Genomic DNA, 72,089 nt, shown 5'->3' on the forward strand with positions numbered 1-72,089 from the left:
GCGGTTTGGTCTGGACTGTTCCCATGGGGCACAGGGTCAAGACTGATTTGCATATGGGTGGGTCCAAAGTGGGGTGGGGTAGTGGGCAAAAGAAATATGGATAGAAACCCAGATCTTTTGACTGGGGCAGAATGGTTGCATTGTCAGCATTCCGGCCATCATTTGTTTGCTGTAACACTTTTCGCCCAAAGGGGAATGGGTATGCCCAGACGTGGGTCCCTTGCTCAATGATCGAGTAGATTCAAGCTAGCCTTGCTGAAGAACGGTGACATACCCTGAACAGCAAAACACACAAGATGATGGACGGAATGTTGCACAATGGCAAAACATTCACCCCCAGTCACAGATCTGGGTTTAATTCATCGTTATTTTGCTCACCACTCCACCCCAGAACCTGGCCTGGCAGTTCGGTCTGGACTTTTCCAATGGGACACAGGGTCAAGACTGATTTGCATATGGCTGGGTTCAAACTGGAACGGCATGGTGAGCAAAAAAACGACGGATTTAGGCCCTGATCTCTGTACTGTGGTGAATGTATGACATTGTTCTGCATTCTGTCCATCAACTGCTGTTTTTGCAGTTGACATACCCTGAAACCTGATCCAGGAGGCTTATTTCCGGTCCAGGGGTGACCTGGCCTGTCGTTTGGTCTGGACTGTTCCCATGGGGCACAGGGTCAAGACTGATTTACATATGGCTGGGTCTTAAATTGGGTGGGGTAGTGGGCAAAAGAACAATGGATATAACCCAGATCTTTTGATTGGGGCAGAATGTTTGCATTGTCAGCATTCCGTCTATCATTTGTTTGCTGTAACACTTTTCTCCCTAAGTGGAATGGGTATGCCCAGACGTGGGTCCCTTCCTCACTGCGCCACTGGATTCAAGCTAGCCTGGCTGAAAAAGGGTGACATACCCTGAAACTGGTCTCAGGAAGCTTGTTTCCGGTCCAGGGAGGACCTGGCATGGCAGTTCGGTCTGGACTGTTCCCATGGAGCACAGGGTCAAGACTGATTTGAATATGGCTGGTTCCTAACTGGGCTGGCGTAGTGGGCAAAAGAACAATGGATTTAACCCAGATCTATTGACTGGGGGAGAATGTTTGCATTGTCTGCATTCCGTCCCTCATTTGTTTGGTGTAACACTTTTCGCCCTACGTGGGATGGGTATGCCCAGATGTCGGTCCCTTGCTCACTTTGCCACTGGATTCAAGCTAGCCTGGCTGAAGAAGGGTTACATACCCTGAAACCGGTCCCAAGATGCTTGTTTCCGGTCCAGGGAGGACCTGGCCTGGCAGTTTGGTCTGGACTGTTCCCATGGGGCACAGGTCAACACTGATTTGCGTATGGTTGGGTCCAATCTGGGGTGCCGTAGTGGGCAAAAGAATGATGGATTTAACCCAGATCATTTTCTGGGCGAGAATTTTTGCATTGTCAGCATTCCGTCCATCATTTGTTTGCTGTAACACTTTTGGCCCTAAGTGCAATGGGTTTGCCCAGACGTGGGTCCCTTGCTCACTGTGCCACTGGATTAAAGCTAGCCTGGCTGAAGAAGGGTGACATACAATGAAACAGGTCCCAGGATGCTTGTTTCCGGTCCAGGAAGGACCTGGCCTGGCAGTTCGGTCTAGAGTTTTCCTATGGGGCACACGGTCAAGACTGATTTGCATATTGCTGGGTCTCAACTGGGGTGGCGTAGTGGGCAAAAAACGATGGATTTAACCCAGATCTTTTGACTGGGGGAGAATGTTTGCATTGTCAGCCTTCCGTCCATCATTTGTTTGCTGTAACACTTTTGGCCCTAAGTAGGATGGGTATGCCCAGACGTGGTTCTCTTGCTCACTGTGCCACTGGATTCAAGCTAGCCTGGCTGAAGAAGGGTTCTATACCCTGAAACTGGTCCCAGGATGCTTGTTCCGGTCCAGGAAGGACCTGGCATGGCAGTTCGTTGTGGACTGTTCCCATGTGGCACAGGGTCAATACAGATTTGCATATGTCTGGGTCCAAACTGGGGTGGCGTAGTGGGCAAAAGAACAATGGATTTATCCCAGATCTTTTGACCGGGGAAGAATGTTTGCATTGTCAGCATTCCGTCCATCATTTGTTTGCTGTAACACTTTTTGCCCTAAGTGGGATGGGTATGCCCAGACATGGGTCCCTTGCTCATTGCGCCACAGGATTCAAGCTAGCCTGGCTGAAGAAGGGTGACATACCCTGAAACCGGTCTCAGGATGCTTGTTTCCGGTCCAGGGATGACCTGGTCTGGCAGTTCGCTCTGGACTGTTCCCATGGTGGTGTAAATAAAAGAGCGATATGATTAAGCATTCACTGAAGACATGTGCTCTTCATGTCTGAATTACGTTTTCTGCTTTATATTGACTAATGTTCAGACTCCAGTTTACTTAGCCGTCCGCCATCTTGTATGGCCACGAAACCACGTGCTCTGCACGAGAAGAGTCTTACCTCCTCATTAGTCACTCCCGAGATCTGCCTAGCAACAGTCTATAAATAAACCCTTTGTGCGTTTGGTGCATGTTCAGAACTGACCACATCTGTCACTAATTAGGCTTTGCTCGAATGTGTTTTCGCGGGTCTCAGGAAACGTTAACTCCACCAATGCATTGATTATGCACTGAACATGTCCATATAAGACCATAAATCTTGCTTCATGTTATATCCGCCTACTTATGAGCCCCCCTATTGTGTATAAAAGGGGACCATGTGCACAAGTTCTTTGTGCTACTCTGTGCAATACTGTAGAGTGTTGCGTAGGTTGTAGGACCACCTTTGAAGGTTAATAAACTTTGTATTTGTATTTGCAGTTTCCTTGCCAACTTCCTTCTAGTACTTCGTACACAGAAGGGTGAACCCTTTGTACTTGCGGGCCTAGCTGGGGCCTGTACTCATCAATTGGCACCCATCACGTGGGGCTCATCGGCGACTCTGATACTCGAAGGACTGGTCGTGACGAAGGAGTGGAACCTTGCCGGGGACGTGACCACTGCCAGCGGCGTTTTTAGTCCTGTCATCCCGAGGTTTTCTTCCTTCCCTTCCGAGCTGACCATCTGGGTGGCGCCGGTCCTTGACTGAGACCCCCTTCTGTCGGTTTTGCCGTGCAATAGCCGTTTGGGCGAATTTGGAACTTGGCAGTTGGAATCTGGATGCTCTTGATTGGTAAGAACCGTTGTACGGTACTTGCTGCGAGCTTTTGAAGCCTGGGTTGGCAAGGCAGTTTTAGGATACGCTTGTTGGGGCTATTTGATTTGATTTGTGATGATCGGTCATATTTTGAAATAAGTAATGTGAAAATATATGCGTTGCAACACATATAGGCAGGTAATGTGGAGATATTTCTCCGGGGTTGTTTGAATTTGAACGGCGCAACGTTTAAGTGCCATTTTTGGATAATATTGCATATTTTGCACTATTCTTGAACATGCCTGCTTTGAGCGCACTCCGTAAGTGGTGCTGCTGTTTTGGAAACCGGTTAAGTCTTGAGGAATCTGAACCAGCCCCCCCAGAGGGGACTCCTAATAGGGACATGTACGTGAAGCACGGTCTTTCCCCTATAATGTACAGCACATTGTGGAGGAAATATACCAAGAAGGATCCTGAGTTGCGATGGCCTTTGTATGGATCGTTTGATATGCGTAAGATTGAGTATGTGGAGCAGTGTATATGTAAGTGGCGTGCGAGACAAGACATGTTTGAATGTATACGATTGTGGGTGAAAGAAGTGCGTGAGTGCGAGAAACGTGAAAAAGCGCTGAGTGACAAAGAACAACAGAAAAAGGACTATGTGAAAGCACAGGAAGTGAAACAGCGTGAGGAAAAAGAACTGGCGGAAAAACAGGAGAAAGAGCACAGGTTGCAAATATTGGGTCAATATGCTGTTCGGCAGCCTCTTTATCCTGTCCTTACTAATCTTGAAGATGATTTTTCTCTATTAGATCGTTCTCCGCCACCTTATGTTGGCCCGTCCGCTCCGGGAGTCAAGGATCCTGGATTGCTCAAGGAGAAGGTAGACACGCGGTCCATGTTATCAACTGATCGCATGGGTGAGCTTCGGAAAGTTTCTTTTCGTGCGCTTAAAAATAAACTATCTCTCGCTGAGTTATTGTCGTCTTTGGAAGGATGGCAGGATAGGGAAAAGTTATACTTTGCTGAAACCTTGTCTGATGAAGTGGTTACTGCTTTTCGGAAATACTCCGATGTTTTTGAGCCTGATGATATAGTATTAGATTCTAAAGCATTAAGTAACGGTGTCCTTTCTCCCTCTAAGGTACCCGATGCGGTTCGACGTCTGTTTGCGTTACGGGACGCGATGTTTGAACTCAAAGAGAAAGCGCGCCAAAAGAAAGAGGTGGAGGAGCAATCGAGTCCAAATGCAGGCGGAAAGCAGTCGTCTATCATTCATTCAGATAAGATTGAATTAGTGCATGCTAAGTCGATACGAGAGGCAGCGCCTCTGTACGTTCCTCCTAAGGGAGCGGGAACTAGTTCGGATATGTCTTCCCCCGATGCTAGAGGATATTTTGTGTACAATTGGGTTTATACTCCTTGGCATAGGGCTGATGTTATGGCACTGAAGAAAGCACTACCCGATCCCCGAAAGAATCCTGCCGCCTTTTATGAGGAAGTGGAGGGGGCTTTAAATTCTTGTACTATGACCCTAGCAGATATAGATTTGTTCTTTGGGCTTATTTTACCACCGGATATGTGGAGATCCGTACGGAAAGTGGATGATCAAGCTGTTTTTAAGGCGAAATGGTCTGACATAGAAGATGAGGATAGAGAAAGAAAACCCGCGCAAAAGCCGCCTCAGCTTATTTTAGATCTCCCAGCTGCTATTTTGACTAAGTTGAAAACGATTATCCCCCCTAAAAAGATTGATTGAAATATGTTAGCCTCATGCAAACAGAAGGTTGATGAATCCGTTTCTGATTTCTTTACGCGATTTGAGGAAACATTTCATGATTTTAGCGGTCAGTCACTTACGGATGATACGGGTCGACATCTTTTTGTTGATAAATATGTGTCGAATTTATTGCCAGGAGTAGCAGCTTGATTAAAAGCGAGTGAAAGCTCTTGGACAACATCGTCTCTGGCATCCCTCCTGACGATGGCTCAGTATTATGAGCGTCAGGAACAAGAAGCGAAGGGTAAGGAAGAGAAAAAGTCGAAAGATTTAAAAACAAAGGTGATGTTAGCGCAAGTGTATGGTCCGCCTCGCCGGGGTGCTGAGAGAGGTGGAAGAGGATTTTATGGTCCCCCTTTTGGTCGCCCAGATGTAACTAAGGATCAATGTACGTATTGCAAACAGTTGGGTCATTGGGCCAGGGATTGTCCGGTATTACATGCACAGCACCAGGGGCGTGACCAGGGGCCGATGAGAGGTAGAGTAGGTTTTTCGGGCCCTAGAGGACATTTAACTGATCGTGCTCGATTTGATTCTAATATGCGGCCACGTGATGGGCCTAATGTGTTTGATCGACAAAACTAGTATCAAATGTCCGATTATGAACGCCCTGGGTATCACGATTCACAACATGCATAGGATTGCGTAGGATGGGGGAGGAATCAGTTGAAGTGCCAGTAGATCAGAGGGGTCCTTATGTTACAGCACATGTTTTGGGTTCTACTGATCGGTTTCTGGTTGATACAGAAGCTACTCGTAGCGCTTTGTCCAAACAATTGGTTCCGAGGGCTCCCCTGTCTGGCTTAACGGTTACATCGATAGGGTTCGATGGCACGCCTTCACTTAGCCCGTTATCACAACCCCTTGCATTTCATGTTAATAAGTTTTCTACACCCTGTCCATTTTTGCTTTCCCCGAACACGCCTGATAACATGGGTCTGGATATGCTCAAACATTTCAGAGCCACAATCCGTTGCTCCCCTGAAGGAGTGCGTGTGATTTTAAACGATAACTTTCCAATGACAGGAAGGATGTGTGTGGTTGCAGAGGATACTGCATTGGCTTCTCTACTCCGCACTCTGTGGGCCACCTCGGATACTGATGTGGGACAGATGGTTATCCCCCTGGTACACATTAGGGTAAAGGAGGGAGCTGTGTTACCACGCCTACCTCAATATCGCATTTCGCAGGAGGGGGAGGAGGCACTCACGCAGATAGTGCAGGATCTCATTAAAGTGGGGGTAGTGGAGGAAGTTCCATACAATGTCTGCAATAGTCCTATCCTTCCGATTTTGAGAAAAGACACTGATACTAGGATTTATCGTTTTATTATTGATTTGAGGGAGGTGAATAAGATAGTGATACCTCAATACCCAGTGGTTTCTGACATCACGACATTGTTTACTTTAGTCCCGCCAACGGCAACCACGTTCTCTGTTATTGATTTGAAAAATGCTTTCTTTTCGATTCCTATTCATCCTGATAGCCGATACCTTTTCGGCTTCACTTTGAATAATCGTTCATATCGATTTTGTAGAGTTCCTCAAGGCTACACAGAAAGTCCTAGCATTTACAGTCAAGCATTGAAACAACAGTTGGATTCCTTTGTTTTACCCAAAGGGGTGGCCCTCATACAATATGTCGATGACATCTTGTTGGCGGCCGATACTCCTGAGCAATGTGAGAAGTGCACGTTATCTTTGCTTTCCTTTTTGGCATTGCACAATCACAAAGTTTCGAAGAAAAAATTACAATTCTGTAGACCAAAGGTAACCTACCTAGGTCACTTTTTGTCTAAGGAGGGGCGTGCACTCACATTAGATCGCATTCAAGCAATTTTGGACACGCCAGTACCTTCCACACAGAAGGACGTGCGTGCATTTTTGGGACACTTCTTTTTGTAGGCAATGGATACTGGGTTTTTCACACATAGTTAAACCACTGTTGGCACTTTTGACGAAAGACACTCCAACTCCCCTTCCCTGGTCAGACGAGTGTGGGAGTGCTTTTCAACAATTACGACAAGCCCTTTGTTCAGCACCAGTGTTAGGCACCCCTGATTATACGAAGCCCTTTACATTGTATGTACATGAAAGAGATGGATGTGCGTTATCGGTTTTAGTACAGATGCACGGCGACAAGCAGCGCCCTTGTGCATATTTCTCGGCAGTACTTGATCCTGTTGCCCGAGCGTTGCCTGGTTGTTTTCGCTCGGTTGCGGCGACAGCTGTGTCAATACGCCAAAGCGAAGGAATTGTGTTATCTCATAAGCTATTGGTGCTGGTCCCCCATGCTGTTGATGCCCTGTTGAATCAGACAAAGACGCAGCACTTAACTAGTGCTCGTCTAACAGGATATGAGCTGACATTGTTGGCTCCTCATATCACATTGAAGAGATGCGCAACACTAAACCCAGCCACATTGTTGCCATTTCCGGAGACTCAGCCTGAGGCACAAGAAGTACATGATTGCATCTTTGTAACTGAGGAACAGACAAAGGGTCGTATTGATCTCCATGATACGCCCTTTACAGATGTAGATGGAGAACGGTGGGTGGATGGGTCGAGCCTGAAGCTACCAGATGGTACGACTTCAGCGGCGTATGCAATCACCACGCTACAAACAGTAGTGGAGACAGCACGCATTCCGCAGAAATCAGCTCAAGCAGCGAAACTGATGGCTTTAACACGGGCATGTGAGCTTAGTGCAGGATTGCGTGTGAATGTCCATACGGATAGCCGCTATGTCTTCGGGGTAGCGCACGACTTTGGCTTACTCTGGAAGGAGAGAGGGTTTCTAATGTCACATGGAGCACAGATAATGAACAGAGAGTTAGTTCACAACCTCTTGACTGCATTAACATATCCAAAGAAGATTGCCATAGTTAAATGCAATGCACATAAAAAGGTGATAGATAAAGTGGGAGAAGGGAATGCTCTGGCAGATCGAGTAGCACGAGACACTGCGATGCAGCCTGACTCCACTGCAATGTATGTTTTGAAGTCGCAGGCAGAAAGATGGCACGATGCTAGGAGAGAAGTGTTGGAGATACAGAGGACAGCTTCCGATAAAGAACGGGAGCAATGGTCTACTGACGGAGAATTGGACGATGAAGGTTGCTGGAGAAATAAGCAGATGGATAAATGGAAGTTACCCACAGCTTTTGTACAACCTATGGTTCAGATGGCACATGGGCTAGCTCATGTTGGAGCTTCCGCAATTGTAAAATTGCTCACACAAGTTTGGGAGCATCCAGAGATTGCTAGCACGGCAAAGAGAGTGGTGCAGACTTGTATGATTTGCCTAAAGTACAATCCAGGAAAAGGGACACGAACTCCAACAGGAGGATTTGCAACACCCACTGCACCTTTTGAAGTTTTGCAAATGGATTATATTCAGCTTGAACGCTGTAATAATCTAAAGTATGTCCTAGTAGTGGTTTGCGCCTTCAGCAAATGGATTGAGGCATACCCTATGAAAGACAATACTGCAATTACTACAGCCAAGGTGTTATTGAAGGAGTTCTTCCCTCGATATGGTGTTTGTAGATTGTGTGGAGCGATAACGGACCTCATTTTATAGCGGACGTTATCAAGTATGTCCTGAAAGGATTGGGAATTACACAGAAATTCCACGCAGTGTTTCACCCTCAGTCTGCGGGATTGGTTGAGAAGTATAACGGCACTCTGAAGCTTAAGATAGCGAAAATACAAGTCTCCACTTCTCTGACTTGGCCGGATGCTTTACCTCTGGCATTATTGTCAGTCAGATCAGTACCGCATTCTCGAACCGGTCTCACGCCATATGAGATCGTGTTTGGACGTCCGATGAACATTTGGGGCCCACCGAAACCAAAGTCAGTGTATGATGTACCTTGTGTAATGATGAGTGATTATCTGGCACAGTTAACCGATAAGTTGGTCTCTATTCATCAACAGGTTCGAGAAGCGCTCCCCGACCGGTCCACAGGTGAAGGCCACGATCTCCGGCCCGGAGATTTTGTTTTGGTGAAATCATTTGAAAGGACGAGCAGCCTAGAGCCGAGGTGGTGCGGTCCTGAGCAGGTCTTGCTTGCAACGAGAACCGCAAAAATTGGATCCACTCTATACATTGTCGTAGAGTGCCACCCGGATTGGTGGAGCCTGCTGTATTGACCGACCATCGAGAAATCCTGACTGCGAAGAAAGGCCGTGCTGTGGACCCGGACGACACTGAGGAGCTCTGCCCGGACCAAGCGACCCCTGGAGTAAGAAGATATCACCTCAGACCGAGGAAGTGAATTTCTGAGTATCAAAATACGTTGTCAGAGCAGCCCCTGGGTTAGTGAAACGGAGAGCCAATGAGGCAAGGGGGGGGGGATCAGCCCTGCATTAGTGTAGTGACACCCGTCTTGGCCCGATGGTGAAGAAATCAACCGCTGCCTACGGGGAAGAGTTCTGACAACCTTTTTAGTTTCAGGAAGATATGGACATTTGTTTGAAAATGGAGAAGAAGAACATTTTTTGTGCAATAGGGTTCATTGTTGCTATGGCAATTGTTGCTACAACCACGTGGTTTGTTGAGGATGTAATTCCTTCCCGTGAGTTGCTTGTTGTGTCTACTCCAGTGCCTGAGGAGCACTACTTCTACACCCTTCCATACCAAGAATTGAAGCATCGCCAGTCCTATCTGAATAATACTTTCATCCAGATGCTGCATCATACCCACGTTGCTACAAATGCTACAAACTGTTGGATATGTGGTATGATGCCAGCCCATCAGAAGAAAGGGGGAACACCATTTATACCTCTCCCTTTCTCACATAACGGCTCTTGTAGAGCATGGTACACTTTGCTTTTTGCCACACGAAAACCTACAGTGGGACGATTACTCTTCAGACTTAACAAAGAGTGTCATCAGGATAAAGAAGGCTACCCACAAGCCAATGGAACAATATGGGAATGGGAAGAATATCGACCAGACAATGACTCAATTCCCTACATCTTTACGAATACTAGAGACACTAATGGAAACGAGAAATTTGTAATTTCAGTGGCACAAGCCCAAGCGGACATGTGTATCCAAAGCGTTGGTCATATTCCTGTTGGTGTCAGGGATTGCATTGTTGTACTAAATATAGACGGATTAAATAACAGTACATTTCTGGCCTCCCACAATACCTATTTTGTGTGTGGTAATAAAGGTTACTATCGTTTGCCTGCCGGATGGTCTGGGGTATGTTATGTGGCATTTTTATTACCCCCTGTATTCTTAGCACCTGCGTCTTAACATAAAGACTTGAAGTTATTAAACAACGTAACCGTAACTAGGTATAAACGCACTCTATCTGTTGATGATGTTGACCAGACGGATATCAGTTTGCAACAGTATATTGATTTTAATCTAGGACTGTTTTTCTTTGTTGGAGCTGCCCAGAATAGTAGAAAGGTTCGACGATTAACTAGGGTTGTAGAGGCTGTGACGAATCAAACTGCTGCTGCTCTCGGGGACATTACGGAAGAATTGCAGATCACTAGAATTGTTACATTACAGAATCGTATGGTATTAGATGTTATGTTAGCAGATAGGGGTGGAGCATGTAGAATTATAGGAAGTAGTTGTTGTGTGTTCATCCCTGATCACACACCATCAGTTTATCAAGCTATTAATAAATTGCATAAAATTGCTGCTGACATCCATACAGAAAATGGCACTTGGACCTTTTCTGGATGGTTTTGGACCTTAATTACTACATGCGGATGGAAAGTTCTTACTGGTCTATGTATTATTTTAGCAATTTTGTTCACATGTTGTATGTGTATTCAATGTGGTCCTATGATATGTTCTCTATGTGTTTCATTCTGTATCCCCAATAAGAAAGCTGTTGCCGATGCCACCTATCAAAAGAGCATAAACAAAGAAATAACTGAGATGATGAGAATCAATATAAATGATGATTATCTTGATTATCCTAGCAAGCCGAATGTCTTCAGCAAATGCTGAAAGGGTCGTCTGTTGCAAATAAAACAGCGATATGATTAAGCATTCACTGAAGACATGTGCTCTTCATGTCTGAATTACGTTTTCTGGTTTATATTGACTAATGTTCAGACTCCATTTTGCTTAGCCGTCCGCCATCTTGTATGGCCACGAAACCACGTGCTCTGCACGAGAAGAGTCTTACCTCTTCATTAGTCACTCCCGAGATCTGCCTAGCAACAGTCTATAAATAAACCCTTTGTGCGTTTGGTGCATGTTCAGAACTGACCACATCTGTCACTAATTAGGCTTTGCTCAAATGTGTTTTCGCGGGTCTCAGGAAACGTTAACTTCACCCATGCATTGATTATGCACTGAACATGTCCATATAAGACCATAAATCTTGCTTCATGTTGTATCCGCCTACTTATGAGCCCCCCTATTGTGTATAAAAGGGGACCATGTGCACAAGTTCTTTGTGCTACTCTGTGCAATACTGTAGAGTGTTGCGTAGGTTGTAGGACCACCTTTGAAGGTTAATAAACTTTGTATTTGTATTTGCAGTTTCCGTGCCAACTTCCTTCTAGTACTTCGTACACAGAAGGGCGAACCCTTTGTACTTGCGGGCCTAGCTGGAGCCTGTACTCATCAATGGGGCACTGGGTTCAAGACTGATTTGCGTATGGCTGGGTCCATACTGGGGTGGCATAGTGGGCAAAAGAACAATGGATTTAACCCAGATCTTTTGACTGTGGGAGCATGTTTGCATTGTCGGGATTCCGTCCAGCATTTGTTTGATGTAACACTTTTGGCCCTAAGTGGGATGGGTATGCCCAGACGTGGGTCCCTTGCTCACTGCGCCACTGGATTCAAGCTAGCCTGGCTGAAGAAGGGTGACATACCCTGAAACCGGTCCCAGGATGCTTGATTCCGGTCCAGGAAGGACCTGGCCTCGCAGTTCGGTCTGGAGTTTTCCCATGGGGCACAGGGTCAAGACTGATTTGCATATGGCTGGGTCTCAACTGGGGTGGCGTAGTGGGCAGAAAAACAATGGATTTAACCCAGATCTATTGACTGGAGGAGAATGTTGGCATTGTCAGCATTCCGTTCATCATTTGTTTGCTGTAACACTTTTCGCCCTAAGTGGGATGGGTATGCCCAGACGGTGGTCCCTTGCTCACTGCACCACTGGATTCAAGCTAGCCTGGCTGAAGAAGGGTGACATACCCTGAAAACGGTCCCAGGATGCTTGTTTCCAGTCCAGAGAGGACCTGGCCTGGCAGTTCGGTCTGGACTGTTCCCATGGGGCGCAGGGTCAAGACTGTTTCCATATGGTTGGGTCCAAACAGGGGTGGCGTAGTGGGCAAAAGAATGATGGATTTAACCCAGATCTTTGTCTGGGGGAAAATGTTTGCGTTGTCAGTATTCTGTCCATCATTTGTTTGCTGTAACACTTTTGGCCCTAAGTGGGATCGGTTTGCTCAGACGTGCGTCCCTTGCTCACTGTGCACCTGGATTCAAGCTAGCCTGGCTGAAGAAGGGTGACATACCCTGAAACCGGTCCCAGGATGCTTGTTTCTGGCCCAGGAAGGACCTAGCCTGTCAGTTCGGTCTGGACTGTTCCCATGGTGCACAGGGTCAAGACTGATTTGCATATGGCTGGGTCCAAACTGGGGTTGCGTAGTGGGCAAAAAAACAATGGATTTAAACCAGATCTTTTGACTGGGGGAGAATGTTTGCATTGTTTGCTTTCTGTCCATCATTTGTTTGCTGTAACACTTTTTGCCCTAAGTGGGATGGGTATGCCCAGACGTGGGTCCCTTGCTCACTGCGCCACTGGATTCAAGCTAGCCTGCCGGAAAAAGGGTAACATACCCTGAAACCGGTCTCAGGATGCTTGTTTCAGGTCCAGGGAGGACCTGGCTTCCCAGTTCGGTCTGGATTGTTCCCATGGGGCACAGGGTCAAAACTGATTTGTAGATGGCTGGGTCCAAACAGGGGTGGCGTAGTGGGCAAAAGAACAATGGATATAACCCAGATCTTTTGATTGGGGGAGAATGTTTTAAGTGTCAGCATTCCCTCCATCATTTGTTTGCTGTAACACTTTTCGCCCAAAGTGGAATGGGTATACCCAGACGTGGGTCACTTGCTCACTGCGCCAGTGGATTGAAACTAGCCTTGCTGAAGAAGGGTGACATACCCTGAACAGCAAAACACACAAGATGATGGACGGAATGTTGCACAATGGCAAAACATTCACCCCCAGTCACAGATCTGGGTTTAATTCATCGTTATTTTGCTCACCACGCCACCCCAGAACCTGGCCTGGCAGTTCGGTCTGGACTTTTCCCATGGGACACAGGGTCAAGACTGATTTGCATATGGCTGGGTCCAAACTGGAACGGCATGGTGAGCAAAAAAACGATGGATTTAGGCCCAGATCTCTGTACTGGGGTGAATGTATGACATTGTTCTGCATTCTGTCCATCAACTGCTGTTTTTGCATTTGACATACTCTGAAACCTGTTTCAGAAGGCTTATTTGCGGTCCAGGGGTGACCTGGCCTAGCGGTTTGGTCTGGACTGTTCCCATGGGGCACAGGGTCAAGACTGATTTGCATATGGCTGGGTCCAAAGTGGGGTGGGGTAGTGGGCAAAAGAAAGATAGATAGAAACCCAGATCTTTTCACTGGGGCAGAATGTTTGCATTGTCAGCATTCCGGCCATCATTTGTTTGCTGTACCACTTTTCGCCCAAAGTGGAATGGGTATGCCCAGACGTGGGTCCCTTGCTCAATGATCGAGTAGATTCAAGCTAGCCTTGCTGAAGAAGGGTGACATACCCTGAAGAGCAAAACACACAAGATGATGGACGGAATGTTGCACAATGGCAAAACATTCACCCCCAGTCACAGATCTGGGTTTAATTCATCGTTATTTTGCTCACCACGCCACCCCAGAACCTGGCCTGGCAGTTCGGTCTGGACTTTTCCCATGGGACACAGGGTCAAGACTGATTTGCATATGGCTGGGTTCAAACTGGAACGGCATGGTGAGCAAAAAAACAATGGATTTAGGCCCAGATCTCTGTACTGTGGTGAATGTATGACATTGTTCTGCATTCTGTCCATCAACTGCTGTTTTTGCAGTTGACATACCCTGAAACCTGATCCAGGAGGCTTATTTCCGGTCCAGGGGTGACCTGGCCTGTCGTTTGGTCTGGACTGTTCCCATGGGGCACAGGGTCAAGACTGATTTACATATGGCTGGGTCCTAAGTGGGGTGGGGTAGTGGGCAAAAGAACAATGGATATAACCCAGATCTTTTGACTGGGGCAGAATGATTGCATTGTCAGCATTCCGTCCCCCATTTGTTTGCTGTAAAACTTTTCGCCCTACGTGGAATGGGTATGTCCAGACGTGGGTCCCTTGCTCACTGCACCACTGGATTCAAGCTAGCCAGGCTGAAGAAGGGTGACATACCCTGAAACCGGTCCCAGGATGCTTGATTCCGGTCCAGGAAGGACCTGGCCTCGCAGTTCGGTCTGGAGTTTTCCCATGGGGCACAGGGTCAAGACTGATTTGCATATGGCTGGGTCTCAACTGGGGTGGCGTAGTGGGCAGAAAAACAATGGATTTAACCCAGATCTATTGACTGGAGGAGAATGTTTGCATTGTCAGCATTCCGTTCATCATTTGTTTGCTGTAACACTTTTCGCCTTAAGTGGGATGGGTATGCCCAGACGGTGGTCCCTTGCTCACTGCGCCACTGGATTCAAGCTAGCCTGGCTGAAGAAGGGTGACATACCCCGAAAACGGTCCCAGGATGCTTGTTTCCGGTCCAGAGAGGACCTGGCCTGGCAGTTTGGTCTGGACTGTTCCCATGGGGCACAGGGTCAAGACTGATTTCCATATGGCTGGGTACAAACTGGGGTTGCGTAGTGGGCAGAAAAACAATGGATTTAAACCAGATCTTTTGACTGGGCGAGAATGTTTGCATTGTTTGCCTTCTGTCCATCATTTGTTTGCTGTAACACTTTTTGCCCTAAGTGGGATGGATATGCCCAGACGTGGGTCCCTTGCTCACTGCGCCACTGGATTCAAGCTAGCCTGCCGCAAAAAGGGTAAAATACCCTGAAACCGGTCTCAGGATGCTTGTTTCAGGTCCAGGGAGGACCTGACTTCCCAGTTCGGTCTGGATTGTTCCCATGGGGCACAGGGTCAAAACTGATTTGTAGATGGCTGGATCCAAACAGGGGTGGCGTAGTGGGCAAAAGAACAATGGATATAACCCAGATCTTTTGATTGGGGGAGAATGTTTGCATTGTCAGCATTCCGTCCATCATTTGTTTGCTGTAACACTTTTCGCCCAAAGTGGAATGGGTATACCAAGACGTGGGTCACTTGCTCACTGCGCCAGTGGATTGAAGCTAGCCTTGCTGAAGAAGGGTGACATACCCTGAACAGCAAACCACACAAGATTATGGACGGAATGTTGCACAATGGCAAAACATTCACCCCCAGTCACAGATCTGGGTTTAATTCATCGTTATTTTGCTCACCACGCCACCCCAGAACCTGGCCTGGCAGTTCGGTCTGGACTTTTCCCATGCGACACAGGGTCAAGACTGATTTGCATATGGCTGGGTCCAAACTGGAACGGCATGGTGAGCAAAAAAACGATGGATTTAGGCCCAGATCTCTGTACTGGGGGGAATGTATGACATTGTTCTGCATTCTGTCCATCAACTGCTGTTTTTGCATTTGACATACTCTGAAACCTGTTTCAGAAGGCTTATTTCCGGTCCAGGGGTGACCTGGCCTGGCGGTTTGGTCTGGACTGTTCCCATGGGGCACAGGGTCAAGACTGATTTGCATATGGCTGGGTCCAAAGTGGGGTGGGGTAGTGGGCAAAAGAAAGATGGATAGAAACCCAGATCTTTTGACTGGGGCAGAATGTTTGCATTGTCAGCATTCCGGTCATCATTTGTTTGCTGTAACACTTTTCGCCCAAAGTGGAATGGGTATGCCCAGACATGGGTCCCTTGCTCAATGATCGAGTAGATTCAAGCTAGCCTTGCTGAAGAAGGGTGACATACCCTGAACAGCAAAACACACAAGATGATGGACGGAATGTTGCACAATGGCAAATCATTCACCCCCAGTCACATATCTGGGTTTAATTCATCGTTATTTTGATCACCACGCCACCCCAGAACCTGGCTTGGCAGTTCGGTCTGGACTTTTCCCATGGGACACAGGGTCAAGACTGATTTGCTATGTGGCTGGGTTCAAACTGGAACGGCATGGTGAGCAAAAAAACGATGGATTTAGGCCCAGATCTCTGTACTGTGGTGAATGTATGACATTGTTCTGCATTCTGTCCATCAACTGCTGTTTTTGCATTTTACATACTCTGACACCTGTTTCAGAAGGCTTATTTCCGGTCCAGGGGTGACCTGGCCTGGCGGTTTGGTTTGGACTGTTCCCATGGGGCACAGGGTCAAGACTAATTTGCATATGGCTGGGTCCAAAGTGGGGTGGGGTAGTGGGCAAAAGAAAGATGGATAGAAACCCAGATCTTTTGACTGGGGCAGAATGTTTGCATTGTCAGCATTCCGGCCATCATTTGTTTGCTGTAACACTTTTCGCCCAAAGTGGAATGGGTATGCCCAGACGTGGGTCCCTTGCTCAATGATCGAGTAGATTCAAGCTAGCCTTGCTGAAGAAGGGTGACATACCCTGAACAGCAAAACACACAAGATGATGGACGGAATGTTGCACAATGGCAAAACATTCACCCCCAGTCACAGATCTGGGTTTAATTCATCGTTATTTTGCGCACCACGCCACCCCAGAACCAGGCCTGGCAGTTCGGTCTGAACTTTTCCCATGGGACACAGGGTCAAGACTGATTTGCATATGGCTGGGTTCAAACTGGAATGGCATGGTGAGCAAAGAAACGATGGATTTAGGCCCAGATCTCTGTACTGTGGTGAATGTATGACATTGTTCTGCATTCTGTCCATCAACTGCTGTTTATGCAGTTGACATACCCTGAAACCTGATCCAGGAGGCTTATTTCCGGTCTAGGGGTGACCTGGCCTGTCGTTTGGTCTGGACTGTTCACATGGGGCACAGGGTCAAGACTGATTTACATATGGCTGGGTCCTAAGTGGGGTGGGGTAGTGGGCAAAAGAACAATGGATATAACCCAGATCTTTTGACTGGGGCAGAACGTTTGCATTGTCAGCATTCCGTCTATCATTTGTTTGCTGTAACACTTTTCTCCCTAAGTGGAATGGGTATGCCCTCACGTGGGTCCCTTCCTCACTGCGCCACTGGATTCAAGCTAGCCTGGCTGAAAAAGGGTGACATACCCTGAAACTGGTCTCAGGAAGCTTGTTTCCGGTCCAGGGAGGACCTGGCATGGCAGTTCGCCTGGCATGGCAGTTCGGTCTGGACTGTTCCCATGGAGCACAGGGTTAAGACTGATTTGAATATGGCTGGGTCCTAACTGGGGTGGCTTAGTGGGCAAAAGAACAATGGATTTAACCTAGATCTATTGACTGGGGGAGAATGTTTGCATTGTCTGCATTCCGTCCCTCATTTGTTTGGTGTAACACTTTTCGCCCTACGTGGGATGGGTATGCCCAGATGTCGGTCCCTTGCTCACTGCGCCACTGGATTCAAGCTAGCCTGGCTGAAGAAGGGTTAGATACCCTGAAACCGGTCCCAAGATGCTTGTTTCCGGTCCAGGGAGGACCTGGCCTGGCAGTTCGGTCTGGACTGTTCCCATGGGGCACAGGTCAAGACTGATTTGTGTATGGTTGGGTCCAATCTGGGGTGCCGTAGTGGGCAAAAGAATGATGGATTTAACCCAGATCTTTTTCTCGGGGAGAATTTTTGCATTGTCAGCATTCCGTCCATCATTTGTTTGCTGTAACACTTTTGGCCCTAAGTGCAATGGGTTTGCCCAGACGTGGGTCCCTTGCTCACTGTGCCACTGGATTAAAGCTAGCCTGGCTGAAGAAGGGTGACATACAATGAAACAGGACCCAGGATGCTTGTTTCCGGTCCAGGAAGGACCTGGCCTGGCAGTTCGGTCTAGAGTTTTACCATGGGGCACAGGGTCAAGACTGATTTGCATATTGCTGGGTCCCAACTGGGGTGGCGTAGTGGGCAAAAAACGATGGATTTAACCCAGATCTTTTGACTGGGGGAGAATGTTTGCATTGTCAGCATTCCGTCCGTCATTTGTTTGCTGTTACACTTTTGGCCCTAAGTAGGATGGGTATGCCCAGACGTGGTTCCCTTGCTCACTGCGCCACTGGATTCAAGCTAGGCTGGCTGAAGAAGGGTTCTATACCCTGAAACTGGTCCCAGGATGCTTGTTTCCGGTCCAGGAAGGACCTGGCCTGGCAGTTCGTTGTGGACTGTTCCCATGTGGCACAGGGTCAATACTGATTTGCATATGTCTGGGTCCAAACTGGGGTGGCGTAGTGGGCAAAAGAACAATGGATTTATCCCAGATATTTGACCGGGGAAGAATGTTTGCATTGTCAGCATTCCGTCCATTATTTGTTTGCTGTAACACTTTTCGCCCTAAGTGGGATGGGTATGCCCAGACATGGGTCCCTTGCTCATTGCGCCACAGGATTCAAGCTAGCCTGGCTGAAGAAGGGTGACATACCCTGAAACCGGTCTCAGGATTCTTGTTTCCATTCCAGGAAGGACCTGGCCTGGCAGTTCGGTCTGGACTGTTCCCATGGGGCACAGGGTCAAGACTGATTTGCATATGGCTGGGTCCAAACTGGGGTGGCGTAGTAGGCAAAAGAAAAATGGATTTATCCCAGATCTTTTGACTAAGGGAGAATGTTTGCATTGTCAGCATTCCGTCCATCATTTTTTTTTCTGTTACACTTTTCGCCCTAAGTGGAAAGGGTATGCCCAGACGTGGGTTCCTTGCTCAGTGCTCCACTGGATTCAAGCTTGCCTGGCTGAAGAAGGGCGACATACCCTGAAACCGGTCCCACAATGCTTGTTTCTGGTCCAGGGAGGACCTGGCCTGGATTGTTCCAATGGGGAACAGGGTCAAAACTGATTTGCATATGACTGGGTCCAAACTGGGGTGGCGTAGTGGGCAAAAGAACGATGGTTATAACCCAGATCTTTTGATTGGGGTGGGAATGTTTGCATTGTCAGCATTCTGTCCATCATTTATTTGCTGTAACACTTTTCGCCCTAAGTGGAATAAGTATGCCCAGACATGGTCCCTTGCTCACTGCGCCACTGGATTTAAGCTAGCCTGGCTGAAGAAGGATGACATACCCTGAAACTGGTCTCAGGATTCTTCTTTCCAGTCAAGGGAGGACCTGGGCTGGCAGTTCGGTCTGGACTGACCCCATGGAGCACAGGGTCAAGACTGAGTTGCATATGGCTGGATCCAAACTGGGGTGGCATAGTGGGCAAAAGAACGATGGATTTAAACCTGATCTTTTGACTGGGTAAGAATGTTTGTATTGTCAGCATTGCGTCCATCATTTGTTTGCTGTAACACTTTTTGCCCTAAGTGGGATGGGTATGCCCAGACATGGGCCCCTTGCTCACTGTGCTACTGGATTTAAGCTAGCCTGGCTGAGAAAGGGTGACATACCCTGAAACCGGTCTCAGGATGCTTGTTTCCGGTCCAGGGAGGACCTGGCCTGGCAGTTTGGTCTGGACTGTTCCCATGGAGCACAGGGTCAAGACCGATTTGTATATGGCTGGATCCAAACTGGGGTGGCGTAGTGGGCAAAAGAACAATGGATTTAACCCAGATCTATTCACGGGGATAATGTTTGCATAGTCAGCATTCCGTCCCTCATTTGTTTGCAGTAACACTTTTTGCCCTACGTGGGATGGGTATGTCCAGATGTCAGTCCCTTGCTCACTGCGCCACTATATTCAACCTAGCCTGGCTGAAAAAGGGTGCCATACACGGGACCCGGTCCCAGGATGCTTGTTTCTGGTCCAGGGAGGATCTGGCCTGCAAGTTCGGTCTGGACTGTTCCAATGGGGCCCCGGGTGAACACTGATTCGCATATGGTTGGGTCCAAACTGGGGTGCCGTAGTGGGCAAAAGAATGATGGATTTAACCTAGATATTTTTCTGTGGGAGAATGTTTGCATTGTCAGCATTCCGTCCTTCATTTGTTTGCTGTAACACTTTTGGCCCTAAGTGCAATGGGTTTGCCCAGACGTGGGTCCCTTGCTCACTGTGCCACTGGATTCAAGCTAGACTGGCTGAAGAAGGGTGACATACCCTGAAACCGGTCGCAGTATGCTTGTTTCTGGTCCAGGAAGAACCTGGCCTGGCAGTTCGGTCTGGACTTTTCCCATGGGGCACAGGATCAAGACTGATTTGCATATGGCTGGGTCCAAACTGGTCTGGCGTAGTGGGCAGAAAAACAATGGATTTAACCCAGATCTATTGACTGGAGGAGAATGTTTGCATTGTCAGCATTCCGTTCGTCATTTGTTTGCTGTAACACTTTTCGCCCCAAGTGGGATGGGTATGCCCAGACGGTGGTCCCTTGCTCACTGCGCCACTGGATTCAAGCTAGCCTGCCGGAAAAAGGGTGACATACCCTGAAACCGGTCTCAGGATGCTTGTTTCAGGTCCAGGGAGGACCTGGCTTCCCAGTTGTGTCTGGATTGTTCCCATGGGGCACAGGGTCAAAAATGATTTATAGATGGCTGGGTCCAAACAGGGGTGGCATGGTGGGCCAAAGAACAATGGATATAACCCAGATCTTTTGATTGGGGGAGAATGTTTGCATTGTCAGCATTCCGTCCATCATTTGTTTGCTGTAACACTTTTCGCCCAAAGTGTAATGGGTATGCCCTGACGTGGGTCACTTGCTCACTGCGCCAGTGGATTCAAGCTAGCCTTGCTGAAGAAGGGTGACATACCCTGAACAGCAAAACACACAAGATGATGGACGGAATGTGGCACAATGGCAAAACATTCACCCCCAGTCACAGATCTGGGTTTAATTCATCGTTATTTTGCTCACCACGCCACCCCAGAACCTGGCCTGGCAGTTCGGTCTGGACTTTTCCCATGGGACACAGGGTCAAGACTGATTTGCATATGGCTGGGTCCAAACTGGAACGGCATGGTGAGCAAACAAACTATGGATTTAGGCCCAGATCTCTGTACAGGGGTGAATGTATGACATTGTTCTGCATTATGTCCATCAACTGCTGTTTTTGCATTTGACATACCATGAAACCTGTTTCAGAAGGCTTATTTCCGGTCCAGGGGTTACCTGGCCTGGCGGTTTGGTCTGGACTGTTCCCATCGGGCACAGGGTCGAGACTGATTTGCATATGGCTGGGTCCAAAGTGGGGTGGGGTAGTGGGCAAAAGAAAGATGGATAGAAACCCAGATCATTTGACTGGGGCAGAATGTTTGCATTGTCAGCATTCCGGCCATCATTTGTTTGCTGTAACACTTTTCGCCCAAAGTGGAATGGGTATACCCAGACGTGGGTCCCTTGCTCAATGATCGAGTAGATTCAAGCTAGCCTTGCTGAAGAAGGGTGACATACCCTGAACAGCAAAACACACAAGATGATGGACGGAATGTTGCACAATGGCAAAACATTCACCCCCAGTCACAGATCTGGGTTTAATTCATCGATATTTTGCTCACCACGCCACCCCAGAACCTGGCCTGGCAGTTCGGTCTGAACTTTTCCCATGGGACACAGGGTCAAGACTGATTTGCATATGGCTGGGTTCAAACTGGAACGGCATGGCTAGCAAAAAAAAGATGGATTTAGGCCCAGATCTCTGTACTGTGGTGAATGTATGACATTGTTCTGCATTCTGTCCATCAACTGCTGTTTTTGCAGTTGACATACCCTGAAACCTGATCCAGGAGGCTTATTTCCGGTCCAGGGGTGACCTGGCCTGTCGTTTGGTCTGGACTGTTCCCATGGGGCACAGGGTCAAGACTGATTTACATATGGCTGGGTCCTAAGTGAGGTGGCGTAGTGGGCAAAAGAACAATGGATTTAACCCAGATCTATTGACTGGGGGAGAATGTTTGCATTGTCTGCATTCCCTCCCTCATTTGTTTGGTGTAACACTTTTCGCCCTACGTGGGATGGGTATGCCCAGATGTCGGTCCCTTGCTCACTGCACCACTGGATTCAAGCTAGCCTGGCTGAAGAAGGGTTACATACCCTGAAACCGGTCCCAAGATGCTTGTTTCCGGTCCAGGGAGGACCTGGCCTGGCAGTTCGGTCTGGACTGTTCCCATGGGGCACAGGTCAAGACTGATTTGCGTATGGTTGGGTCCAATCTGGGGTGCCGTAGTGGGCAAAAGAATAATGGATTTAACCCACATCTTTTTCTGGGGGAGAATTTTTGCATTGTCAGCATTCCGTCCATCATTTGTTTGCTGTAACACTTTTGGCCCTAAGTGCAATGGGTGTGCCCAGACGTGGGTCCCTTGCTCACTGTGCTACTGGATTAAAGCTAGCCTGGCTGAAGAAGGGTGACATACAATGAAACAGGTCCCAGGATGCTTGTTTCCGGTCCAGGGAGGACCTGGCCTGGCAGTTCGGTCTAGAGTTTTCCCATGGGGCACAGGGTCAAGACTGATTTGCATATTGCGGGGTCCCAACTGGGGTGGCGTAGTAGGCAAAAAACGATGGATTTAACCCAGATCTTTTGACTGGGGGAGAATGTTTGCATTGTCAGCATTTCGTCCATCAGTTGTTTGCTGTAACACTTTTGGACCTAAGTAGGATGGGTATGCCCAGACGTGGTTCCCTTGCTCACTGCGCCACTGGATTCAAGCTAGCCTGGCTGAAGAAGGGTTCTATACCCTGAAACTGGTCCCAGAATGCTTGTTTCCGGTCCAGGAAGGACCTGGCCTGGCAGTTCGTTGTGGACTGTTCCCATGTGGCACAGGGTCAATACTGATTTGCATATGTCTGGGTCCAAACTGGGGTGGCGTAGTGGGCAAAAGAACAATGGATTTATACCAGATCTTTTGACCGGGGAAGAATGTTTGCATTGTCAGCATTCCGTCCATCATTTGTTTGCTGTAACACTTTTCGCCCTAAGTGGGATGGGTATGCCCAGACATGGATTTGGGAAAAAGGGGGTGGTGATGGACAGAGTTTCTGAATGATGCAGAATACTCTTACCAAGTCAAGAGATCATGGTTTTAATCCATCACCGTTTTTTAGCTCACTGCACCATCCCAGCTCAGAACCTGGCTACATGCAAATTAGTCTGTACCTGTCCCAGTGCATGATGGGAACAGGGCAAACCAAACTACCAAGCCAATTCTTATACTGGGAAGGAAACAAGCTTCCGGGGACCGGTTTCTGGCATCACAGCCTTCGTCGGCCCGGCTTGCCTGAATCCTGATGGTGCAATGAGCAAGGGACTCACGTCTGAGCATACCCTCCCACACAAAGTGTGGATAAATCGATTTGGGAAAAAGGGGGTGGTGATGGACAGAGTTTCTGAATGATGCAGAATACTCTTACCAAGTCAAGAGATCATGGTTTTAATCCATCACCGTTTTTTAGCTCACTGCACCATCCCAGCTCAGAACCTGGCTACATGCAAATTAGTCTGTACCTGTCCCAGTGCATGATGGGAACAGGGCAAACCAAACTACCAAGCCAATTCTTATACTGGGAAGGAAACAAGCTTCCGGGGACCGGTTTCTGGCATCACAGCCTTCGTCGGCCCGGCTTGCCTGAATCCTGATGGTGCAATGAGCAAGGGACTCACGTCTGAGCATACCCTCCCACACAAAGTGTGGATAAAATCGATTTGGGAAAAAGGGGGTGGTGATGGACAGAGTTTCTGAATGATGCAGAATACTCTTACCAAGTCAAGAGATCATGGTTTTAATCCATCACCGTTTTTTAGCTCACTGCACCATCCCAGCTCAGAACCTGGCTACATGCAAATTAGTCTGTACCTGTCCCAGTGCATGATGGGAACAGGGCAAACCAAACTACCAAGCCAATTCTTATACTGGGAAGGAAACAAGCTTCCGGGGACCGGTTTCTGGCATCACAGCCTTCGTCGGCCCGGCTTGCCTGAATCCTGATGGTGCAATGAGCAAGGGACTCACGTCTGAGCATACCCTCCCACACAAAGTGTGGATAAAATCGATTTGGGAAAAAGGGGGTGGTGATGGACAGAGTTTCTGAATGATGCAGAATACTCTTACCAAGTCAAGAGATCATGGTTTTAATCCATCACCGTTTTTTAGCTCACTGCACCATCCCAGCTCAGAACCTGGCTACATGCAAATTAGTCTGTACCTGTCCCAGTGCATGATGGGAACAGGGCAAACCAAACTACCAAGCCAATTCTTATACTGGGAAGGAAACAAGCTTCCGGGGACCGGTTTCTGGCATCACAGCCTTCGTCGGCCCGGCTTGCCTGAATCCTGATGGTGCAATGAGCAAGGGACTCACGTCTGAGCATACCCTCCCACACAAAGTGTGGATAAAATCGATTTGGGAAAAAGGGGGTGGTGATGGACAGAGTTTCTGAATGATGCAGAATACTCTTACCAAGTCAAGAGATCATGGTTTTAATCCATCACCGTTTTTTAGCTCACTGCACCATCCCAGCTCAGAACCTGGCTACATGCAAATTAGTCTGTACCTGTCCCAGTGCATGATGGGAACAGGGCAAACCAAACTACCAAGCCAATTCTTATACTGGGAAGGAAACAAGCTTCCGGGGACCGGTTTCTGGCATCACAGCCTTCGTCGGCCCGGCTTGCCTGAATCCTGATGGTGCAATGAGCAAGGGACTCACGTCTGAGCATACCCTCCCACACAAAGTGTGGATAAAATCGATTTGGGAAAAAGGGGGTGGTGATGGACAGAGTTTCTGAATGATGCAGAATACTCTTACCAAGTCAAGAGATCATGGTTTTAATCCATCACCGTTTTTTAGCTCACTGCACCATCCCAGCTCAGAACCTGGCTACATGCAAATTAGTCTGTACCTGTCCCAGTGCATGATGGGAACAGGGCAAACCAAACTACCAAGCCAATTCTTATACTGGGAAGGAAACAAGCTTCCGGGGACCGGTTTCTGGCATCACAGCCTTCGTCGGCCCGGCTTGCCTGAATCCTGATGGTGCAATGAGCAAGGGACTCACGTCTGAGCATACCCTCCCACACAAAGTGTGGATAAAATCGATTTGGGAAAAAGGGGGTGGTGATGGACAGAGTTTCTGAATGATGCAGAATACTCTTACCAAGTCAAGAGATCATGGTTTTAATCCATCACCGTTTTTTAGCTCACTGCACCATCCCAGCTCAGAACCTGGCTACATGCAAATTAGTCTGTACCTGTCCCAGTGCATGATGGGAACAGGGCAAACCAAACTACCAAGCCAATTCTTATACTGGGAAGGAAACAAGCTTCCGGGGACCGGTTTCTGGCATCACAGCCTTCGTCGGCCCGGCTTGCCTGAATCCTGATGGTGCAATGAGCAAGGGACTCACGTCTGAGCATACCCTCCCACACAAAGTGTGGATAAAATCGATTTGGGAAAAAGGGGGTGGTGATGGACAGAGTTTCTGAATGATGCAGAATACTCTTACCAAGTCAAGAGATCATGGTTTTAATCCATCACCGTTTTTTAGCTCACTGCACCATCCCAGCTCAGAACCTGGCTACATGCAAATTAGTCTGTACCTGTCCCAGTGCATGATGGGAACAGGGCAAACCAAACTACCAAGCCAATTCTTATACTGGGAAGGAAACAAGCTTCCGGGGACCGGTTTCTGGCATCACAGCCTTCGTCGGCCCGGCTTGCCTGAATCCTGATGGTGCAATGAGCAAGGGACTCACGTCTGAGCATACCCTCCCACACAAAGTGTGGATAAAATCGATTTGGGAAAAAGGGGGTGGTGATGGACAGAGTTTCTGAATGATGCAGAATACTCTTACCAAGTCAAGAGATCATGGTTTTAATCCATCACCGTTTTTTAGCTCACTGCACCATCCCAGCTCAGAACCTGGCTACATGCAAATTAGTCTGTACCTGTCCCAGTGCATGATGGGAACAGGGCAAACCAAACTACCAAGCCAATTCTTATACTGGGAAGGAAACAAGCTTCCGGGGACCGGTTTCTGGCATCACAGCCTTCGTCGGCCCGGCTTGCCTGAATCCTGATGGTGCAATGAGCAAGGGACTCACGTCTGAGCATACCCTCCCACACAAAGTGTGGATAAAATCGATTTGGGAAAAAGGGGGTGGTGATGGACAGAGTTTCTGAATGATGCAGAATACTCTTACCAAGTCAAGAGATCATGGTTTTAATCCATCACCGTTTTTTAGCTCACTGCACCATCCCAGCTCAGAACCTGGCTACATGCAAATTAGTCTGTACCTGTCCCAGTGCATGATGGGAACAGGGCAAACCAAACTACCAAGCCAATTCTTATACTGGGAAGGAAACAAGCTTCCGGGGACCGGTTTCTGGCATCACAGCCTTCGTCGGCCCGGCTTGCCTGAATCCTGATGGTGCAATGAGCAAGGGACTCACGTCTGAGCATACCCTCCCACACAAAGTGTGGATAAAATCGATTTGGGAAAAAGGGGGTGGTGATGGACAGAGTTTCTGAATGATGCAGAATACTCTTACCAAGTCAAGAGATCATGGTTTTAATCCATCACCGTTTTTTAGCTCACTGCACCATCCCAGCTCAGAACCTGGCTACATGCAAATTAGTCTGTACCTGTCCCAGTGCATGATGGGAACAGGGCAAACCAAACTACCAAGCCAATTCTTATACTGGGAAGGAAACAAGCTTCCGGGGACCGGTTTCTGGCATCACAGCCTTCGTCGGCCCGGCTTGCCTGAATCCTGATGGTGCAATGAGCAAGGGACTCACGTCTGAGCATACCCTCCCACACAAAGTGTGGATAAAATCGATTTGGGAAAAAGGGGGTGGTGATGGACAGAGTTTCTGAATGATGCAGAATACTCTTACCAAGTCAAGAGATCATGGTTTTAATCCATCACCGTTTTTTAGCTCACTGCACCATCCCAGCTCAGAACCTGGCTACATGCAAATTAGTCTGTACCTGTCCCAGTGCATGATGGGAACAGGGCAAACCAAACTACCAAGCCAATTCTTATACTGGGAAGGAAACAAGCTTCCGGGGACCGGTTTCTGGCATCACAGCCTTCGTCGGCCCGGCTTGCCTGAATCCTGATGGTGCAATGAGCAAGGGACTCACGTCTGAGCATACCCTCCCACACAAAGTGTGGATAAAATCGATTTGGGAAAAAGGGGGTGGTGATGGACAGAGTTTCTGAATGATGCAGAATACTCTTACCAAGTCAAGAGATCATGGTTTTAATCCATCACCGTTTTTTAGCTCACTGCACCATCCCAGCTCAGAACCTGGCTACATGCTAATTAGTCTGTACCTGTCCCAGTGCATGATGGGAACAGGGCAAACCAAACTACCAAGCCAATTCTTATACTGGGAAGGAAACAAGCTTCCGGGGACCGGTTTCTGGCATCACAGCCTTCGTCGGCCCGGCTTGCCTGAATCCTGATGGTGCAATGAGCAAGGGACTCACGTCTGAGCATACCCTCCCACACAAAGTGTGGATAAAATCGATTTGGGAAAAAGGGGGTGGTGATGGACAGAGTTTCTGAATGATGCAGAATACTCTTACCAAGTCAAGAGATCATGGTTTTAATCCATCACCGTTTTTTAGCTCACTGCACCATCCCAGCTCAGAACCTGGCTACATGCAAATTAGTCTGTACCTGTCCCAGTGCATGATGGGAACAGACATGCCCAGACATGGGTCACTTGCTCATTGCGCCACAGGATTCAAGTTAGCCTGGCTGAAGAAGGGTTACATACTCTGAAACCGGTCCCAAGATGCTTGTTTCCGGTCCAGGGAGGACCTGGCCTGGCAGTTCGGTCTGGACTGTTCCCATGGGGCACAGGTCGAGACTGATTTGCGTATGGTTGCGTCCAATTTGGGGTGGCGTAGTGGGCAAAAGAACAATGGATTTAACCCAGATCTTTTGACTGTGGGAGCATGTTTGCATTGTCAGGATTCCGTCCAGCATTTGTTTGATGTAACTGTTGGACCCGGCCTCGTAACATGGCTCTACTGGTCCCCACATCACCTAACCTGTTGCCGGCGGCCCCAATCCCCCGGCCTCACCAAGCCTTTCCACCAGAACACACGCACTCAACCCGGACACCCTCGTCCATGGCCTCTCTCCTTTCGGCCACCCCGGGCCCGCGTGCCCACTCCATGCACCAAGATGGCCGCCCGGCCCCAGCGCGACCCGGGCCTAGAGGCGCCACTCCGGCTGGAGTACATCCCGCTTCCAGGGGTTGAGAGAGGGAGGAGCAGTTTCTATCGCACCTCTGAAACTCCCCTGGGACGATGGGTTTCGATCGGCCCTCCGGCCTCCCTGAAGGCTGGCTCCACGCCTGCTGGGTGTCTGGGACTCCTCCCGACCCGGCCTGAAAGGATCAAAGGACAATGGCAGGAAACCCCCGACAAGCGACCCCCAGGTGGCAAGACCCCTGCCTGCACAGACTCCGGACATCAAAGGGGGGTCGACCTATAACCAGGGGTGCTCTGGGACTGTCCGGCAGATTCGACGCTGGAACAACGAGAGCCTGCTGACGTGGTCGCGGCTCCTGGAACTTAGAACTACCTGAGCCCTGCTGAGTGACTCGCGGCTCCCCGAAGATCGTAAGACCTCCGAACTTGTACCTGAGCCCTGCTGAGTGACTCGCGGCTCCCTGAAAATCGTAAGACCTCCGAACTTGTACCTGAGCCCTGCTGAGTGACTCGCGGCTCCCCGAAGATCGTAAGACCTCCGAACTTGTACCTGAGCCCTGCTGAGTGACTCGCGGCTCCCTGAAGATCGTAAGACCTTCGAACTTGTACCTGAGCCCGCTGAGTGACTCGCGGCTTCCACAGACTCCACTGGTCCCGCCGGACCCCACGACAACCAGCCTACCCCCCAGCTCGAGGATTGTGAGCTGTGCGCCGGGTACATCCTTACCTTGAACTTTTGTGCCAAAGACTGTCCCGCTACCCCCTATCCCTTCCGAGACTCATTGAGCCCGCGCTCTCCTTGTACATATTTGCAGTGCTAACCTAGTTGATAAAGATTGGTTCCTGAGAACGCACGGTGTGTTGTTTCTGTGTCGTGTGGTGCCCGAAGTACGATCCTCGATACGAGACTTCTCCACCTGAGGAGTCTCCCGCCAGTGCCCGGCTACGATACTCGAGGGTGGGTCTCAGGGTAGTCAGGACTCCCTTCCGGGCTCCTCTGAGGTCGCCGTCTAACATTGGTGGCAAGCGACGGGATTCGGGCCCATCACCGAGAGATCGTACTGTGAACGACGGACGCACTACCAACAAAGATGGCAGAAGGAAACACCGTGATCCCCGCAGAAATCAACGCCAACAGGGTGTTCCAGGTGGAACAACTAGAAGAATACACACACAAAGAACTAAAGCAATTCTGCAAAGAACTTAGAATCGCTACCACCGGTCTCAACACCAAGGAAGATTTGCAGAAAGCACTGAAAGCCTGGGTGGATACCGGGGCCTCCTGCCCGGAAAACACGGGGGAGCACCCCGACGAGGCAGAACCTTCCCAAGGCGAAAGCAGCAACAATCAGGTGCGAAACATCGTAACAGAAGGGGGCCTATCCCCGGAGGAACTCGCGGACAGAGAGAGAAGCCGCAATCACAAACTCGAGTTAGCTAAGCTCAAAATCGAAGGCGAATTAAAGTTAGCAGAGAAAAAGCTAGCAGTGGAGCAAATGCGCGTGCAAGGCGAGCTAGAAGAGAAGAAGCTCCAACGGGAACACGAAGGAAGGAAGCTCCAACTGGAGCACGAACGCAGCTTGAAGGAAATCGAACTCAAGGCCAGAAGTGAGGAAGGGAGGCCCCCGGGAAACCGAGAGGCGACCTCCCCAGCGGAGCAGAAGGTCCACATCCCCAAAGATGTGGTCAATGAATATTATAAAAACGATGACATTCAGCAATGGTTCAGGGCCTACGAGGTCGCCATGACCTCCCATCGGGTCCCGCAGAAGGACTAGGGGGCAGGGTTGTGGGGACGATTTCTGAGCGAAGGAAGAGACACCCTGCTCGACCTGCCCCTCTCTCTGCAGACCTCCTACAGCCACATGAAAGAAGCTCTACTCACAAGGTACGGTCTCACCCCCGAGATGTACCGTCAACGATTCCGGGACTGCAGGAAAATCCCGGGCACCACCTGGGTAGAATATGTGAACTTTTTTAGTCGGGCCTTCGATGGGTGGGTCAAGGGCAGCAAAGTCACCACTCTTGAGGAACTCACCGACCTCCTATTGTGGGAACACCTGGCTGCGAACTGCTTTGTGGAACTACGCCAGCATCTGCTCGACAGCAAACTCACCGATCCCAGGAAGCTGGCGGTGGAAGCAGACCGCTGGACCAACACCCGGGTCACCCGGGGCATGGTAGGAGAATACCCCCGAGCCAGTCAGGGACCACCCCGCCAGAGAGGAGGGGGGAACCAGGGAGGCCAGAGAGAGTCCCAGCCTAGTCCTCCGAAGACCCAATCTCCACCTTTCCCAGCGCCCCCCCCACCAGTAACCGGACCCCCCGGGAGACGGGGACACAGGGTAACCGTCACTTGCTTCCGTTGCCAGAAGCCCGGGCACTACGCCAATGACCCAGAGTGCCCCATGGCCACCCAAAACACCCCTGCAAGACAGATAGCCAACGTAGCCCTGGGGGAGGAGGTTGAGGAAGCCGGGGAATGGGAACCCGCAGCCATGGCCCTAGTATCCCTGGGAGATAGGGAGATGGTCCCTGGTAGCCTCCTGCCCTCCAACACGAAGAAATACGGGCAGCTCGTTAAGATCAATGGCCACCAAATAGAGGCCCTGCGGGACACCGGGGCCAGCATCACCGGTGTCCTCAGGCACTTAGTCCCCGAGGAGCAGATCCTCCCCAACGTCTTTTGCCCAGTCATTTCCGCCGATAATAGGGAGAGTATGTGTCAGGTAGCTCTGGTGCCGTTTGAGTGGGGTGGAGTAATAGGTAAACTGAGGGTGGCCGTAAGAACCTCCCAGCCGGTCGACTGCCTCCTAGGGAACGACCTGGAGAGTTCGCCCTGGAAGCACGTCGAACGCAAGGCCCACCTAGGGATGATGGGGCTCCCCGAGTGGGTGTGCGCCACCACCCGATCTATGTCAGCCCGACTCACCCCCCTGGGAGAAGTCGAAGACGCCCCGACCGAAGAAGTCAGAGCAGTAACCCCCGAGGGTCCTCCCGTCCCCCCATCGGAGGGGCCCGTCGCCAGCGACGAGCCCTCCCTGTCCGACACCGCCCCGGTCCCTGAGTTAGGCGATCTACCCGAGTTGGCCCAATGGCGCCACGAGGGTGGACCCACCCGGGAGGAGTTTTGCCGGGAGCAAGCCACCTGTCCTTCCCTGGTCGGACTGCGGCACCAGGCCGAGGGCCAAGCCGCAGGCGACCAAACTGGCACGCACCGAATTTATTGGGAAAATAGCCTTTTGTATAGTGAGCAGAAGTCGGTGGAGCTGGGATCCGGTCGGGTGCTGGTGGTACCCCTCCGCTTCCGAGACTTCCTCCTGGGCTTAGCCCACGACGTCCCCCTTGCCGGCCACCTGGGTCAAGACAAGACCTACAGCCGTCTCGTGACCCATTTTTACTGGCCTAAGATGAGAGCAGCCGTAGAAGCCCACTGCAAGTCCTGTCCCACGTGCCAAGCTAGCGGGAAGAGTGGGGGGAAGCGCAAGGCTCCCCTCCAACCCTTCCCGGTCGTCAGTACCCCCTTTGAACGAGTCGGGATCGACATCGTGGGGCCCCTGGACCCCCCCACCTCCCAAGGTCACCGTTTCATCCTGGTCCTGGTGGATCACGCCACCCGATACCCTGAGGCGATCCCCCTACGCACCGTCACGGCCCCCGTAGTGGGCCGGGCCCTGATGGGGATCTTTTCCCGGGTAGGGTTCCCCCGCGAGGTCGTGAGCGATCGCGGCACTAATTTTATCTCGAGGTACATGACGTCCCTGTGGCAACAATGTGGAGTGTCCTACAAATTCACTACCCCGTACCATCCCCAGGGGAACGGCCTAGTAGAGAGGTTTAACCGGACTCTGAAAGGGATGATCACCGGCCTAGAAGAGCCCCTCCAGCGTAAGTGGGACGTCCTGCTCCCCTGCCTCTTGTTCGCTTACCGAGAGGTCCCCCAGAAGTCCCTAGGGTTCAGCCCGTTTGAGTTGCTCTATGGACACCCCGTCCGGGGTCCCCTCAGCTTGGTTAAAGAAGGGTGGGAGGCGGCACCCCAGACCACCCCACGAGATGTGTTCCACTATGTTCTGACCCTCCGGAACCAGACCAGGAAGTTCCGAGCACTGGCCGAGGCCAACCTAGAGACAAGCCAAGAAGAGATGAAGCGCTGGTACGACCAGAATGCCACTCTGGTCGAGTTCCAGCCGGGCCAACAAGTATGGGTCATGGCCCCCGTGAAGCCAGGCGCCCTCCAGGACAGGTGGACCGGGCCCTACAAAGTGATTGAGCGGAAGAGCCCAGTCACATACTTGGTGGACGTCCAGTCGCCCCGGGATCCCCTCCGGGTCCTTCACGTGAACCGCCTCAAGCCTCACTTCGTGCGGACAGAACTAAGCCTCCTGCTGGCCACCGATGACGGGGCCGAAGATGAGTCCGATCCCCTCCCGGACCTTCTGTGTGTCAAGGAGCAGGATGGCTCCGTGGAGGGAGTGAATCTCTCCCCAGCTCTCACTACCCAGCAGCAAGAGGACTGCCGCCAGCTACTAGGACAATTTGCCGACCTCTTCTCCCTGATCCCCCGAGTCACCGACTGGTGTGTCCATGACGTGGACACCGGGGACAGCCCGCCGGTGAGACACCGAGCCTACCTGGTCCCCGACCGGGTCCGGTCCTGCATTCAAGCTGAAGTCTCAAAGATGTTGACCATGGGAGTGATCGAGCCATCTGACAGTCCCTGGGCCAGCCCCGTGGTCCTGGTCCCGAAGGCAGCGGCCCCCGGTGTCGCCCCCGAGCTCCGGTTCTGTGTGGACTACTGGGGGCTCAATGACGTCACCTGAGCCGATGCCCACCCCCATCCCACGAGCCGACGAGGCAGCACGGTTCCTCAGCACCTTCGACCTCACCTGCGGATACTGGCAGATTGCGCTCACCGAGGGGGCCAAGGAGCGGTCTGCCTTCTCCACCCCAGATGGGCATTACCGCTTCCGCGTAATGCCCTTCGGAATGAAAAATGCCCCGGCCACCTTCCAGCGACTGGTAAACAGAGTCCTGGCCGGGCTAGAACAGTTCAGCGCGGCATATCTGGACGACATCGCCGTTTTCAGTTCCGAATGGGGTGAGCACCTCCAGCACCTCCGGAGGGTGCTAACCGCCCTGCGCCAGGCAGGCCTGACAGTAAAAGCCAGCAAGTGCCAAATTGGACAAGGATCAGTAGTCTACCTGGGGCACCAGGTCGGGAGTGGCCAGGTCGCCCCTCTACAACCAAAAATCGACGCCATCGTAGCCTGGGAACCCCCCACCACCCAAACGGAGGTCCGAGCCTTTCTGGGCCTCACTGGCTACTACCGCAGATTCATCCAGGGGTATGGCAGCCTTGTCGGCCCCCTCACAGAACTCACATCCAAAAAACAGCCAAAAAAGGTTCAGTGGACAACCGCCTGCCAGGAGGCGTTCGATGCCCTAAAGAAGGCCATGTGCACGGCCCCCGTCCTCCAGGCTCCCGACTACTCCAAGGAGTTTGTAGTCCAGACCGATGCCTCCGAGCATGGCATTGGGGCCGTCCTGTCCCAGATGAATGACCAAGGCCTGGACCAGCCCGTCGCCTTCCTCAGTCGGCGGCTGTTACCCAGAGAACAGCGATGGAGTACCATTGAGCGCGAAGCCTTTGCCGTGGTCTGGGCACTCAAGAAACTACGCCCTTACCTGTTCGGCACCCATTTCAAAGTCCAAACCGATCATCGGCCCTTGCGATGGCTTATGCAGATGCGGGGAGAAAACCCCAAGCTACTGCGGTGGTCAATCTCCCTTCAGGGGATGGATTTCACCGTGGAACACCGTCCTGGGATGGACCACGCCAACGCCGATGGCCTCTCCCGGTTCTTCCGCCTCAGCGAAGAGAACCCCCCAAGATGATGGGCAGTTCTCTCCGGCTTTCAGCTGGGGGGGACGCGTGTTGGACCCGGCCTCGTAACATGGCTCTACTGGTCCCCACATCACCTAACCTGTTGCCGGCGGCCCCAATCCCCCGGCCTCACCAAGCCTTTCCACCAGAACACACGCACTCAACCCGGACACCCTCATCCATGGCCTCTCTCCTTTCGGCCACCCCGGGCCCGCGTGCCCACTCCATGCACCAAGATGGCCGCCCGGCCCCAGCGCGACCCGGGCCTAGAGGCGCCACTCCGGCTGGAGGACATCCCGCTTCCAGAGAGGGAGGAGCAGTTTCTATCGCACCTCTGAAACTCCCCTGGGACGATGGGTTTCGATCGGCCCTCCGGCCTCCCTGAAGGCTGGCTCCACGCCTGCTGGGTGTCTGGGACTCCTCCCGACCCGGCCTGAAAGGATCAAAGGACAATGGCAGGAAACCCCCGACAAGCGACCCCCAGGTGGCAAGACCCCTGCCTGCACAGACTCCGGACATCAAAGGGGGGTCGACCTATAACCAGGGGTGCTCTGGGACTGTCCGGCAGATTTGACGCTGGAACAACGAGAGCCTGCTGACGTGGTCGCGGCTCCTGGAACTTAGAACTACCTGAGCCCTGCTGAGTGACTCGCGGCTCCCCGAAGATCGTAAGACCTCCGAACTTGTACCTGAGCCCTGCTGAGTGACTAGCGGCTCCCTGAAAATCGTAAGACCTCCGAACTTGTACCTGAGCCCTGCTGAGTGACTCGCGGCTCCCCGAAGATCGTAAGACCTCCGAACTTGTACCTGAGCCCTGCTGAGTGACTCGCGGCTCCCTGAAGATCGTAAGACCTCCGAACTTGTACCTGAGCCCGCTGAGTGACTCGCGGCTTCCACAGACTCCACTGGTCCCGCCGGACCCCACGACAACCAGCCTACCCCCCAGCTCGAGGATTGTGAGCTGTGCGCCGGGTACATCCTTACCTTGAACTTTTGTGCCAAAGACTGTCCCGCTACCCCCTATCCCTTCCGAGACTCATTGAGCCCGCGCTCTCCTTGTACATATTTGCAGTGCTAACCTAGTTGATAAAGATTGGTTCCTGAGAACGCACGGTGTGTTGTTTCTGTGTCGTGTGGTGCCCGAAGTACGATCCTCGATACGAGACTTCTCCACCTGAGGAGTCTCCCGCCAGTGCCCGGCTACGATACTCGAGGGTGGGTCTCAGGGTAGTCAGGACTCCCTTCCGGGCTCCTCTGAGGTCGCCGTCTAACAGTAACACTTTTGGCCCTAAGTGGGATGGGTATGCCCAGACGTGGGTCCCTTGCTCACTGCGCCACTGGATTCAAGCTAGCCTGGCTGAAGAAGGGTGACATACCCTGAAACCGGTCCCAGGATGCTTGATTCCGGTCCAGGAAGGACCTGGCCTCGCAGTTCGGTCTGGAGTTTTCCCATGGGGCACAGGGTCAAGACTGATTTGCATATGGCTGGGTCTCAACTGGGGTGGCGTAGTGGGCAAAAAAACAATGGATTTAATCCAGATCTTTTGACTAAGGGAGAATGTTTGCATTGTCAGCATTCCGTCCATCATTTGTTTGCTATAACACTTTTCGCCCTAAGTGGAAAGGGTATGCTCAGACGTGGGTTCCTTGCTCAGTGCTCCACTGGATTCAAGCTTGCCTGGCTGAAGAAGGGTGACATACCCTGAAACCAGTCCCACAATGCTTGTTTCCGGTCCAGGGAGGTCCTGGCCTGGCAGTTCGGTCTGGATTGTTCCAATGGGGAACAGGGTCAATACTGATTTGCATATGACTGGGTCCAAACTGGGGTGGCGTAATGGGCAAAAGAACGATGGTTATAACCCAGATCTTTTGATTGGGGTGGGAATGTTTGCATTGTCAGCATTCTGTCCATCATTTATTTGCTGTAACACTTTTCGCCCTAAGTGGAATGAGTATGCCCAGACATGGTCCCTTGCTCACTGCACCACTGGATTTAAGCTAGCCTGGCTGAGAAAGGGTGACATACCCTGAAACCGGTCTCAGGATGCTTGTTTCCGGTCCAGGGAGGACCTGGCCTGGCAGTTCCGTCTGGATTGTTCCCATGGGGCCCAGGGTCAAGACTGATTTGCATATGGCTGGGTCCAAAGTGGGGTGGGATAGTGGGCAAAAGAATGATGGATTTAACCCAGATCTTTTGACTGGGGGAGAATGTTTGCATTGTCAGCATTCCGTCCATCATTTGTTTGCTGTAATACTTTTCACCCTAAGTGTAATGCATATGCCCAGACGTGGGTCCCTTCCTCACTGCGCCACTGGATTCAAGCTAGCCTGGCTGTAGAAGGGTGACATACCTTGAAACTGGTCCCAGGAAGCTTGTTTCCGGTCCAGGGAGGACCTGGCCTGGCAGTTTGGTCTGGACTTTTCCCATGGAGCACAGGGTCAAGACTGATTTGTATATGGCTGGGTCCAAACTGGGGTGGCGTAGTGGGCAAAGGAACAATGGATTTAACACAGATCTATTGATGGGGATAATGTTTGCATAGTCAGCATTCCGTCCCTCATTTGTTTGCAGTAACACCTTTCGCCCTACGTGGGATGGGTATGTCCAGATGTCAGTCCCTTGCTCACTGCGCCACTGTATTCAAGCTAGCCTGGCTGAAGAAGGGCTACATACCCGGAAAACGTTCCCAGGATTCTTACAAAATGACAGGGTTGGATGGGAATGAAGGAAGATGGCGCTCAAGCGTGTGCACTAAGGGTATCACTATGCGAAAGTAAGTTTAGGTGCTGCCAGGTCAGGGATACCAACCCAGGAGGATCCCTGCGATTAAGTGGGAAAACCCACTTGAATAAATAGCAAACAAAGTCCTGCGCACGCAATCAGGATAGCGCTATTGATAGCATATAAAATGAAATGAACAATACTCAGGGACTGTGGTTTCTTGAAAGAAAAGCATCAACATCAATGAAATTTTTTAGAGTGGTATTCTTTATGTGTAACAAAGTCTGACCAATACATAGTGCAAGAACATTCAGCCGACACGTGTTTCGTCACACTGTGTGTAGCTATGACTCTTCAGGGCTGAAGTAGTGTACAATAGCGCGGCTCCAGAAAAAGTAATGTGCGGTTTAAAAATTATACCGTATCAGATGTGGTCAGGTGAGCGGCGAGATATATCGACAGCTAGGGTAATCAGCTGGGCGCTCGGGTGTAATGCGGATCACGGGTGGTGGATCCTCAGGTTCGGGTGAAAGCTCGGGTGCGTGAGTAAATCGCGGATAACGGGTTCCCGGTTTCCAAGGTGTTGGAACCAGGATTCTTGTTTCTGGTCCAGGAAGGACCTGGCCTGCAAGTTCGGTCTGGACTGTTCCAATGGGGCCCCGGGTGAAGACTGATTTGCATATGGTTGGGTCCAAACTGGGGTGGCGTAGTGGGCAAAAGAATGATGGATTTAACCTAGATATTTTTCTGGGGGAGAATGTTTGCATTGTCAGCATTCCGTCCTTCATTTGTTTGCTGTAACAATTTTGGCCCTAAGTGCAATGGGTTTGCCCAGACGTGGGTCCCTTGCTCATTGCGCCACTGGATTCAAGCTAGACTGGCTGAAGAAGGGTGACATACCCTGAAACAGGTCGCAGTATGCTTGTTTCCGGTCCAGGAAGGACCTGTCCTGGCAGTTCGGTCTAGACTGTTCCCATGGGGCACTGGGTTCAAGACTGCTTTGCATATGGCTGAGTCCATACTGGGGTGGCGTAGTGGGCAAAAGAACAATGGATTTAACCCAGATCTTTTGACTGTGGGAGCATGTTTGCATTGTCAGGATTCCGTCCAGCATTTGTTTGATGTAACACTTTTGGCCCTAAGTGGGATGGGTATGCCCAGACGTGGGTCCCTTGCTCACTGCGCCACTGGATTCAAGCTAGCCTGGCTGAAGAAGGGTGACATACCCTGAAACCGGTCCCAGGATGCTTGATTCCGGTCCAGGAAGGACCTGGCCTCGCAGTTCGGTCTGGAGTTTTCCCATGGGGCACAGGGTCAAGACTGATTTGCATATGGCTGGGTCTCAACTGGGGTGGCGTAGTGGGCAAAAAAACAATGGATTTAATCCAGATCTTTGGACTGGGGGAGAATGTTTGCATTGTCAGCATTCCATCCATCATTTGTTTGCTGTAACACTTTTGGCCCTAAGTGGAAAGGGTATGCCCAGACGTGGGTTCCTTACTCACTGCGCCACTGGATTCAAGCAAGCCTGGCTGAGAAAGGGTGACATACCCTGAAACCGGTCTCAGGAGGCTTGTTTCTGGACCAGGGAGGACCTGGCCTGGCAGTTCGATCTGGATTGTTCACATGGGGCACAGGGTCAAGACTGATTTCCATATGGCTGGGTCCAAAGTGGGGTGGGGTAGTGGGCAAAAGAATGATGGATTTAACCCAGATCTTTTGACTGGGGGAGAATGTTTGCATTGTCAGCATTACGTCCATCATTTGTGTGCTGTAACACGTTTTGCCCTAAGTGGGATGGGTATGCCCAGACGTGGGTTCCTTGCTCACTGCGCCACTGGATTCAAGCAAGCCTGGCTGAGAAAGGGTGACATACCCTGAAACCGGTCTCAGGAGGCTTGTTTCTGGACCAGGGAGGACCTGGCCTGGCAGTTCGATCTGGATTGTTCACATGGGGCACAGGGTCAAGACTGATTTGCATATGGCTGGGTCCAAAGTGGGGTGGGGTAGTGGGCAAAAGAATGATGGATTTAACCCAGATCTTTTGACTGGGGGAGAATGTTTGCATTGTCAGCATTACGTCCATCATTTGTGTGCTGTAACACGTTTTGCCCTAAGTGGGATGGGTATGCCCAGACCTGGGTCCCTTGCTCACTGCGCCACTGGATTCAAGCTAGCCTGGCTGAGAAGGGGTGACATACCCTGAAGCCGGTCTCAGGAGGCTTGTTTCCGGTCCAGGGAGGACCTGGCCTGGCAGTTCAGTCTGGATTGTTCCCATGGGGCACAGGGTCAAGACTGATTTGCATATGGCTGGGTCCAAAGTGGGGTGGGGTAGTGGGTAAAAGAATGATGGATTTAACCCAGATCTTTTGACTGGGGGAGAATGTTTGCATTGTCAGCATTCCGTTCATCATTTGTTTGCTGTAATACTTTTCACCCTAAGTGTAATGGGTATGCCCAGACGTGGGTCCCTTCCTCACTGCGCCACTGGATTCAAGCTAGCCTAGCTGTAGAAGGGTGACATACCCTGAAACTGGTCCCAGGAAGCTTGGTTCCGGTCCAGGGAGGACCTGGCCTGGCAGTCTGGTCTGGACTGTTCCCATGGAGCACAGGGTCAAGACTGATTTGTATATGGCTGGGTCCAAACTGGGGTGGCGTAGTGGGCAAAAGAACAATGGATTTAACCCAGATCTATTGACGGGGATAATGTTTGCATAGTCAGCATTCCGTCCCTCATTTGTTTGCAGTAATACTTTTCGCCCTACGTGGGATGGGTATGTCCAGATGTCAGTCCCTTGCTCACTGCGCCACTGCATTCAAGCTAGCCTGGCTGAAAAAGGGTAACATACACTGAATCCGGTCCCAGGATGCTTGTTTCTGGTCCAGGGAGGACCTGGCCTGCAAGTTCGGTCTGGACTGTTCCCATGGGGCCCCGGGTGAAGACTGATTTGCAAATGGTTGGGTCCAAACTGGGGTGGCGTAGTGGGCAAAAGAATGATGGATTTAACCTAGAAATTTTCTGGGGGAGAATGTTTGCATTGTCAGCATTCCGTCCTTCATTTGTTTGCTGTAACACTTTTGGCCCTAAGTGCAATGGGTTTGCCCAGACGTGGGTCCCTTGCTCACTGTGCCACTGGATTCAAGCTAGACTGGCTGAAGTAGGGTGACATACCCTGAAACCGGTCGCAGTATGTTTGTTTCCGGTCCAGGAAGAACCTGGCCTGGCAGTTCGGTCTGGACTTTTCCCATGGGGCACAGGGTCAAGACTGATTTGCATATGGCTGGGTCCAAACTGGGCTGGCGTAGTGGGCAAAAAAACGATGGATTTAACCCAGATTTTTTGACTGGGGGAGAATGTTTTCATTTTCAGCATTCCGTCCATCATATGTTTGCTGTAACACTTTTGGTCCTAAGTGGGATGGGTATGCCCAGACTTGGGTCCCTTGCTCACTGCGCCACTGGATTCAAGCTAGCCTGGCTGAAGAAGGGTTCCATACCCTGAAACTGGTCTCAGGATGGTTGTTTCAAGTCCAGGAAGGACCTGTCCTGGCAGTTCGGTCTAGATTTTCCCATGGGGCACAGGGTGAAGACTAATTTGCATATGGCTGGGTCCAAACTGGGCTGGCGTAGTGGGCAAAAAAACGATGGATTTAACCCAGATTTTTTGACTGGGGGAGAATGTTTTCATTTTCAGCATTCCGTCCATCATATGTTTGCTGTAACACTTTTGGTCCTAAGTGGGATGGGTATGCCCAGACTTGGGTCCCTTGCTCACTGCGCCACTGGATTCAAGCTAGCCTGGCTGAAGAAGGGTTCCATACCCTGAAACTGGTCCCAGGATGGTTGTTTCAAGTCCAGGAAGGACCTGTCCTGGCAGTTCGGTCTAGATTTTCCCATGGGGCACAGGGTGAAGACTAATTTGCATATGGCTCGGTCCAAACTGGGGTGGCATAGTGGTCAAAAGAACAATGGATTTATCCCAGATCTTTTGACTGGGGGAGAATGTTTGTATTGTCAGCATTCTGTCCCCCATTTGTTTGCTGTAACACTTTTCGCCCTACGTGGAATGGGTATGTTCAGACGTGGGTCCCTTGCTCACTGCGCCACTGGATTCAAGCTAGCCTGGCTGAAGAAGGGTGACATACCCTGAAACCCATCCCAGGATGCTTGTTTCTGGTCCAGGGGGGACCTGGCCTGGCAGTTCGGTCTGGACTGTTCCCGTGGGGCAGAGGGTCAATACTGATTTGCATATAGCTGGGTCCAAAGTGGGGTGGGGTTGTGGGCAAAAGAACGATGGATACAACCCAGATCTTTTGACTGGGGGTGAATGGTTGCATTGTCGGCATTCCGTCTATCATTTGTATGCTGTAACACTTTTCGCCCTAAGTGGAATGGGTATGCCCAGACGTGGGTCCCTTGCTCACTGCGCCACTGGATTCAAGCTAGCGTGGCTGAAGAAGGGTGACATACCCTGAAACTGGTCCCAGGAAGCATGTTTCCGGTCCAGGGAGGACCTGGCCTGGCAGTTCGGTCTGGACTGTTCCCATGGGGCAGAGGGTCAAGACTTATTTGCATATGGCTGGGTCCAAAATGGGGTGGCGTAGTGGGCAAAAGAACGATGGATTTAAACCAGATCTTTTGACTGGGGAAGAATGTTTGCATTGTTAGCATTCCGTCCATCATTTGTTTGCTGTAACACTTTTCTCCCTAAGTAGGATGGGTTGGCCCAGACGTTCGTCCCTTGCTCACTGCGCTACTGGATTGAAGGTGTCTGGCTGAAGAAGGGCGACATACCCGGAAAACATTCCCAGGATGCTTGTTTCTGGTCCAGGAAGGACCTGGCCTGTCAGTTCGGTCTGGACTGTTCCTATGGGGCACAGGGTCAAGACTGATTTGCATATGGCTGGGTCCAATCTGGGGTGGCGTAGTGGGCAGAAAAACAATGGATTTAACCCAGATCTTTTGACTGGGGGAGAACGTTTGCATTGTCAGCATTCCGTCCATCATTTGTTTGCTGTAACCCTTTTTGCCCTAAGTGGGATGGGTATGCCCAGACATGGGTCCCTTGCTCACTGTGCCAATGGATTCAAGCTAGCCTGGCTGAAAAAGGATGGCATACCCTGAAACTGGTCCCACAATGCCTGTTTCTGGTCGAGGGAGGACCTGGCCTGGCAGTTCGGTCTGGATTGTTCCCATGGAGCACAGGGTCAAAACTGATTTGCATATGGCTGGGTTCAAACTGGGGTGGCCTGGTGGGCAAAAGAACGATGGATATAACCCAGATCTTTTGATTGGGGGAGAATGTTTGCATTGTCAGCATTCCGTCCATCATTTGTATGCTGTAACACTTTTCGCCCTAAGTGGAATGGGTATGCCCAGACGAGGGTCTCTTGCTCACTGCGCCACTGGATTCAAACTAGCCTGGCTGAAGAAGCGTGACATACCTTGAATCCGGTCCCAGGATGCTTGTTTCTGGTCCAGGGAGGACCTGGCCTGCCAGTTCGGTCTGGACTGTTCCCATGGGGCACCGGGTCAAGACTGATTTGCATATGGTTGGGTCCAAAGTGGCGTGGCATAGTGCGCAAAAAAACGATGGATTTAACCCAGATTTTTTGACTGGGGGAGAATGTTTTCATTGTCAGCATTCCGTCCATCATATGTTTGCTGTAACACTTTTGGTCCTAAGTGGGATGGGTATGCCCAGACTTGGGTCCCTTGCTCACTTCGCCACTGGATTCAAGCTCGCCTGGCTGAAGAAGGGTGCCATACCCTGAAACTGGTCCCAGGATGGTTGTTTCAAGTCCAGGAAGGACCTGTCCTGGCAGTTCGGTCTAGACTTTTCCCATGGGGCACAGGGTGAAGACTAATTTGCATATGGCTGGGTCCAAACTGGGGTGGCATAGTGGGCAAAAGAACAATGGATTTATCCCAGATCTTTTGACTGGGGGAGAATGTTTGTATTGTCAGCATTCCGTCCCCCATTTGTTTGCTGTAACACTTTTCGCCCTACGTGGAATGGTTATGTCCAGACGTGGGTCCCTTGCTCACTGCGCCACTGGATTCAAGCTAGCCTGGCTGAAGAAGGGTGACATACCCTGAAACCCGTCCCAGGATCCTTGTTTCTGGTCCAGGGGGGACCTGGCCTGGCAGTTCGGTCTGGACTGTTCCCGTGGGGCAGTGGGTCAATACTGATTTGCATATAGCTGGGTCCAAAGTGGGGTGGGGTTGTGGGCAAAAGAACGATGGATAAAACCCAGATCTTTTGACTGGGGGTGAATGGTTGCATTGTCGGCATTCCGTCCATCATTTGAATGCTGTAACACTTTTCGCCCTAAGTGGAATGGGTATGCCCAGACGTGGGTCCCTTGCTCACTGCGCCACTGGATTCAAGCTAGCGTGGCTGAAGAAGGGTGACATACCCTGAAACTGGTCCCAGGAAGCATGTTTTCGGTCCAGGGAGGACCTGGCCTGGCAGTTCGGTCTGGACTGTTCGCATGAAGCACAGGGTCAAGACTGAGTTGCATATGGCTGTGTCCAAACTGGGGTGGCGTAGTGGGCAAAAGATCGATGGATTTAAACCAGTTCATTTGACTGGGGAAAAATGTTTGCATTGTTAGCATTCCGTCCATCATTTGTTTGCTGTAACACTTTTCTCCCTAAGTGGGATGGGTTTGCCCAGATGTTCGTCCCTTGCTCACTGCGCCACTGGATTGAAGGCAGCCTGGCTGAAGAAGAGCGACATACCCGGATAACGTTCCCAGGATGCTTGTTTCTGGTCCAGGAAGGACTTGGCCTGTCAGTTCGGTCTGGACTGTTCCCATGGGGCACAGGGTCAAGACTGTTTTGCATATGGCTGGCTCCAAACTGGGGTGGTGTAGTGGGCAGAAAAACAATGGATTTAACCCAGATCTATTGACTGGAGGAGAATGATTGCATTGTCAGCATTCCGTCCCACATTTGTTTGCTGTAACACTTTTCCCCCTAAGTGAAATGGGTTTGCCCAGACGTGGGTCCCTTGCTCACTGTGCCACTGGATTCAAGCTAGCCTGGCTGAAGAAGGGTGATATACCCTGAAACCGGTCCCAGGGTGCTTGTTTCCAGTCCAGGAAGGACCTGGCCTGGCAGTTCTGTCTGGAATTTTCCCATGGGGCACAGGGTCAAGACTGAATTGCATATGTCTGTGTCCAAATTGGGGTGGCGTAGTGGGCAACAAATTATGGATTTAACCCAGATCTTTTGACTGGGGGAGAATGGTTGCATTGTCAGCATTCCTTCTATCATTTGTTTGCTGTAACACTTTTGGCCCTAAATGGGATAGGTATGCCCAGACGTGGGTCCCTTGCTCACTGCGCCACTGGATTCAAGCTGGCCTGGCTGAAGAAGGGTTCCATACCCTGAAACTGGTCCCAGGATGCTTGTTTCCGTTCCAGGAAGGACCTGGCCTAGCAGTTCGGTCTGGACTGTTCCCATGGGGCACAGGGTCAAGACTGATTTGCATATGGCTGGGTCCAAACTGGGGTGGCGTAGTGGGCAAAAGAACAATGGATTTATCCCATATCTTTTGACTGGGGGAGAATGTTTGCATTGTCATCATTCCGTTCATCATTTGTTTGCTGTAACACTCTTCGCCCTAAGTGGGATGGGTATGCGCAGACGGTGGTCCCTTGCTCACTGCGCCACTGTATTCAAGCTAGCCTGGCTGAAGAAGGGTGACATACCCTGAAAACGGTCCCAGGATGCTTGTTTCCGGTTTAGGGAGGGCCTGGCCTGGCAGTTCGGTCTGGACTGTTCCCATGGGGCACAGGGTCAAGACTGATTTCCATATGGTTGGATCCAAACAGGGGTGGCGTAGTGGGCAAAAGAACAATGGAGTTAACCCAGATCTCTTGACTGTGGGAGCATGTTTGCATTGTCAGCATTCCGTCCAGCATTTGTTTGCTGTAACACTTTTGGCCCTAAATGGGACGGATATGCCCAGATGTGGGTCCCTTGCTCACTGCGCCACTGGATTCAAGCTAGCCTAGCTGAAGAAGGGTGACATACCCTGAACCCGGTCCCAGGATGCTTGATTCCGGTCCAGGAAGGACCTGGCCTGGCGGTTCAGTCTGGAGTTTTCCCATGGGGCACAGGGTCAAGACTGATTTGCATATGGCTGGGTCCCAACTGGGGTGGCGTAGTGGGCAAATAAACAATGAATTTAACCCAGATCTTTTGACTGGGGGAGAATGTTTGCATTGTCAGCATTCCGTCCATCATTTGCTTGCTATAACACTTTTGGCCCTAAGTGGGATGGGTATGTCCAGACGTGGTTCCCTTGCTAACTGCGTCACTGGATTCAAGCTAGCCTGGCTGAAGAAGGGTTCCATACCCTGAAACTGGACCCAGGATGCTTGTTTCCGTTCCAGGAAGGACCTGGCCTGGCAGTTCGGTCTGGACTGTTCCCATGGGGCACAGGGTCAAGACTGATTTGCATATGGCTGGGTCCAAACTGAGGTGGCATAGTGGGCAAAAAAACAATGGATTTATCCCAGATCTTTTGACGGGGGAGAATGTTTGCATTGTCAGCATTCCGTCCATCATTTGTTTGCTGTAATACTTTTCGCCCAAAGTGGGATGGGTATGCTCAGACGTCGGTCCCTTGCTCACTGCGCCACTGGATTCAAGCTAGCCTGGCTGAAGAAGGGTGACATACTCTGAAAACGGTCCCAGGATGCGTGTTTCTGGTCCAGGGAGGACCTGGCCTCTCAGTTTGGTCTGGACTGTTCCCATGGGGCACAGGGTCAAGACTGATTTGCATATGGCTGAGTCCAAACTGGGGTGGCATAGTGGCAAAAGAACGATGTATTTAAACAAGACCTTTTGATTGAATGAATGAATGAATGAATGAATGAATGAATGAATGAATGAATGAATGAAAAAGATATTTGATAAAGCGCACTGTGGCCACGCGGCTTCCTGGCGCTGAGGGCTCCGACCAGCAATCACAGAAATAAACCAGAGAGATTAAGAGGAATACGCCTGAGAAAACAAGAAAGTTTTCAGGGCTTTGCGGAAATGTGAATAGATGGGGATAGCACGTAAAGACATAGGAAGACTGTTCCAGAAACGAGGGGCCAGAACAGAAAAACGAGTGCCTCCTGTTCTGGATTTGCGGAAGCGGGGGACATTGAGAAGGGCCAAGGAAGAAGAACGAAGAGGACGGACAGGACGGTAAGAAGAAATGAGAGAGCAGATGAAGGCCGGAGCAGACCGAGCCAGGGCCAGGAAAACCAAGGAACCCAACTTGAAGAGGGAACGCTGATGAACGGGGAGCCAGTGGAGAGACTTAAGTGCAGGGGAAATGTGATGAGTGCGAGGAAAATGAAGAATAAGGCGAGCAGCCTGGTTCTGAATTGCTTGTAAACGGCGAGTTTCAAAGGCTGGTATACCCACATACAGGCTGTTGCCGTAATCAAGACGGGAAGTAATCAGAGCCGAGATAATAATTTTAAGAGCTTCAAAAGAAAAAAAGCGAGAAATTTTCCGGATAAGCCGAAGAGAAAGAAAGCAGGAGGAGACAACAGAACTAACTTGAGCGTGCATTGAAAGATCCTGACTAACCTTGATGCCTAAGGTCCTAACAGAAAGAACTGGTGTAGGAGAAGGACCTAAGGCAGGGGGCCAAAAGGCAGAGGACCAAGGACTGGATGAGCCACCCGTCAAGACCAACTCGGTCTTGTCCGGGTTTAACTTAAGATGATTTATGCTCATCCATTCATAAATGAAAACCATGGTAGAGCGGAACTTAGAAAGAGACATAGAAGAAGAGGAAAGATCAAAGACGAGCTGGAGGTCATCTGCATAGTTATACACTGAGACCCCCAGATCAAGAAGAGAAGTGATGAGGGGGTAGATGTAGAGATTAAAGAGAAGAGGAGAAAGAGAGGAGCCCTGGGGAACTCCACAGGAAACTAAACGAGCCGGAGTAGAGAAGCCGGAGAGATGAACCGCTTGAGAGCGATCCGAAAGAAAGGATGCAAGCCAGGAAAATGCGGAGCCCCGAATGCCCGCTGCGCTGACACGGTCGAGAAGAATGGAATGGTCAACCGTGTCAAACGCAGCGGACAAATCGAGAAGAACCAAGGCTTGAGGAAGGGAGGAGTCGGCTTTCGATTTCAACTCGTCGAGGACTGCAAGGACCACCGACTCCGTGGAGTGGCCCGAGCGGAAGCCTGCTTGATGGGAAGCCAGGAGATGGTTCTCCTCGATGTAGGAGGAGAGGCAAGAGGTGACGTAGCTTTCCAGAATCTTGGCCAGATAGGGAAGAAGTGAAATAGGCCTAAAGTTGGAGGAAAGAGAAGGATCTAAGCCAGATTTTTTAAGGATAGGCAGCACGATGGCAGATTTGAAAGAAGATGGGACTAAGCCCTGGGAAAGAGAGGCATTAAGAAAGGAAAGGAGGAGGACAGAAAAGTTAGAAAAGAGAGTTCTCAGGATACGTGCCGGGGCACAGTCAGCCGGAGAACCAGACTTGACTTTTATAAGTAAAGAGAGAAAAGAGTCGAGGGGAATGGGGCGAAAAGAATCAAGAACAGAGCAGGGAGCAGAGGGAGGAGAATAAGAAAAAGAAGAAGAGACAGGAGGGATGTTGGATTTAATCTTAACGATCTTCTCAATGAAGAAATCGTTGAGTGAGGAACAAAGAGCCTGGGAAGGGATGAGATTGAGATTGGCGCGATCAGAGAGCGCCAAGTTGTTAACCAGAGAGAAAATCTCTTTGGATTTGTTGGCGGAAAGGGCAACAAGCTCAGAAAAATACTTTGTTTTGGCCGCAAGAACAGCTCTCTTATAATCATTGAGGAGAAGTTTGTATTTAGCCCGGAGAGCTGGGCAGTAATTACGTCTCCAATGACGCTCAGAGCGTCTAAGGTCCAATTTAAGGGCTTTAAGCTCATAATTGAACCATTTGTGGGCGTCATGAGGGCGAACGGCCCTGATTTTCCTGAGCGGGGCAACCTGATCGCAGGATGAAAATAGCCAAGAGTTAATTGCTTCGGCTTGAGAGTCAAGAGAAAATTCAGAAAGAGCAGGAGTAGAAGAGGCAAGAGAAAGAGAGAGAGAATTGAGATCAACCCGGTTCCAGCTGCGTGCGACCATGTTCTTAAGTGCAAAGGATTTGTGAGAGACACCAAGGTTTACAGAAAAGGATATAAGGGAGTGATCAGACCAGACACAGGGAAGAATACAAGGAGAAAGTACCGTGCAGCAAGATGACCAAATTTGGTCTAGTGTATGACCCAGGATGTGGGTAGGGGCAGTGACATGGGACAAAAAATTGAGACACTGAAGAGTGGCCGAAAAATCTTTGGAGGACGAATCCTCCTTAGGATCGCCCGGCCAGAAATTAAAATCTCCCAAAAGGAGAACCGAGGAATCGTTGACCACGAGAGTGGCAAGGAATTCCTGCAGGGTAGCTACAAACGAGGGCATATTCTGGGGAGGACGGTACAAAAGGACAATTGTAAGGGGAGCCGACAGATTGAGAGAGCGGGCCACCAAAAAGTCCACGCTAGGTATAGGGGGGTGGGGGAGAAGCTGGAACTGCAAGTTAGAACGGACAATCATGGCCACCCCCCCGCCTGCTTTGCCGTTTGGGCGATCCGCCCGGAGTGCGTAGTAGGAGTCGGGGAGAATGGCCAGGACATCTGGAATAGAGTCAGAGGAAAACCAAGTTTCAGTAAGAAACAGGAAATCAGGAGACTCGGTGTTCAGAAAAGTATGCAGTTCCAGTTGGTGCTTGCCAGCCGAACGAGTATTGAGAAGATAAGCAGAAGCGAGATAGGAACTGGAGGGTGTGTGAGCAACAGTAGGGGGGTTAGCACTACAGGAAGGAGAATGCAATAGAGCGGAGGGCAGGGGAGTGTGACCAGATGAAAGGATGCCCAAAGAATCAAGGCGCTGCAGCAGTAATGGAGGGAGGGGTGCTGTAACAGAATAAGACAACAATTGGGCAACAGAATATACCACTAAAGGAACAAGGGCAGAGGCCCCTGGTCCCGGCCTGTCGCGGACGGGCGCAGACGGGCTTAACTTAGGCGCAACTTCGGCGCGCCTCCGGCGCGCCCGCTGCGCTCGTCCGCTGCGCTGCCGATGTTGAAACGTCATAAGTAGGCTGTGCAAAGGTACAATGTAGGCGTGGCAGGGGGGGAGGATCCAAAAGGCTGCACCACCAACCAGAGACCAGCCCAAGATGGCGAGCTCGCCCGTCCCAGCTCCAGCAGCCAGAGAGGCGGGAGGGAGGAGCGGCCGGCAAGGGGCGTCCAGGGCCAAGTGCAGACAAGGTGAGGAAAGTTAAAATACGGGGAATGCGCAGATCCAGAGCACAATCACACCGGAGACAGTAAAAAGCAGCAGCCAGGCAGGTAGCGGTGCTCCCTCTGTGAGATCCTCGGGAGAACTGCAGAGCCGATCAGAGCGGAGCACAGACGCTGTCCCACCCAGGATATGCTTGCCAGGGGGGGAGGGTCCAAAAGGCTGCACCACCAACCAGAGACCAGCCCAAGATGGCGAGCTCGCCCGTCCCAGCTCCAGCAGCCAGAGAGGCGGGAGGGAGGAGCGGCCGGCAAGGGGCGTCCAGGGCCAAGTGCAGACAAGGTGAGGAAAGTTAAAATACGGGGAATGCGCAGATCCAGAGCACAATCACACCGGAGACAGTAAAAAGCAGCAGCCAGGCAGGTAGCGGTGCTCCCTCTGTGAGATCCTCGGGAGAACTGCAGAGCCGATCAGAGCGGAGCACAGACGCTGTCCCACCCAGGATATGCTTGCCAGGGGGGGGGGGGGTCCAAAAGGCTGCACCACCAACCAGAGACCAGCCCAAGATGGCGAGCTCGCCCGTCCCAGCTCCAGCAGCCAGAGAGGCGGGAGGGAGGAGCGGCCGGCAAGGGGCGTCCAGGGCCAAGTGCAGACAAGGTGAGGAAAGTTAAAATACGGGGAATGCGCAGATCCAGAGCACAATCACACCGGAGACAGTAAAAAGCAGCAGCCAGGCAGGTAGCGGTGCTCCCTCTGTGAGATCCTCGGGAGAACTGCAGAGCCGATCAGAGCCTGATTGGGGGAGAATGGTTGCATTGTCAGCATTCCGTCCATCATTTGTTTGCTGTAACACTTTTCGTCCTAAGTGGAAAGGGTATGCCCAGACGTGGGTCCCTTGCTCACTGCTCCACTGGATTTAAGCTAGCCTGGCTGAAGAAGGGTGACATACCCTGAAACCGGTCCCACAATGCTTGTTTCCGGTTCAGGGAGGTCCTGGCCTGGCAATTCGGTCTGGATTGTTCCAATGGGTAACAGGGTCAAAACTGATTTGCATATGGCTGGGTCCAAACTGGGGTGGCGTAGTGGGCAAAAGAACGATGGATATAACCCAAATCTTTTGACTGGGGAAGAGTGTTTGTATTGTCAGCATTCCGTCCATCATTTGTTGGCTGTAACACTTTTTGCCCTAAGTGGGATGGGTATGCCTAGACGTGGGTCCCTTGCTCACTGCGCCACTGGATTCAAGCTAGCCTGGCTGAGAAAGGGTGACATACCCTGAAACCGGTCTCAGGATGCTTGTTTCCGGTCTAGGGAGGACCTGACCTGGCAGTTCTTTCTGGATTGTTCCCATGGGGCACAGGGTCAAGACTGATTTGCATATGGTTGGGTCCAAACTGGGGTGGCGTAGTGGGCAAAAGAATGATGGATTTAACATAGATCTTTTTCTGGGGGAGGATGTTTGCATTGTCAGCATTCTGTCCTTCATTTGTTTGCTGTAACACTTTTGGCCCTAAGTGCAATGGGTTTGCCCAGACGTGGGTCCCTTGCTCACTGTGCCACTGGATTCAAGCTAGACTGGCTGAAGAAGGTTGACATACCCTGAAACCGGTCCCAGTATGCTTGTTTCCGGTCCAGGAAGAACCGGGAATGGCAGTTCGGTCTGGACTTTTCCCATGGGGCACAGGGTCAAGACTGATTTGTATATGGCTTGGTCCAAACTGGGCTGGCGTAGTGGGCAAAAAAACGATGGATTTAACCCAGATTTTTTGACTGGGGAGAATGTTTGCATTGTCACCATTCCGTCCATCATTTGTTTGCTGTAACACTTTTGGTCCTAAGTGGTATGGGTATGCCCAGACGTGGGTCCCTTGCTCACTGCGCCACTGGATTAAAGCTAGCCTGGCTGAAGAAGAGTTCCATACCCTGAAACAGGTCCCAGGATGGTTGTTTCAGTTCCAGGAAGCAGCTGTCCTGGCAGTTCGGTCTAGACTGTTCCCATGGGGCACAGGGTGAAGACTAATTTGCATATGGCTGGGTCCAAACTGGGATGGCATAGTGGGCAAAAGAGCAATGGATATATCCCAGATCTTTTGACTGGGGGAGAATGTTTGTATTGTCAGCATTCCGTCCCCCATTTGTTTGCTGTAACACTTTTTGCCCAAGTGGGATGGGTATGTCCAGACGTGGGTCCCTTGCTCACTGCGCCACTGTATTCCATCTAGCCTGGCTGAAGAAGGGTGATATACCCTGAAACCGGTCCCAGGATGCTTGTTTCTGGTCCAGGGGGGACCTGGCCTGGCAGTTCGGTCTGAACTGTTCCCATGGGGCAGAGGGTCAAGACTGTTTTTCATATGGCTGGGTCCAAAGTGGGGTGGGGTTGTGGGCAAAAGAACGATGGATAAAACCCAGATCTTTTGACTGGGGGAGAATGTTTGCATTGTCAGCACTCCGTCCATCATTTGTGTGCTGTACCACTTTTCGCCCTAAGTGGAATGGGTATGCCCAGATGTGGGTCCCTTGCTCACTGCGCCACTGCATTCAAGCTAGCGTGGCTGAAGACGGGTAACATACCCTGAAACTGGTCCCAGGAAGCTTGTTTTCGGTCCAGGGGGGACCTGGCCTGGCAGTTCGGTCTGGACTGTTCGCATGGAGCACAGGGTCAAACTGGGGTGGCGTAGTGGGCAAAAGAACGATGGATTTAAACCAGATCTTTTGACTGGGGAAGAATGTTTGCATTGTTAGCATTCTGTCCATCATTTGTTTGCTGTAACACTTTTCCCCCTAAGTGGGATGGGTTTGCCCAGACGTTCGTCCCTTTCTCACTGCGCCACTGGATTGAAGGTAGCCTGGCTGAAGAAGGGCGACATACCCGGAAAACGTTCCCAGGATGCTTGTTTCTGGTCCAGGAAGGACCTGGCTTTTCAGTTCAGCCTGGACTGTTCCCATGGGGCACAGGGTCAAGACTGATTTGCATATGGCTGGGTCCAATCTGGGGTGGCGTAGTGGGCAGGAAAACAATGGATTTAACCCAGATCTTTTGACTGGCGGAGAACGTTTGCATTGTCATCATTCCGTCCATCATTTATTTGCTGTAACACTTTTTGCCCTAAGTGGGATGGGTATGCCCAGACGTGGGTCCCTTGCTCACTGTGCCAATGGATTCAAGCTAGCCTGGCTGAAAAAGGATGACATACCCTGAAACCGGTCTCAGGATGCTTGTTTCCGGTCGAGGGAGGACCTGGCCTGGCAGTTCGGTCTGGATTGTTCCCATGGGGCACAGGGTCAAAACTGATTTGCATATGGCTGGGTCCAAACTGGGGTGGCGTAGTGGGCAAAAGAACGATGGATATAACCCAGATCTTTTGATTGGGGGAGAATGTTTGCATTGTCAGCATTCCGTCCATCATTGGTTTGCTGTAACACTTTTGGCCCTAAGTGGAATGGGTATGCCCAGACGTGGGTCTCTTGCTCAGTGCGCCACTGTATTCAAACTAGCCTGGCTGAAGAAGTGTGACATACCTTGAATCCGGTCCCAGGATGCTTGTTTCTGGTCCAGGGAGGGCCTGGCCTGCCAGTTCGGTCTGGATTGTTCCCATGGGGCACCGGGTCAAGACAGATTTGCATATGGTTGGGTCCAAACTGGGGTGGCGTAGTGGGCAAAAGAATGATGGATTTAACACAGATCTTTTTCTGGGAGAGAATGTTTGCATTGTCAGCATTCTGTCCTTCATTTGTTTGCTGTAACACTTTTGGCCCTAAGTGCAATGGGTTTGCCCAGACGTGGGTCCCTTGCTCACTGTGCCACTGGATTCAAGCTAGACTGGCTGAAGAAGGGTGACATACCCTGAAACCGGTCCCAGGATGCTTGATTCCGGTCCAGGAAGAACCTGGCCTGGCAGTTCGGTCTGGAATTTTCGCATTCGGCACAGGGTCAAGACTGGTTTGCATATGGCTGGGTCCAAACTGAAGTGGCGTAGTGGGCAAAAAAACGATGGATTTAACCCAGATCTTTTGACTGGGGGAGAATGTTTGCATTGTTAGCATTCCGTCCATCATTTGTTTGTTGTAACACTTTTGGTCCTAAGTGGGATGGGTATGCCCAGACGTGGGTCCCTTGCTCACTGCGCCACTGGATTAAAGCTAGCCTGGCTGAAGAAGGGCGACATACCCCAAAAACGTTCCCAGAATGCTTGTTTCTGGTCCAGGCAGGACCTGGCCTGTCAGTTCGGTCTGGACTGTTCCCATGGGGCACAGCGTCAAGACTGATTTGCATATCGCTCTGTCCAAACTGGGGTGGCATAGTGGGCAGAGAAACAATGGATTTAACCCAGACCTTGTGACTGGGGGAGACTGTTTGCATTGTCAGCATTCCGTCCATCATTTGTTTGCTGTAACACTTTTTGCCCTAAATGGGATGGGTATGCCCAGACGTAGTCCCTTGCTCACTAGACCACTGGATTCAAGCTAGCCTGGCTGAAAAAGGGTGACATACCCTGAAACCGGTCTCAGGATGCTTGTTTCCTGTCCAGGGAGGACCTGGCCTGGCAGTTCGTTCTGGATTTTTCCCATGGGGCACAGGGTCAAAACTGATTTGCATATGGCTGGGTCCGAACTGGGGTGGCGTAGTGGGCAAAAGAACGATGGATATAACCCAGATTTTTTAATTGGGGGATAATGTTTGCATTGTCAGCATTCCGTCCATCATTTGTTTGCTGTAACACTTTTTGCCCTAAGTGGAATGAGTATGCCCAGACGTGGTTCTCTTGTTCACTGCACCACTGGATTCAAACTAGCCTGGCTGAACAAGGGTGACATACCCTGAATCCGGTCCCAGGATGCTTGTTTCTGGTCCAGGGAGGACCTGGCCTGGCAGTTCGGTCTGGACTGTTCCCATGGGGCACCGGGTCAAGACTGATTTGCATATGGTTGGGTCCAAACTGGGGCGGCGTAGTGGGCAAATGAATGATGGATTTAACCCAGATCTTTTTCTGGGGGAGAATGTTTGCATTGTCAGCATTCTGTCCTTCATTTGTTTGCTGTAACACTTTTGGCCCTAAGTGCAATGGGTTTGCCCAGACGTGGGTCCCTTGCTCACTGTGCCACTGGATTCAACCGAGACTGGCTGATTTGCATATGGCTTGGTCCAAACTGGGATGGCATGGTGGGCAAATGAAGGATGGATTTAACCCAGATCTTTTGAGTGGGGAGAATGTTTGCATTGTCAGCATTCAGTCCATCATTTGTTTGCTGAAGCAGGAGATAGAGGCTGTGTTCATGGTGAATTGTGAGTCCACGAGGCAGTATCAATAAACTTTTTGCAAAAGCCACTTTGTGTCTATAGATGGGATCATTAGTCATTGTCAGAAAAAGGTTAATCTACGGAGGTTACACTAATAGGATTTAAAGCTCGCTGATGTGAACCACAAAAGTGAAAAACAGTTTTCAGTGTCAAGAGCCTCAGGGTTCAGTCGTGCAGAGCTTCAAAGTGCGCACACATTAAGTTCGAAATCAAATGAACGTCTCACTGCTGCATGATAAAACAAGCATTGGCAGAGCCAATAGGTCTCGCCTTTGGGACCTTATAAGTGTTTAGCCATGCAACAGTTAATGTTACTGCACCAAGGATATTGTGCTGGATAACTAAACACTTAAACGGTCCCAAAGGCGAGACCTATTGGCTATTCCAATGCTTGTTAGCATTTGAGTGTGATTATAGAGATATGGGCGAAACCGTTTGGGGCCGTTCCGTCCAGAATTTGATGGCCTGTGGTGTTGAAAGCACTGCTAGATAACAAGGGTATAAGAAGTCGGGAATGGGCACAAGTGAAGGGTATGACATGAAATTCCAAATGTCAAAATCATAAAATGTGTGATTTAAGATATGGATGTCGTTTAAGAACAAATGTGTTATTTTCTTGAAAGTTAAAAACAACCAATAACTGCATTGTAAATAGAGACACGAGTTTTCCATTTTTACTATAAATGTTTCCCTCTCTTTATTTTAAAAATCACAAAGAAGTAGAGGTTAAGGGTCTGATTTGCAAAGGGACTTATGTGTAGTAAAGGTACAAGTGTGGAGTCTCTGCACTCTGGGCAGCCTCTCTGTCCAGCGCACTGCAGTGAGTGCAGTGCGGAGATTCTGCCATGAGTGAAGAGACACGTAACTTTATTGCATATTAGTCCCTTTGTGATTTGAGCACTAAGCCTTCATTTAAGGGTCTCACCATATGTTCAATCATGTCTGCTAGATCAAACGTTATGCATATAATCAGAAGCCCTAGTATTAAAACATGCCATCTTGTAATGTGCCATACATTGTCATTACCTTTTCTGTTTGCGAAAGGCACCAGTTATCGAAAGTAGTAAAATAAACTTTTACTAAACTCACCTTGGTGAAACTGCAACGATTGCTGCTGCTGATTGAGGAGCATAAGGGTTGGTACCCAGCTAATGCCCCGTGCGCTCATTGAGAAAAGTGTGGGGTGACCAGCAATATCAAAGGAGAGGCAGAACGATCTAAGAGTATGAGCATAGACAAGAACAGAGGAGAGGATAGGATAGTGGAATGAAGGGTCCCGAACACAGGAGAGGGTTGAGTAGTCGGTTACAGGACAGGCAGTCAGTGCGAAGGGAAATGCAGGGGAAACTGTTGGGTGAAAGAGGCAAAGATTTGATGAAGGGAGGACGAAATGGTTACAGGGGGGGGCACAGGGTGGATTAGCTACTTTCATAAGAGGAAACGTTTGTTAGGAGAATGTTGTGTTAAATCGTAATAATGTAACTGCGCAGGGTTGAGGCGAGTGAGGACTTGAGCACTGTGGACTAATTATAGTGTTAATCTTGGAGCAGATGTAGCAGGGTGAAGTCATGAGCAGGTAAGGATGAACAATAGAATACTGATAATTGAAGATGATGGAGAGAGTAAAGAGCTGAAGGTTTGCACAGAGCGCTTGTGGATGGTGAGGTAATGAGGTCCTGGAAATAGATAGATTTGACACCTCCTAGATCATTATGCAGTGTATGAAGGGCTTGCTTATTAACCAAGAAGTTAGCAGTGAATATGTGCTTTCGCCATTTATGTACTGCTGCCCTCATTTACTGTTATGCGCTCTTATTTGAAGTGTAATTCATGGCTGAGGCCTATCTTTGGTACAAGGTGGATAATGAAGCAGTTGTATGAGCTGTAGTGCAAGACTGAAGTGAGGTCTTTATGAAGATCACGTGGAAAGCAGTGAGAGCAGTGGGGTCCTGTTTTCTACAGCAGATGGGTACATGAGAGAGCAATCTACAAGGAGGCGAACTGATTTACATGTGAAATGTGTGATGTCAGATGGAGCGATGATGGGTTTAGATTTGGATAAAGTGTTTGAAATTAGCATAAAATTGAGTGGCTTACCTTGCTTGTGGGTGGGATTAAGGAAGGTGTCATTTGAGGAGTGATCAGACAGAAGTGGAGACACTGCCGAAAGCATCAGTAAAATATTTTGGCAAGTTATGGTCACACCAGTGAAAGCAGAATCGTTTGGTGAAGGCAATAAATAGGTGTGTAGCATAATTTCCGCCAGCTGTAATTGAAAGCATTACTATATAGTTACAGAGACGAATGCGTTTCCAGATGTTTGGAATGAAAGAGGCTTATGGTGCGAGTCCTAATGAGAAAACATCTTGTCATCCATAATAAAACACTGACCAAGGAGAGTAAGATCACATAGGTATGCTTTACTAAGGTAATACCTAAAACAAAACAAATGTTAGATTGGTTTTGAAATAACAGTAAAATGATGATTCTGAGTCTTAGGACCTGGAAGGCCAGTGCAATCAGGAGTGAAATACGGACAGTATTGGAGCATGCTAGAATAAACTATGTTCAGGATCCTTTGAGACACCTTTAAAAATACATTTGAATACAAGTAAAAGGGATAGCTCCTTTCCGCTCCTAAAGCGTCTTTTTTTTAACGCAGAACAAAATGCTGTATGGTGCTCTGTAAAACACGTTAGCGCCACCTGGTGTATTTCATGCAATACGGCCCCAGAAATGTTCTGCCAAATGCAATGGATCTCCGTCACATAAACAAAGGCAATAAAAATCAAACATCAAAGCGGCGAAAGTGAAAGTAATCGAGCAGAGCATCAAAGGGCTGAGTGAGAAGGGAGGGGGGAATGCAAGGGTCAAAGCGGCTAAAGTGAAAGAAAGCTATAGAGAAGGGTGGGGGGAGTGGGAGCAACTGTGCACGTGCATGTGATCGTGCACTCAAGGTTTAGGCCAGCCAAAAGACTGTGGGTAGCACTTTGAAAATCCCACATACAAAATGTCTCTTCGAGCCTTTGGCTCAGCGAGACCTAAAGAACATGGGAAGCACCGGAAACATATCCAAAATCTGCTTTAAGTAGCACATCACATCACAACCGGATACTTGTGCAAAGGAGGTTAATCAGGCAAACGAAAGAAAACAGAGAGGTTAGAACAATAACCTTTAACTGTGCCACGGCAAAAACCTGCCTGCAACAAATACAATCAAAAACAACAGAACAGGAGACAGTTTGGCCTGTAGGGGCTGACTTGCTTCTTTTAACACCAGGTGACACATTTAGCTCATAGACCTGAATATTAAAACTAGGTGAAGGGGCAGGGAGCAGCCAGAATGGCATACACCACTTACAAGAGGAGATGTAAACCTGCCACTTCTTTCCACTCATTCACCAGGTATGGAAGTGTACATTGTTGAATAGGGGTGAAACATCCTGCTTTGTTGCTGGGATAGCAGATCCTCCCAAAAAGGCAGTCAAATATGAGGTTATTAGCTCATAGCGATAATTTCCGAGTCACAACCCCTCCAATTCCCAGACTAGAGCTATCAGAATGAGTTGTGCACAGTCCCAGAGTTGCATCCAAGATGGAAGACATCTCCCAGAGACCCTTGAGAAAGAATCTGCAGCGCACCGAAAGGCCAATAATGTGTATTTTGGAACATACCGAAAAGGTCTACCAACAGAAATCTCCACTGGGTGAAGCTACCCAGAGCTACCTCTGGGTAAAGATGCCACTCATGGTCGTCAAGATGACACCCACGGAGTTTGTCCTGATGTTGAGGGATCCCACTAGATTCTTGGCAGTCAGTGGAATTCCATGAAAAAACATACATCACCAACGCCTCCAACCAGGAGGTTCCAGACTCCACCCTTCCTATTACATTACTGCATGGTGATCATGTTGTGGTCATCAGCTGGATATTCTTCCTATTTATAGAGATAAAAAAGCCTTCAGGGATAGTCAAATGGCTTGGTTGTCCAGAAGGTTTTTATGAAGGTGCAGCTCGGTCTGAGAGCACATGCCTCTGATGGACACCTTTACAGGTGACCTCCCTGGCTCAGAGAAGAAGCATCAGTTACTACTGTAAGGTCTGGAGAGGCTAACGAGAATGTCCTTGCACACATCAGATTGGCATCCACCATCCATCACTGAAGGTCCTGAGCCCCAATATTGCTGAAGTGGTCTGAAAAGCATTCCAAACCCTGATCCCATTAAAGCTACAGATTCTGACTGAGGACCTACATATACCAATCTACCGAGGCACCAGCAGAACGCATGATACCAAAAACCCAAGAAGCATTAGAACAATCAAGGCTGAAGCAAGCAGTTTTACCCAAAGCATTGGGATAATAGCTGGCATCTCTTGGACTCTTGGAGGCAGAAGGGCCTTGAGAGCCACCGTCTCCATGATGGCTCTTATAAAGTGAATCCTACCTACAGGCTGAAGATGAGATTTTGGCTTGTTGATGAAGGATCCCAGAGTGGCCACAATGATACATCCTCCAAAGGTGGTCCTACACTAGATGAGGAGATACCTCCTTGAACAGCCAGTCGTAGAGGTATGGGAATTTGTGAATCCTTGACCTGCTAAGATGGGCTGTAACCTCTAACATGACCTTCTGTCATTTTCTGCTGCGCCTTTAAATTTAAAAGTGTATTCGTCGAATGTATTTGTTAGAATCTCCTCATGCACGTCCTAAACATGATTCAGTTTCTGATCTGAGTTTGGAACCTCCGCACGGAGATATCGTGTGCTGTTCTTTATTGTTGGAATAAACACCTTTTGTTGTATTCTGTCTATTGCATATTCCTATGTTTGCCTTTACCCACTCAATGCCCTTCTAGTGGAATGCTTCTACACTGTGATGCACTACGGAATGTTGGGTCCTGGTTGAAGATAAGCCACAGTTATGATGGGGCTGAGCTGCCTGCTGGCTGCTCCTGGTGGGGCTTATTCCAGGCTACTTAACAACTTACAATAAATCTTCATGAAATACCTCAACCAGTCTAGACTACATTACTATATAATTGTGGCGACGAGGATGGGATATTTTCTGCATTTTGTATTGCATTGTGTTCTCAGAGAAGGAATGTGTCTGATTTTATTCTTTCATTTCTTTTCTGTATTTTCTGCATGCTGTGCGATGCCTTCTGTCGCTTCTGTCTGGCCAGTGGGTGTGACAGAGGGTAATGATTGGTACGCTTTCTCTTTCATGTGTCTCTATGCTTCTATGTTCAGTTTTCTGTTGTGGAAGAAAAGGAGGTATGTTGTATTCTGTCTATTGCATATTCCTATGTTTGCCTTTACCCACTCAATGCCCTTCTAGTGGAATGCTTCTACACTGTGATGCACTACGGAATGTTGGGTGCTGGTTGAAGATAAGCCACAGTTATGATGGGGCTGAGCTGCCTGATGGCTGCTCCTGGTGGGGCTTATTCCAGGCTACTTAACAACTTACAATAAATCTTCATGAAATACCTCAACCAGTCTGGACTACATTACTACACCTTTATTCCTCTTTCAGCTGCCTGTGTTTTCCCTTACAAGGGCATTACAATAACTTTGGCAGCGAGCTGGACTAACATCTCTCCAAAAATGTACAACCTCTTCCCCACAAATAGCATCTGTCCTTGGTTCCTCGTCCCTTCACCATTGTAGTATTTCTGAACGTTACACTTCGTGGTACGTTTAAACTTTATTTAAAATTTTGGACAATTTTACCAATTCGCGAGATTTTCATTTACCCCAGCACTGCAAGGACATGCTTTTTCTCACTGCTGCGGGGTAGGTAAACATTCCTTCTGTCTTCTGCCACGACAAAGTGGAGTGTGACAGCTGTAATTGACCACTTCCGCTTTGTCTGGAACTCAGCATGTTAACGCTTGGAGGATAGGAAAAGCTGAGTCCGCTTCTCCTGTTTCTCTGAATTTGACCTGGCTGGCCAGTCTCTGCAGTTGGTTGATCTCAGTTGGTATTTAAAAAAACTCCTTTTCTATTGCTGGTATACTTTATTGGTTGACAAATTGCAATATGCACTGGACTGGAGGACAGTTTCTTCTACACTGGATTGGTCTAAAAGTTTAAATCTATTCCAGATTGGAGGAAAGTATTATTCATTGTCACTCTACTTTTGCTTACCATTTTCACTGTAAAGTGCATAATAGGTTATGTTTTTTAACCTGCCCAAGTTTTTTTACTTATCTTCCCACAATATCTCAGAAAGTGTTTGGGAAATATTAAGCACCTATATTATATTTTTATTCTTTTGTTACCAATGTGCAGAAGGCAGGCTTACCCATATCCTTTCTGTCAGAGCCTGGTTTGCCCTATTATAATAGAGACAGTGGTTCATAACTTTTGAAATTTATTTACTTGAGATTGATGGCACCTGGTATGAACCTGCTAGGAAAAAAAGCTATTTTATGCAATTGTCTAGGCACGGAAGGTCAGACAATATGTGATCATCAACTTGTGATGAATCCTAATTCACCAGAAGTGTAGGGCGATAGAGTGTGTTGCTGTTGTTCACCTTGCTTGGCTAATGGTTCTGCAAGTGTTGGAGGGGAGCCATTTGAAGATCTTCTTGAGCACATTAAGTGTCTGCAAGCACACTGTAACACTTTTTGCCCTAAGTGGGATGGGAATGCCCAGACGTGGGTCCCTTGCTCACTGCGCCACTGGATCCAAGCTAGCCTGTCTGAAGAAGGGTGACATACCCTGAAACCGGTCCTAGGATGCTTGTTTCCGGTCCAGGAGGGACTTGGCCTGGCCGTTCGGTCTGGACTGTTCCGATGGTGCACAGGGTCAAGACTGATTTGCATATGGCTGGGTCCAAAGTGGGGTGGGGTGGTGAGCAAAAGAACGATGGATTTAACCAAGATCTTTTGACTGGGGGAGAAGGTTTGCATTGTCAGCAATACGTACATCATTTGTTTGCTGTAACACTTTTGGCCCTTAGTGGAATGGATATGCCCAGACGGTTGTCCATTGCTCACTGGGCCTCTGGATTCAAGCCAGCCTGGCTGAAGAAAGGTGACATACCCTGAATTTGGTCTCAGGATGCTTGTTTCCGGTCCAGGGAGGACCTGCCCTGGCAGTTCGGTGTGGACATTTCCCATGGGGCACAGGGTCAAGATTGATTCAGTTATGGCTGGGTCCAAAATGGGTTGGAGTAGAGGGCAAAAGAACGATGGATTTAGCCAAGATCTTTTGACTGGGGAGAAGGTTTGCATTGTCAGCAATAGGTACATCATTTGTTTGCTGTAACACTTTTGGCCCTAAGTGAGATGGGTATGCCCAGACGTGGGTCCCTTGCTCACTGCGCCACTGGATTCAAGCTAGCCTGGCTGATGAAGGGTGAAATACCCTGAAACCGGTCCAAGGATGCTTGTTTCCGGTCTAGGGAGGACCTGGCCTGGCAGTTCGTTCTGGACTGTTCCCATGGGGCACAGGGTCAAGACTGATTTGCATATGGCTGGTCCAAACTCGGGTGGCGTAGTGTGCAAAAGAAAGATGGATTTAACCCAGATCTTTTGACTGGGGGAGAATGTTTGCATTGTCAGTATTCCGTCCATCTTTTGTTTGCTGTAACGCTTTTAGCCCTAAGTGGGATGGGTATGCCCAGACGGTGGTCCCTTGCTCAGTGCACCACTGGATTCAAGCTAGCCTGGCTGAAGAAGGGTGACATACCCTGAAACCGGTTCCAGGATGATTGTTTCCGGTCCAGGGAGGTCCTGGCCCTGCAGTTTGGTCTGGACTGTTCCCATGGGGCACAGGGTCAAGACTGATTTGCATATGACTTGATCTAAACTGGGGTGGCGTAGTGGGCAAAAGAACGATGGATTTAACCCAGATCTTTTGACTGGGGGAGAATGTTTGCATTGTCAGTATTCCGTCCATCTTTTGTTTGCTGTAACGCTTTTAGCACTAAGTGGGATGGGTATGCCCAGACGGTGGTCACTTGCTCAGGGCACCACTGGATTCAAGCTAGCCTGGCTGAAGAAGGGTGACATACCCTGAAACCGGTCCCAGGATGCTTGATTCCGGTCCAGGGAGGACCTGGCCTGGCAGTTCGGTCTGGACTGTTCCCATGGGGCACAGGGTCAAGTCTGAATTGCATATGGCTGGGTCCAAACGGGGGTGGCGAAGTGGGCAAAAGAACGATGGATTTAACCCCAATCTTTTGACTGTGGGAGTATGTTTGCAATGACAGCATTCCGTCCATCATTTGTTTGCTGTAACACTTTTGGCCCTTAGTGGAATGGGTATGCCCAGACGGTTGTCCATTGCTCACTGGGCCACTGGATTCAAGCCAGCCTGGCTGAAGAAAGGTGACATACCCTGAATTTGGTCTCAGGATGCTTGTTTCCCGTCCAGGGAGGACCTGACCTGGCAGTTCGGTGTGGACATTTCCCATGGGGCACAGGGTCAAGATTGATTCAGTTATGGCTGGGTCCAAAATGGGTTGGAGTAGAGGGCAAAAGAACGATGGATTTAGCCAAGATCTTTTGACTGGGGGAGAATGTTTGCATTGTCAGAAATCCGTACATCATTTGTTTGCTGTAACACTTTTGGCTCTAAGTGGGATGGGTATGCCCAGACGTGGGTCCCTTTCTCACTGTGCCACTGGATTCAAGCTAGCCTGACTGAAGAAGGGTTCCATACCCTGAAACTGGTCCCAGGATTCTTGTTTCCATTCCAGGAAGGACATGGCTTGGCAGTTCGGTCTGGACTGTTCCCATGGGGCACAGGGTCAAGACTGATTTGCATATGGCTGCGTCCAAACTGGGGTGGCGTAGTGGGCAAAAGAACAATGGATTTATTCCAGATCTTTTGACTGGGGGAGAATGTTTGCATTGTTAGCATTCCGTTCATCATTTGTTTGCTGTAACACTTTTCGCTCTAAGTGGGATGGGTATGCCCAGACGGTGGTCCCATGCTCACTGTGCCACTAGATTCAAGCTAGCCAGGCTGAAGAAGGGTGACATACCCTGAAACCGGTCCCAGGATGCTTGTTTCCGAACCAGGAAGGACCTGGCCTGGCAGTTCGGTCTGGAATTTTCCCATGGGGCACAGGGTCAAGACTGATTTGCATATGGGTGGGTCCAAACTGGGATGGCGTAGTGGGCAAAAGAACAATGGATTTTACCCAGATCTTTTGACAGGGGGAGAATGTTTGCATTGTCAGCATTCCATCCATCATTTGTTTGCTGTAACACTTTTTACCCTAAGTGTGATGGGTTTGCCCAGACGTGGGTCCCTTGCTCACTGCACCACTGGATTCAAGGTAGCGTGGCTGAAGAAGGGTGACATACACTGAAAACGTTCCCAGGATGCTTGTTTCTGGCCCAGGAAGGACCTAGCCTGTCAGTTCGGTCTGGACTGTTCCCATGGGGCACAGGGACAAGACTGATTTGCATATGGCTGTGTCCAGATCTTTTTACTGGGCGAGACTGTTTGCATTGTCAGCATTCCGTCCAAAATTTGTTTGATATAACACTTTTCGCCCTAAGTGGAATGGGTATGCCCAGACGTGGGTCCCTTGCTCACTGCGCCACTGGATTCAAGCTAGCCTGGCTGAAGAAGGGTTCCATACCCTGAAACTGGTCCCGGGATGCTTGTTTCCGTTCCAGGAAGGACCTGGCCTAGCAGTTCGGTCTGGACTGTTCCCATGGGGCACAGGGTCAAGACTGATTTCCATATGGCTGGGTCCAAACTGGGGTGGCGTAGTGGGCAAAAGAACAATGGATTTATCCCAGATCTTTTGACTGGGGGAGAATGTTTGCATTGTCAGCATTCCGTTCATCATTTGTTTGGTATAACACTTTTCGCCCTAAGTGGGATGGGTATGCCCAGACGGTGGTCCCTTGCTCACTGCGCCACTGGATTCAAGCTAGCCTGGCTGAAGAAGGGTGACATACACTGAAAATGGTCCCAGGATGCTTGTTTCCGGTCAAGGGAGTACCTGGCCTGGCAGTTCGGTCTGGACTGTTCCCATGGGGCACAGGGTCAAGACTGATTTCCATATGGTTGGGTCCAAACAGGGGTGCGTAGTGGGCAAAAGAACAATGGATTTAACCCAGATCTTTGTCTGGGGGAAAATGTTTGCATTGTCAGTATTCCGTCCATCATTTGTTTGCTGTAACACTTTTGCCCCTAAGTGGGATCGGTTTGCCCAGACGTGGGTCCCTTGCTCACTGCGCCACTGGATTCAAGCTAGCCTGGCTGATGAAGGGTGAAATACCCTGAAACCGGTCCAAGGATGCTTGTTTCCGGTCTAGGGAGGACCTGGCCTGGCAGTTCGCTCTGGACTGTTCCCATGGGGCACAGGGTCAAGACTGATTTGCATATGGCTGGTTCAAACTGGGGTGGCGTAGTGGGCAAAAGAAAGATGGATTTAACCCAGATCTTTTGACTGGGGGAGAATGTTTGCATTGTCAGTATTCCGTCCATCTTTTGTTTGCTGTAACGCTTTTAGCCCTAAGTGGGATGGGTATGCCCAGACGGTGGTCCCTTGCTCAGTGCACCACTGAATTCAAGCTAGCCTGGCTGAAGAAGGGTGACATACCCTGAAACCGGTTCCAGGATGATTGTTTCCGGTCCAGGGAGGTCCTGGCCTGGCAGTTTGGTCTGGACTGTTCCCATGGGGCACAGGGTCAAGACTGATTTGCATATGGCTGGGTCCAAACGGGGGTGGCGAAGTGGGCAAAAGTACGATGGATTTAACCCCGATCTTTTGACTGTGGGAGTATGTTTGCAATGACAGCATTCCGTCCATCATTTGTTTGCTGTAACACTTTTGGCCCTTAGTGGAATGGGTATGCCCAGACGGTTGTCCATTGCTCACTGGGCCACTGGATTCAAGCCAGCCTGGCTGAAGAAAGGTGACATACCCTGAATTTGGTCTCAGGATGCTTGTTTCCGGTCCAGGGAGGACCTGACCTGGCAGTTCGGTGTGGACATTTCCCATGGGGCACAGGGTCAAGATTGATTCAGTTATGGCTGGGTCCAAAATGGGTTGGAGTAGAGGGCAAAAGAACGATGGATTTAGCCAAGATCTTTTGACTGGGGGAGAATGTTTGCATTGTCAGAAATCCGTACATCATTTGTTTGCTGTAACACTTTTGGCCCTAAGTGGGATGGGTATGCCCAGACGTGGGTCCCTTTCTCACTGCGCCACTGGATTCAAGCTAGCCTGGCTGATGAAGGGTGAAATACCCTGAAACCGGTCCCAGGATGCTTGTTTCCGTTCTAGGGAGGACCTCGCCTGGCAGTTCGTTCTGGACTGTTCCCATGGGGCACAGGGTCAAGACTGATTTACATATGGCTGGGTCCAATCTGGGGTGGCGTAGTGGGCAAAAGAAAGATGGATTTAACCCAGATCTTTTGACTGGGGGAGAATGTTTGCATTGTCAGTATTTCGTCCATCTTTTGTTTGCTGTAACACTTTTAGCCCTAAGTGGGATGGGTATGCCCAGACGGTGGTGCCTTGGTCAATGCACCACTGGATTCAAGCTAGCCTGGCTGATGAAGGGTGAAATACCCTGAAACCAGTCCCAGGATGCTTGTTTCCGGTCCAGGGAGGACCTAGCCTGGCAGTTCGGTCTGGTCTGTTCCCATGGGGCTCAGGGTCAAGACTGATTTGCATATGGCTGGGTCCAAACTGGGGTGGCATAGTGGGCAAAAGAGCGAGGGATTTAAACCAGCTCTTTTGACTGGGGGAGAATGTTTGCATTGTCCCATCTGTCCATCATTTGTTTGCTGTTCCACTTTTCGCCCTAAGTGTAATGGGTATGCCCAGACGTGTGTCCCTTGCTCACTCGCCACTGGATTCAAGCTAGCCTGGCTGAAGAAGGGTGACATATCCTGAAACCGGTCCCAGGATGCTTGTTTCCGGTACAGGGAGGACCTGGCCTGGCAGTTCGGTCTGGACTGTTACCATGTAGCACAGGGTCAAGACTGATTTGCATATGGCTGGGACCAAACTGGGATGGCGTAATGGGCAAAAGAACAATGGATTTAACCCAGATCTTTTGACTGGGGGACAATGTTTGCAATGTTAGAATTCCGTCCCTCATTTGTTTGGTGTAATACTTTTCGCCCTACGTGGGATAGGTATGCCCAGACGTGGGTCCCTTGCTCACTCCGCTGCTGAATTCAAGCTAGCCTGGCTGAAGAAGGGTGACATACCCTGAAACCGGTCCCAGGATGCTTGTTTCCAGTCCAGGGGTGACCTGGCCTGGCAGCTCGGTCTGGACTGTTCCCATGGGGCACAGGGTCAAGACTGATTTGCATATAGCTGGGTCCAAAGTGGGGTGGGGTAGTGGGGACAAGAACGATGGATTTAACCCAGATCGTTTGACTGGGGGAGAATGTTTGCATTGTCAGCATTCCATCCATCATTTGTTTGCTGTAACACTCTTCACCCTAAGTGGGATGTGTATACCCAGACATGGGTCCCTTGCTCAATGTGCCACTGAATTCAAGCTAGCCTGGCTGAAGAAGGATGACATACTCTGAAACCGGTCCCAGGATGCTTGTTTCCGGTGCAGGGGGGTACTGGCCAGGCAGTTCGGTCTGGTCTGTTCCCATGGGGCACAGGGTCAAGACTGATTTGCATATGGCTGGGTCCAATCTGGCGTGACATAGTGGGCAAAAGAACGATGGATATAACCCAGATCTTTTAACTGGGGGAGAATGTTTACATTGTCAGCATTCCGTCCATTTTTTGTTTGCTGTAACACTCTTCGCCGTACGTGGGATGGGTATGCCCAGACATGGGTCCCCTGCTCACTACGCCACTGGATTCAAGGTAGCCTGGCTGAAGAAGGGTGACATACCCTGAAACCAGTCCCAGGATGCTTATTTCCGGTCCAGGGAGGACCTGGCCTGGCACGTCGCTGTGAACTGTTCCCATGGGGCACTGGGTAAAGACTGATTTGCATATGGCTGGGTCCAAACCGGAGTGGTATAGTGGGCAAAAGAACGATGGATTTAACCCAGATCGTTTGACTTTGGGAGCATGTTGGAATTGTCAGCATTCCGTCCATCATTTGTTTGCTGTAACACTTTTGGCCCTAAGTGGGAATGGTATGCCCAGACGGTGGTCCCTTGCTCACTGTGCCACTGGATTCAAGCCAGCCTGGATGAAGACGAGTGACATACCCTGAAATTGGTCCCAGGATGCTTGTTTCTGGTCCAGGGAGGACCTGGCCTGGCAGTTCGGTGTGGACTGTTCCCATGGGGCACAGGGTCAAGATTGATTTGATTATGGATTTGTCCAATCTGGGGTGGCGTAAAGGGCAAACGAACGATGCATTTAACCCAGATCTTTTGACTGGGGGAGAATGTTTGCATTGTCTGCATTCCGTCCATCATTTGTTTGTTGTAACAGTTTTCGAATTAAGTGATACGGGTATGCCCGGAGGTGGGTCCCTTGCTCACTGCACCACTGGATTCAAGCTAGCCTGGCTGAAGAAAGGTGCCATACCCTGAAACCGGTCCCAGGATTGTTGTTTCCGGTCCAGGGAGGACCTGGCCTGGCAGTTCGGTCTGTACTGCTCCCATGGGGCACAGGGTCAAGTCTGATTTGCATATGGCTGGGTCTAAACTAGGGTGGCGTAGTGGGCAAAAGAACGATGGATTTAACGCAGATCTTTTTACTGGGGGAGAATGTTTGCATTGTCAGCATTCAGTCCATTTTTTGTTTGTTTTAACACTTTCGGCCCTAAGTGGGATGGGTATGCCCAGATGTGGGTCCCTTGCTCACTGCGCCACTGGATTCAAGCTAGCCTGGCTAAAGAAGGGTGACATACCCTGAAACTATTCCCAGGATGGTTGTTTCCGGGCCATGGAGGACCTGGCCTGGCAGTTCGCTCTGGACTGTTCCCATGGGGCACTGGGTCAAGGCTGATTTCCATATGGATGGGTCCAAATTGGGGTGGCTTAGTTGGCAAAAGAACGATGGATTTAACCCAGCTCTTTTGACCGGGGGAGAATGTTTGCATTGTCAGCATTATGTCCATTATTTGTTTGCTGTAACTCTTTTGGCCCTAAGGGGAATGGGTATGCCCAGACGATGGTCCCTTGCTCACTGCACCACTGGATTCAAGCTAGCCTGGCTGAAGAAGGGTGACATACCCTGAAACCGGTCCCAGGATGCTTGTATCCGGTCCAGGGAGGACCTGGGCTGGCAGTTCGGTCTGGACTGTTCCCATGGGGCACAGGGTCAAGACTGATTTGCATATGGCTGGGTCCAAACTGGGGTGACATAGTGGGCAATAGGAGGATGGATTTAACCCAGATCTTTTGACTGTGGGAGCATGTGTGCATTGTCAGCATTCCGTCCATCATTTGTTTGCTGTAACACTTTTAGCCCTAAGTGTGATGGATAGGCCCAGATGTGGGTCCTTTGCTCACTGCATCACTGGATTCAAGCTAACTTGGCTGAAGAAGGGTGAAATACCCTGAAACCGGTCCCAGGATTCTTGCTTCTGGTCCAGGGATGACCTGGCCTGGCAGTTCGGTCTGGACTATTCCCATAGGGCACAGGGTCAAGACTGATTGCATATGGTTGGTTCCAAACTGGGGTGGCGTAGTAGGCAAAAGAACGATGGATTTTACCCAGATCTCTTTACTGGGGGAGAAGGTTTACATTGTCGGCATTTCGTTTATTTCTTGTTTGCTTTTGCACTTTTGGCCCTAAGTGGGATGGGTATGCCCAGACGTGGGTCCCTTGCTCACTGCACCACTGGATTCAAGCTAGCCTGGCTGTAGAAGGGTGACATACCCTGAAACTGGTCCCAAGAAGCTTGTTTCCGGTCCAGGGAGGACCTGTCCTGGCAGTTCGCTCTGGGCTGTTCCCATGGAGCACAAGGTCAAGACTGATTTTCATATGGCTGGGTCCAAACTGGGGTGGGGTAATGGGCAAAAGAACAATGGATTTAACCCAGATCTTTTGACTGGGGGAGAATGTTTGCCTTGTCAGCATTCTGTCCATCATTTGTTTGCTGTAACACTTTTGGCCCTAAGTGGGATGGGTATGCCCAGACGGTGGTCCCTTGCTCACTGCGCAACTGGATTCAAGCCAGCCTGGCTGAAGAAGGGTGACATACCTTGAAATTGGTCCCAGGATGCTTGTTTCCGGTCCAGGGTGGACCTGGCCTGGCAATTCAGTCTGTTCTGTTCCCATGGGCCACAGGGTCAAGACTGATTTGCATATGGCTGGGTCCAAAGTGGGGTGGCGTAGTGGGCAAAAGAACAATGGATATAAGCCAGATCTTTTGACTGGGGGAGAATGTTGGCATTGTCAACATTCCGCCCATCATTTGTTTGCTGTAACACTTTTCCCCCTAAGTGGAATGGGTATGAACAGACGTGGGTCCCTTGCTCACTGCACCACTGGATTCAAGCTAGCCTGGCTGAAGAAGGGTGACATACCCTGAAACTGGTCTCAGGATTCTTCTTTCCAGTCAAGGGAGGACCTGGGCTGGCAGTTCGGTCTTGACTGATCCCATGGAGCACAGGGTCAAGACTGATTTGCATATGGCTGGGTCCAAACTAGAGTGGCGTAGTGGGCAAAAGAACAATGGATTTAACCCAGAACTTTTGACTGGGGGAGAATGTTTGCATTGTCAGCATTCCGTCCATTTATTGTTTGCTGTAACACTTTTGGCACTAAGTGGGATGGGTATGCCCAGACATGGGTCCCTTGCTCACGGCACCACTGGATTCAAGCTAGCCTGGCTGAAGAAGGGTGACATATCTTGAAACCAGTCCCAGGATGATTGTTTCCGGTCCAGGGAAGCCCTAGCCTGGCAGTTCGGTAGGGACTGTTCCCATGGGGCACAGGGTCAAGACTGATTTGCATATGGCTGGGTCCAAACTGGGGTGGCGTAGTGGGCAAAAGAACGATGGATTAAACCCAGATCTTTTGACTGGCGGAGAATGTTTGCATTGTCAGCATTCCGTCCATCATTTGTCTGCTCTAACACTTCTCACCCTAAGTGGGATGGGGTTGCCCAGGCGTGGGTCTGTTGCTCACTGCACCACTGGAATCAAGCTAGCCTGGCTGAAGAAGGGTGACATACCCTGAAACCAGTCCTAGGAGGATTTGTTCCGGTCCAGGGGGGACCTGGCCTGGCAGTTTGGTCTGGACTGTTCCCATGGGGCACAGGATCAAGACTGATTTGCATATGGCTGGGTCCAAAGTGAGGTCGAGTAGTGGGCAAAAGAACGATGGATTTAGGCCAGATCTTTTGACTGGGTGAGAATGTTTGCATTGTCAGCATTCCATCCATCATTTGTTTGCAGTAACACTTTTCGCTTTAAGTGGGATGGGTATGCCCAGACGTGGTCCCCTTTCTCACTGCGCCACTGGATTCAAGCTAGCCTGGCTGAAGAAGGGTGACACACTCTGAAACTCGTTCCAGGATGCTTGTTTCTGGTCCAGGGCTGACCTGGCCTGGCAGTTCGGTCTGGACTGTTCCCATGGAGCACAGGGTCAAGACTGATTTGCATATGGCTGGGTCCAAAGTGGGGTGGGGCAGTGGGCAAAAGAATTATGGATTTAAACCTGATCTTTTGACCGGGGAAGAATGTTTGTATTGTCAGCATTGCGTCCATCATTTGTTTGCTGTAACACGTTTTGCCCTAAGTGGGATGGGTATGCCCAGACGTGGGTCCCTTGCTCACTGCGCCACTGGATTCAAGCTAGCCTGGCTGAGAAAGGGTGACATACCCTGAAACCGGTCTCAGGATGCTTGTTTCCGGTCCAGGGAGGAACTGGCCTGGCAGTTCGGTCTGGATTGTTCCCATTGGGCACAGGGTCAAGACTGATTTGCATATGGCTGGGTCCAAAGTGGGGTGGGGCAGTGGCCAAAAGAATTATGGATTTAACCCAGATCTTTTGACTCGGGGAGAATGTTTGCATTGTCAGCATTCCGTCCATCATTTGTTTGTTGTAATACTTTTCACCCTAAGTGTAATGGGTATGCCCAGACTTGGGTCCCTTCCTCACTGTGCCACTGGATTCAAGCTAGCCTGGCTGTAGAAGGGTGACATACCCTGAAACTGGTCCAAGGAAGCTTGTTTCCGGTCCAGGGAGGACCTGGCCTGGCAGTTTGGTCTGGACTGTTCCCATGGAGCACAGGGTCAAGACTGATTTGTATATGGCTGGGTCCAAATTGGGGTGGCGTAGTGGGCAAAAGAACAATGGATTTAACCCAGATCTATTGACGGGGATAATGTTTGCATAGTCAGCATTCCATCCCTCATTTGTTTGCAGTAACACTTTTCGCCCTACGTGGGATGGGTATGTCCAGATGTCAGTCCCTTGCTCACTGCGCCACTGTATTCAAGCTAGCCTGGCTGAAGAAGGGTGACATACCCTGAAACCGGTTCCAGGATGATTGTTTCCGGTCCAGGGAGGTCCTGGCCTGGCAGTTTGGTCTGGACTGTTCCCATGGGGCACAGGGTCAAGACTGATTTGCATATGGCTGGGTCCAAACGGGGGTGGCGAAGTGGGCAAAAGTACGATGGATTTAACCCCGATCTTTTGACTGTGGGAGTATGTTTGCAATGACAGCATTCCGTCCATCATTTGTTTGCTGTAACACTTTTGGCCCTTAGTGGAAT

Source organism: Triturus cristatus, chromosome 1_2 (genome assembly GCF_964204655.1).
Source record: "Triturus cristatus chromosome 1_2, aTriCri1.1, whole genome shotgun sequence".
Lineage (NCBI taxonomy): Eukaryota > Metazoa > Chordata > Amphibia > Caudata > Salamandridae > Triturus > Triturus cristatus.